This window comes from Hibiscus syriacus, unplaced genomic scaffold (assembly GCF_006381635.1).
Source record: "Hibiscus syriacus cultivar Baekdansim isolate YM2019G1 unplaced genomic scaffold, ASM638163v2 tig00110236_pilon, whole genome shotgun sequence".
Lineage (NCBI taxonomy): Eukaryota > Viridiplantae > Streptophyta > Magnoliopsida > Malvales > Malvaceae > Hibiscus > Hibiscus syriacus.
This window is the reverse complement of record NW_024062640.1, coordinates 213,403-284,770: the sequence shown is the minus strand read 5'-3', so window position 1 is coordinate 284,770 and position 71,368 is coordinate 213,403. Positions and strand designations below refer to the sequence as shown.

At 35.5% G+C, this 71,368-nt stretch overlaps 5 protein-coding genes and 2 long non-coding RNA genes across 8 annotated transcripts; all 7 read left to right on the top strand.

The window, feature by feature from the left end:
- Positions 1–11,894: 11,894 nt before the first annotated feature.
- On the top strand, positions 11,895–13,922 carry LOC120114593 (B3 domain-containing transcription repressor VAL1-like). Its single transcript, XM_039135445.1, has 5 exons — positions 11,895–12,064; positions 12,204–12,327; positions 12,915–12,996; positions 13,082–13,198; positions 13,543–13,922. Exons 2-5 carry the CDS (start codon positions 12,215–12,217, stop codon positions 13,624–13,626), a joined length of 396 nt encoding a protein of 131 aa, XP_038991376.1. The 5' UTR covers positions 11,895–12,064; positions 12,204–12,214; the 3' UTR covers positions 13,627–13,922.
- Positions 13,923–13,962: 40 nt separating this feature from the next.
- On the top strand, positions 13,963–15,493 carry LOC120114594 (B3 domain-containing transcription repressor VAL2-like). The gene is made up of 3 exons (XM_039135446.1): positions 13,963–14,103; positions 15,056–15,129; positions 15,217–15,493. The coding sequence occupies exons 1-3, from the start codon at positions 14,079–14,081 to the stop codon at positions 15,445–15,447; spliced, it is 330 nt and encodes a 109-aa protein (XP_038991377.1). The 5' UTR covers positions 13,963–14,078; the 3' UTR covers positions 15,448–15,493.
- Positions 15,494–28,468: 12,975 nt separating this feature from the next.
- On the top strand, positions 28,469–29,287 carry LOC120114595. The gene is made up of 3 exons (XR_005515410.1): positions 28,469–28,498; positions 28,613–28,662; positions 29,220–29,287. It is a non-coding gene; the product is annotated as an uncharacterized LOC120114595 (long non-coding RNA).
- On the top strand, positions 29,278–29,961 carry LOC120114596. The gene is made up of 3 exons (XR_005515411.1): positions 29,278–29,333; positions 29,417–29,484; positions 29,930–29,961. It is a non-coding gene; the product is annotated as an uncharacterized LOC120114596 (long non-coding RNA).
- Positions 29,962–36,200: 6,239 nt separating this feature from the next.
- On the top strand, positions 36,201–51,348 carry LOC120114591 (nardilysin-like). 2 transcript variants are annotated; one of them, XM_039135441.1, is made up of 19 exons: positions 36,201–36,524; positions 36,601–36,676; positions 36,766–36,812; positions 37,001–37,113; positions 37,302–37,375; positions 37,547–37,642; positions 37,734–37,853; positions 45,069–45,302; positions 45,764–45,912; positions 46,251–46,407; positions 46,893–47,042; positions 47,229–47,608; positions 48,098–48,247; positions 48,523–48,705; positions 49,200–49,403; positions 49,508–49,614; positions 50,061–50,214; positions 50,362–50,483; positions 50,793–51,348. In XM_039135441.1, exons 1-19 carry the CDS (start codon positions 36,201–36,203, stop codon positions 51,046–51,048), a joined length of 3,096 nt encoding a protein of 1,031 aa, XP_038991372.1. In that variant the 3' UTR covers positions 51,049–51,348. The 2 variants fall into 2 exon arrangements, with proteins under 2 accessions (XP_038991372.1, XP_038991374.1); XM_039135443.1 differs by lacking the exons at positions 36,201–36,524; positions 36,601–36,676 and having other exon boundaries at positions 36,769–36,812; positions 37,009–37,113.
- A 674-nt stretch (positions 51,349–52,022) lies between these two features.
- On the top strand, positions 52,023–57,853 carry LOC120114592 (UDP-xylose transporter 3-like). Its single transcript, XM_039135444.1, has 7 exons — positions 52,023–52,386; positions 53,144–53,328; positions 53,563–53,630; positions 56,691–56,823; positions 56,982–57,143; positions 57,246–57,521; positions 57,631–57,853. Exons 1-7 carry the CDS (start codon positions 52,266–52,268, stop codon positions 57,748–57,750), a joined length of 1,065 nt encoding a protein of 354 aa, XP_038991375.1. The 5' UTR covers positions 52,023–52,265; the 3' UTR covers positions 57,751–57,853.
- Positions 57,854–64,119: 6,266 nt separating this feature from the next.
- On the top strand, positions 64,120–66,008 carry LOC120114581. Its single transcript, XM_039135431.1, has 3 exons — positions 64,120–64,574; positions 64,675–64,724; positions 65,666–66,008. Exons 1-3 carry the CDS (start codon positions 64,448–64,450, stop codon positions 65,903–65,905), a joined length of 417 nt encoding a protein of 138 aa, XP_038991362.1. The 5' UTR covers positions 64,120–64,447; the 3' UTR covers positions 65,906–66,008.
- The last annotated feature ends 5,360 nt before the right edge of the window (positions 66,009–71,368 follow it).

Below are 71,368 nucleotides of genomic sequence, written 5' to 3'. Positions count from 1 at the left end.
GATACCAAAGTCCTAAACTAGGAGTGTCCTTAAGGTATCTAAAGATTCTCTTAACAGCTAGTAAATGTGATTCCTTAGGGCATGATTGAAATCTAGCACATAAGCAAACACTAAACATAATGTCCAGTCTACTTACAGTTAGATAGAGCAAAGAAGCAATCATTAACCTATATAATTTAACATCCACACATTTACCTCCTTCATCCAAGTCAAGCTTTGTAGAAGAGCTCATTGGAGTGTCATGAGGTTTCTTATTTTCCAGTCCAAACTTTTTGAGCATATCTTTGACGTATTTAGCTTGATTGATGAAGATGTCATCTTTTCTTTGCTTGATTTGGAGTCCCAAGAAAAATGAGAGCTCCCCCATCATGCTCATCTCGAATTCGCTTTGCATTAGCTTAGAAAATTCTTGGCAAATAACATCATTAGTAGAACCAAATATTATATCATCAACATAAATTTGAACTACTAATAAATCTTTACCTTTATGCTTTAAAAACAATGTAGTATCAACCTTCTCTTTTGAAAGACCTTTTTCAATTAAAAAGTTTGACAATCTTTCATACCAAGCTCTAAGAGTTTGTTTTAAACCATAAAGAGCTTTTGTCAATTTAAAAACATGATCCAGAAATTTTGAATCTTCAAAACCTGGAGGTTGTTCCACATACACTTCTTCTTTAATAAAACCATTTAAAAATGCACTTTTAACATCCATTTGATATAATTTAAATTCATGAAAACATGCAAATGCTAATAACATTCTAATTGCTTCCATCCTAGCTACAGGAGCGTATGTTTCATCATAGTCTATGCCCTCTTCTTGAGTATACCCTTGAGCAACAAGTCTATCCATGTTTCTTACTATATTACCACTCTCATCAAGCTTATTCCTAAATACTCATCTAGTACCTACAGTAGATTTATTACTAGGTCTTTCAACTAGTGTCCAAACTTTACTTATCTCAAATTTATTTAACTCTTCGTGCATAGCCATAATCCAATGTTCATCATTTAATGCTTCTTTAATATTATTAGGCTCTATGCATGAGATAAATGCAACATAATTACAAATATTTCTAAGAGAAGATCGAGTTGTTACCCCTTTGGATGGATCACCTATAATCTCACCATCATTGACATAGTTGTATTCCCTTGGGTAAGAGACTTCCCTTTCTTCAATGGTTGGATTCTCGAGAGGATAATGAGTTTCCTCATTTTTCATTTCTTCCTTTGATGATGGTTCTCCAATGTCATGTCTAACATCATTTGTATTTATAACACCTACATCATCATTCACACAAGAATCCTTCCTCGGAAGGAGGTTATCATCAAAAACAACATGTATAGACTCTTCTACAACTAAAGTTCTTTTATTAAATACTCGATAAGCTTTAGAATTTAAGGAATAACCCAGAAAAATTCATTCATCACTTTTAGCATCAAATTTGCCAATATTGTCCTTACCGTTGTTTAAAACAAAACACTTACATCCAAAAGGATGACAATAACTAATGTTAGGCTTTTTATTTTTGAAAAGTTCATATGGAGTTTCCTTTAAAATAGGGCTAATCATTACTCGATTTATAACATAACAAGCGGTATTTGTAGCTTCCGCCCAAAAGTATTTTGGCAAATTGTTTTCACAAAGCATGGTTCTAGCCATTTCTTCTAAAGTTTGATTTTTTTCTCTCAACAACTCCATTTTGTTGAGGGGGTCTAGGTGATGAAAAATTATGGCTAATACCATTAGAATTACAAAACTCAGTAAATCCAAGATTTTCAAATTCAGTTCCATGATCACTCCTAACACTAGTTATAGAGTAACCTTTTTCGTTTTGGATTACTTTTGAAAACGTGATGAATTTTTCTAATGCTTCATCTTTATTACTTAAGAATAGAACCCAAGTATATCTAGAATAGTCATCTACCAAGACAAATGTATATTGTTTTCCACCCAAGCTAGTAGTCCTAGTTGGCCCAAAAAGATCTATATGGATCAATTGTAATACTCTACTAGTTGATACGTCATTAATGGATTTAAAAGAAACTCGCTTTTGTTTTCCTTTAGCACAAGCATCACAGATTTATCATTATCAAATTTCAGTTTAGGCGGCCCTCTTACTAAGTCTCCTTGAATTAACTGTTGCAAAACACTCATACTAGAATGTCCTAGTCTCCTATGCCATAACCAACTATCATGCTCATCCTTAGCAACTAAGCATAAATTAGTCATATCAATAGAGTCTAAATGCACCATGTATATGTTTCCTATTCTATGACCAACAAGCATAATTCGATTAGATGCAATGTCAATAACTTTACAACCATTGGTTTCAAACATGACATTGAATCCTTTATCACATAATTGACTAATACTCAAAAGATTATGCTTTAATCCATTCACATATAAAACATTCTTAATTTGTATAGAATAGGTATTACCTATAGTGCCTATACCTTCAATGTGACCTTTTGAGTTATCACCAAAAGTCACTTCTCCTCCATTTTTGGCGTTAAGCTCAATGAACCGGTTTTTGTCCCCGGTCATGTGTCTCGAGCATCTACTATCAAGGTACCATGAATTTGAATTTGTTCCTCGTGCCTTGTAGAAATGCTCCTTTTCCTACAAACATAGATTAATTTCTAATTTTTGGTACCCAAATTCTTTTGGGTCCATATTCATTAGTTTCCAAAATCCTAGTCCCCTTAGGTATTCATTTGTGTATGATATATTTATCTTTAGTAGTAATGAGTCATTTAGGAACCCATATACTTCTAACGATTTTTTCATTAGAGGTTCTTTAGGGACCTCTATGATTGTAGATTTTAAAACTTTTTTAACAAAGTTGGATTTTCAATTTTCTCCTTTTTCAAAACGTTTTGTTCCAACTTTATCAAAAGAAGCTTTAAGATCATCAATTTTCTTTTGATGATCATCATTGACCTTTGAAAGTAAATTTTGCAAATCCGAATTTTTCTTTTCAAACTCTTCTAGTTTGATTTCCAAATTTTTGATTTTACTTTCAAGATCGTTGTTGGTTTTGGATATGAGTTTATTTTCATTTTCCAATTTTGAAACATCATTTTTATATTTTAAAAATAATTTCTCATAATCCGAAGCCAACCCATTATACTCCTCTAATAGCTCATCATAAGATAAATAATCAAATTCAGATGAGTTAGAGGTTACCATAGAATCTTCCCCGAATGCCATTAAGCACAAGTTTGCTACTTCTTGTTCCTCTTCATCGGAACATTCTTCATCACTCCATGTAGCCATATGAGCCTTGTGTTTATTCTTTGATTAACCCTTTCTCTTCAATTATGGGCAATCATATTTGACATGCCCCGGCTTTTTGCATTCATAGCAAATGATCGGGTCCTTTTCTTTTAGTTCATTTTTTAGGCCTTCATTTCGTTTGAATTTTCTTCCTCTGTAAGGTCTCATCATTTTTCTGAACCATTTGGCAAACAATGCCATTTCCTCGTCATCGTCATCTCCATCCGAATCACTCTCATCTTTTGTGGATTTGAGAGCAACTCTAATGTTTTTCTTCTTCTCCTTCTCTTTTGGTGTCTCTTCAATCTTATCGAGGTCCACCTCATCTTCAAGCATCATTTCATGAGTGAAGAGAGAACCGATTAGCTCTTCAAGAGTTAAGGACTTTAGGTTCTTAGCCTCGATGATTGTCGTCTTCTTGGATTGTCATGATTTTGGAAGTGAGTAAACTAACTTCCTCACAAGCGTCTCGTTAGAAATGATCTCTCCATATGATTTGAGACCATTGACAATAGTTGAGAATCTATCCTTCATAGCTTTGATATCTTCATTTGGTTTCATCCTGAAATTTTCATAGCTATGTGTTAGAAGACTAATTTTAGATTATTTTACCTCGTCGGTGCCTTCATGAGTGACTTGTAGTTTATCCCATATTTCTTTGGCGATTGTACAAGATGAAACTTTCCATATTCATCTGGTCCAAGAGCACAAAATATGATATGGATAACTTTGGAGTTGAGCTGGAACATTCTTGTCTCTCCTTCACTCCAAAATCTTGGATAAGTGAGAGGTTTGATATATCCATCTTCTACAACATTCCATGCTCCCATATCACTGGCTTGAATGAAATACATCATCCTATTCTTCCAATAGGCATAGTTAGCTCCATTGAAGAAAGGAGGCTTGTTGACGGGCATCGAATCGAGACTGGAGTCGACATTTGAAGTGGAGGCCATTGATGACTTTGATTATCGATGTAACTCTTCCCGGATCTACTTGAGAGGCAGTTAAACCTTCAAATGAGTCAAGCTCTAATACCAATTGTTGAGTTAATCGATCGACGGAATCGGCCAAGAGGGGGTGAATTGGTAATTAAAATTTTGTGGAAGCTTTTGTAGAAAATTGAAAGTAATTGCACAGTGATTTAGAGTGGTTCGACTTTCTCAATCAAAGTCTACGTCCACTACCTTAGCTATCCACACTAAGGATTTTCCAACAAATTCACTAATTTGTTCTTTCTTTTGAGGTCAAAGAGATAACCTTACAACTCCCTCAAGAATATACCCTAATTCTTGAGAACACTCTTTCTCAAATAGAAGATTACAAATTTGCAAACTTACAAGGAAATCCTCACAAGGTAGATTGTTTGCACAATTCAAGAACAAAGAAAAGAACACTCAAGAATGAATACAATTGAGTACAAGTAGTGTTCTTGAAAGCAAAAATGAATATTGAATGAAAAATAGGCTTGAAATGCTCAAACTTGAGGTTTGATGCTTTCTCTTTGATTCTCTCTTGATTCTAGTTGCTTGTTGTTTCTTGTTGTTGATCAATGGCTTCTAAGCTTGTTTAAATACACCTTGAATCACTTCTGAACGTTGGGGATCATTAATGAAGTTATTGGAGCCATTTAAGTGTGAAAATAATTAATATTTCGGCTTGGAGCGTGTGGGGGGAATCGGTACCCCCTCATAGGGAATCGATTCCCTAAGTGTAAAATTCAAATATTTCGACCGTTAAACAGTGGGGGAATCGATACCCCTTAGGAAAATCAGTTCCCTCCGAGCATTCTGTTTTTATCATAGCCAAACCATTCAGGGGGAATCGGTACCCCCTTGTGGGAATCGGTTCTCTCAGAGCAATCTAGAATTTTTTGCTTTGAAATGGTTCGAAATATTTTGTAAAATTGTTTTGAAATTATTTTAAGTTTAAAACTTAATTTTACACTTGAGTAATGATTAAAAATGACATTTTAAAGATTTGGCGTAATATTTTGATATTCGAATAATTATATCGAATATATTTAGAAAATCTTTTTGGAAAATCTTAAAATTCATTTATCTTAATTTGTTATATCGAAATATCAAAATGTTTTCAACACATAGGCTACTAATTTTCCATCTTGCATCAAAACACATCCCATACCATTATGGGAAGTATCACTATAAATCGTGTAGTCCTTGCCCGATTCTGGTTGCACTAGTACTGGAGCCTCAGTGAGTACATTATTTGAAAATTCAAAACTCTCTTGGCATTTATACATCCATAAGAAAGGCACATCTTTCTTTAAAAACTAGGTCAAAGGGAAGGAAATCATCGAAAAGTCCTTTACGAACCTTCGATAATATCCAGCCAAGCCCAAGAAACTTCGTACTTCATAAACATTTCTTAGGACTTCCCAGGATCTACTCGAATCCCCTATACAAAAACCATGTATCCAAGGAATACCACTTCAATTAACCAAAAAATCGCACTTAGAAAACTTAGCATAAAACCTCTTATCTCGTCTTGTTTGAAGAATCACCCGCATATGGGAATCATGTTCCTCAACTATCTTTGAATAAACGAAACTATCGTCAATGAAGACAAACATGAATTGATCAAGATATGGTTAAAACACTCTATTCATGAGGTCTATAAATACTACCGGTGTATTTGTTAATCCAAATGGCATAACCATAAATTCATAATGGCCATACCGAGTCCTAAAAGTCATCTTTGAAATGTCCTTTTCTTGAATCTTCAACTGGTGATAGCAGAGCACAAATCAATCTTGGAGAATACTGAAGTTCCCTTGAGTTGATCAAATAAATCATCAATTCTTGGGTGAGGATATTTGTTCTTTATGGTCACCTTATTGAGTTGTCGATAATCAATATAGAGATGCATCAAACCATATTTCTTCTTTACAAATAGTACCGGTGCACCCCAAGGGGATACACTGGGTCTGATGAATCCTTTATTCAAAAGCTCTTATAACTGAGTCTTTAACTCACTCAGTTCCTTCGGGGCCATTCGGTAAGGAGCCATTGAAATAGGTGTTGTTCCAGCATATCCTCAATTTGAAACTCCACCTCTCTATCTAGAGGTAATCCTGGTAATTCCTCAGGAAATACTTCTGGGAACTCTTGGATGGTCGGAATGTCTTTCAATCGTCTCTCATTAGCTCTAGTATCGATCACATTGGCAATGAAAGATTGGCATCCTTATAGCATTAGCTTCTTGTCTAACATTATTGATATCACATTAGTTAATGAATTAAATATTTCACTGACAACAACTACTTCTGATCCACCAGGACTTATCAAAGCTACTCGCTTCAATCGACATTGGCATGGTAACGCTATAACCAATCCATTCTCAAAATAACTTCAAACTCATCAAAGGGTAATTCCATCATATTAGCAGGGAATTCAATTCCATGAATCCTTATGGGGACACCCTCGACACAACTGATTCACCCGAGCACTATGCCCTAATTGGTTAGTCACGGTCACCTAATTACTTATAAATTCTAACTGAATTTTTAATTCTCTCACTAATTTACTACTAATATAAGAATAAGATGATCTCGGGTCAATCAAAACCAAAATAGGTTTATCAATTAACTGAAAAGTTCCAGCAATGATTTCCAGATCATCACGATATTCATTAGTTTTAATGTTGTAGACCCGAGCAGTTGAGCGTATTTCAAGTTGAGTGGCTGACTCAGACTGATTCCTTCATTGACCTCATCCTTTACCTCTCTGAGGTACAGCAGCAGATCTCTCAGACTGTGCAGGCTCTCAAGTCATCAATGGGCAATCTTGGATAAAATGCCTTGTCTCCCCACATCTGAAACATGCTCCGAAGACTATTCGATATATACCACTATGATGTTTTCCACAATGTTGACATTGAGTTTACTTTCCCGCTCTTGATTCAACTAATTGAGTCTTTTTAGCTTTCATCGGATTTGATCCACTACCTGAGGATGCAGCTGGTTCAGATCTAGAATGAGGTCAAAAACCTGAACCTTGACTTTTCTTTAATTGTGATGCACTCGACGAGGCACCTGCTCCCTTGTTCCAATTGGTACCAATCACATGAATCTTTTTTTCTCGGAACCAATTCAGCTGCAAATCTACTCAATTTTTTGAAGTCACACTCTTACACATACACGGCATGATTCCCTTGTTTCAAACTCATAAATTCTTGTTTCATCTGCCTAATGAATTGATCACCGATATACTTATTATTGAACTCTTCCAGAAAGAATGACCATGTCACCTGGTCCCTAGTAGCTCTCATCGTTACGTTAGTTCACCATATCTTTGCTTGTCCTCGTAGCAATGAGATTACTCTATCCAGCTTCTCCATTTCAGAGTAATGGATACCATCTAGCATTATCTTCACATCATTTACCCAAGGATCCTTAGCAACGGGAACTTCCTCAGCTTTTCCTCTAAATTCTGACGCTCCTAAACTCTTAAGTTCATTTTCCGCATTCATTATAGGAGCAGAGGGAGTAGACAGTTGGAAACGCATCAAAATCACGTCCAACGTCTTGAAAAAGATCCATTTATCTTGTACAGGCACTCCCTGATGTGCCTTCTCTTCATCATGCCTAACGGGGTAGGTAAATTACTACTTCCCTAATGTTTATCTCTCACTTCACTTCGGGAGCCCTCAAAATCCAACATCTATTAAGATAAGATCACTATTCTATTAGTAAGGACAACATACTAATTACCTTATCATATTAGAGATTTTTAACTTTTACTTGGCATGTACACTTTTTAAAACCAAAAACTGCTTCATTTCGAACTTAAAATCAGATAAATCTTTACTCTGATACCAATAAATGTAACACCCTCAACCCGTAGCGGACCCAAATACAAATCCGAGGTGTCATATTGACTTTTTTAAAACCTTGACTTGATAAAAACTTGTTGAAAATTTTCAACTTCTATTATTATTCAAGTGGTGAAACTTTTAAATCAAATTTACTATTGAAAATTCAAACTCATATTTAAAGTAAATACTTAATAATTTACATAAACATAAAATAATATGTTTACAAAATGGATCAGAGCATTTCAATTTAAACATTTTGATACATGCCAATAATTTACAAAATAACAAGAAAACCTACAGTTTAAATTGTTCTGATATGATCTTATTCCCATGTATGTTGTCCATTCCTAGCCTTAATCTCCTGATCTCTCTGAACCTATGTGTGAAACAATCACACACTAAGTCGTTGACTTAGTGAGGCAAATACGAGTATAACAAACAGTGTAAAATAATTTCTTATTCATCTCATAGAAAATATTTCATACGGAAATCAATTTACATTTCATGAAAATAAGATATATTTTTACACACTATTCAGTTTATATCACTTTGTTTTAATAGCCCAAAGCTTATTACTGATAACTCTAGGTATTTGAGTACATTGAGGTTGTGCACTAATGCAGTCACCACTACTCATATAAATTGCACGAAAGTGCCACTTAAAATTTGTCCCGAAGGACCGCGTCGAATTTGTCCTGAAGGACCACATAGAATTGTCTCGAATGACCACATAGATTTGTCCCGAAGGACCGCTTAGAACCCTCGACTCTTGGCATGCCAACTATACCTCTAATTCTCATACATATACCTTGGTCTTTAACCATATAATTATTTATTAATTCATTATTCATAGTGTGTTTTATTTCAATAGAGCACGTTCACATAAGGTACTTTCACATAGAACATTTTCACTTCGCACATTTCCATATAAACTATATTCACATATCTCATTTTCACATGCTAGTAAACATCATATCAATGCATTCATAAGTATAATTTATGTAAAACATATAAATATTGCATAAAATAAATAAATTGTTTTCGATCGAAAACTTCGAGGTTGGCTTATCGCAAGTCGTCCTCATATCTATCATAAAATAAATAACTTGCACTCACCTTTGCTTCACGTAAGTCTTAAATGAAATCCTTTTAAGTTTCTTTCAGTCTCTTGCTATATCGCTTTGATCAGTACGCTTTCGTTTCAAATCTACACATCAATATGTCTAAGATGAATACCAATTTTCTACTAACAAAAAACTAATTTTCACTTACATAAACGAAATTACGCACCTAATCCAACATTTCAGGCTGAATAGTATCGATACCCCTACTACAGTACTGATACTTCTCTTCTATGGTACCGATACCTACTTTGGTATCGATACCATTTTAACATTTTGGAATTCCATTTTTTATTACGGTATCGATACCTTCCTCTTGGTATCGATACCTCTACATCAGTAACGATACTTCTTCAATTGGTATCGATATTGGTCATCCGATTCATATTATATCCTTCAATTTAACCCTATAGTATCGGTACTGTTCCTCCAGTACCAATACCCTTAATCATATTTTTCTTATTTCACTTTGAATTTTTCTCAATTTTTACCTAAATCTCTTACTCTTATCTCCAATCATGTCACCAAACTTAAAACCATTTATCCCAACTAACTTTATTCATTAATTCTGTTATAACTTCCAACTTTCTCCATAGAACACTTAAAACTAAAAATCACACCAAATATTCAAACATGTTTTCAATCACTTCTAAGGCTTCAAATTTCTTATTCACTATTGACAGGTCAAATATGCTTTTAAAATCCAATTACCTACAAAATTTCATCTATTCACTTGAACAACCATTTTACTAAATCACTCTTAATTCCTTAATCACTTAGTTATATTCATCTTTAAGCTTTCCTTAAGCTTTTATATCACCCAAAGACAAAAAACCAAACCAAAAATACAAGAAATTGTCAACTTAAATTCACTTACCTTTGAAATGGTGTTCACGACAAAGAGGAAGAAGAACAAGAAGATAACCAAAAAGGGTTCAGATAATTCTTTTCTCCCTCTCACCTTTTCCCCTCATGTTTAATATCTTTTAAAAAGAAATATTAAATTCATTTCCTTAAAAAGACCTTAATGTCTTTCCAATATTTCATATTTGATAATAAGTCCTTTACACAAATTTCTAGAATTAGTCCTTGAACTTTTTAATTTATTCAAATTAAACCACCAAATTTTAACTCCTTACATTTTAGTCACTGACGCGATGTTTGGGGTATTACATTAAAGGACCCTGATCGTAGGATTGAAATATCTCATTCATTCATGCTTCAAAATAAAAAGGAAACTCACCAACGAGGTTGGTTTAAGTGGTAAGCAACTTGATATCGCTTAAACAATGTCTCAGGTTGGAGTCTTTGTATATGCAAAAAATATCTCATTCATTCATGCATTTCTTGGCTTTGACCACCCATGCAAAGTAATCATCGGCTTGTACACATGACATAACAGACAATTATGGTTTAATTTCTTGTTGATGGGGTTAATTAGTGCCAACTGCCAATGCACATATAATACCAATATCAAAAACAAATTAGGAGTGGTCTATGATCGTGTGTGAATCAAAGATTAAGACAATCACAAGTTAAAGCCAAAATCATTTTTATATATGCTTGCTTAACCAAAATCAAACCTAATAAACAAGGATTTATCTGTCGAGGACTAATGGACGCTTTGCTGCATTAATATATATTTTTTCCTTTTAAGGTTGTGCTTCATTAAATAGTTAGTATATAGCATCCTACTTTCCACATGTAATGAGCAAGCTGACTCAATACTCCCAATTTTTATTTTATGAACTTTATAATGTAGTACCTCTCTTAATCATACAAATTGTTGATAAAAATAAATGAGTTGTGATTAGTATGGATGGTTTACCTCTTATAACTTGAATGAACAGTTTAATTGAAGATGAAATGGTTGTTGGTCATGTCAATTACTCTATCCCCATGAGAAGGTAAAAAGGAGATGAATGAGGGTGATTTGTTTCTATTATTTCTCTGATCTCAATCAAGAGGTTTTATAATGATTCTTGAAGTTTTTCGTTAAACGTAAAGTCATTATGACTATTTATAGGTTGACAATAAATTTTATTACAAAAGATCACATGAATTTTTTAAAAATTATTTCAAGTTATCATGACTTTTTAAAGAATGTAAAATGTTTGAAGTTATTTCTTCAAATATACTCCTCTTGGATCCTACATATAGGAGAACTCCTCTGAAAACTTTAAAAATTAGAGTACAAAGATAACACGCGAAAAACGTTTGACGAAAATACAACACAAATTAAACATAATTATAAATAAGCAAGATTGTAATCCAGGATTAGTCATGTGCAGTACATATTGCATATATTCATCTTTGAAAAGCTTGGAAGAGAAGATCCAGATAAAATAAAACAAGCCCAGAGGCCCAACCCAAATTGAGACCTGTAGAGTACAGATCAAGGTCACAGAATTTGCCGAGTCACCGTATCAGAGCGGCTTTGGGTTGAGTTAAGAGTTAAAGGACTCCGAGCGAGTTGAGACTTAAGACTGGAGGGGGCTTTAACTTGAAGCGGTGTGGTGTGTCGTGCTCTGACGCTGCTCGTGCATGTACTCTCTCTCTCTCTCTCTCTCTTGCAAAACGTAAACAAAGCACGTTCTCTTTGATTTTTTTTTTCGATTTTAAATTAATGTGTAGTTCTTGTAATAGTAACTATAACAATAACAAAGCATAATTACATCTACCACCGCCGTTACTCTCCTCTTCTCTTTGTTTTGTTCACTCCTCCACTTCTTCCTCCCGGTTGACTGCCTTCTTCTTCTTCTTCTTCTTCATTCCAAGTGAAGTGGGTTGCTTCTGCGAATGACTGATTTGTTGTGAGTTGAACGAGGTTAGTCGCTTTTTATCGATAGTGTTGTTTGGAAATTTTGATTATATGTTGTGCATGGGGATGTTCCATTGATGAGATTATAATTGGACTCATGGATGACATTTGATTTTGAACTTCATCTTGATTTTGATTTGAACAGCTTGTTGTTGAATGGAGTCCATGATTTGCATGAATTCCTCTTGTGGAGCTGCTATCACCCATCAATGGAATAAGGGTTGGCCTCTGCAATCTGGTGGCTTTGCTCATCTCTGCTACCCTTGCGGGTACTCCAATCCTCATTCATATTTTTATCAACCCGATATTTTGGGTTTTGGGTTTCAAATTTAACGCTTTCTTTGCTACTACTACTACGTGGATTTATTTTATCACCCTTATTGCTTTACGTTTCTCGTTTTTTGCTTTTCCAGCCCACAATAATTCTATTTAGACTTTCATCTTTCTTTCAGAAATTTATCGAAGAAGAATTAACTTTATAGATCCTATAAGTACCTACGAAAATTTGCGCTTAATATGGTGTTCAGGAACGTGTATGTCATTTAACTATTCAAAACTACATTTCATTAGCGATCTTCTAAATTTCGAGTCATTATTGCTAGAAGTTGTAGAACACGCACCATCAATTGACCTAAATTAAGTGCTGATCTGCCAAAATAGATCCGGAGTTGCATGGAAATGCCGTCCTCTCAGAGGGTATGCATTTGGTGCATGATATTCTACCTCCACCAGAAAATGTTATATATATTTAACTTTTAAGGTGGTAGTGCTGTTTATTCATGTATTTGCTGAATCATTCTTTTAATTTTCAATGCTTCCTCTTATTTTTTTCGGCCTGCTGATTTCTGTGGTTAAGCTCTGCCTACGAGGATGGCGTCTATTGTAACATATTCCACTTGGAAGAGTCTGGCTGGAGGGAGTGCCGTTTATGCGGCAATGTAAGCTGATAATCTTGCTGATCCTATTAAAGTTCAAACAACGATCAATTTTTATAATTATAAGTAATTGAATGTGATATGGCAGTATCTTCACTGTGGTTGCATAGCCTCCAAATATCTGCTTGATTTCCTATATTATGGTGGTGTTGGGTGTATCAGCTGTCCAAAGAGCTCCCAACTTCATTCAGTTAAAAGAATTCAGGTACTTTTTTCTGTCACTTCTCACCTGATTCCTTCTTTGGTGTTTAACGTGATCTTTCTTTTCAGTCCACTGTCCACATATATGCTAACCCTGGTTTGAGATCATGGGAAAAGTTGATGCTTCTTTACACCAATGTAGTTCTTTGCTAGGCCTCACCATCACCACCACACACACACACACACACACACACCTTTCTTTTTGCCACATGAATTTCCATGGAAAGTAGGATCTAGGAACCAATATTTTAACAGTTGAAATGGCACATTAAGTAATTTGGTCTTCAGACCATTTGATTGGTTGTGTTCTTGTTGCTTCCTACTGTAATTTGCCCTTCTGTGATGTAGACACATGGTGATGAAATTTCTGAAGGATTGGAGAGTATCCGTGATTGTCAGCTTTCATTTCCAAATTTTGTTTTCCTAGAATGATTTATATGTTTAGTTTTTGTTTACTGTGTTGATTCAAATTTTCTGTTCTCCTTAAGTTGCGAATTTAAAGTTTGAAATCTGCCATTGTGCCACTATTTGAGAAGGTTCTCAGTGCCAGCGATTCTGGTCGAATTGGTCGATTAGTGCTGCCAAAAGCATGTGCTGAAGTAAGTTTTTCAGTATATTCACTTCCATGCCTTTTCCTTGTCCCACACCTCACCCTCCGCAACAAAGTTCCCCTATCTACCCCTTCTCCAATATTTTCCTGGCATTGCATTTGTATGAACTAGAAATGAATGCAGACCTATTTTCCTGCAATTTCACAATCGGAAGGCCTTCCTCTAAGGATTCAAGATGTAAATGGGAAAGAATGGACATTTCAATTCAGATTTTGGCCAAATAACAATAGTAGGATGTATGTCTTGGAGGGTGTAACGCCATGTATATAGTCCATGGAACTCCGAGCAGGCGATACTGGTATACTCTGTTCCTCCACTGCTAAGATCATGACGTATAACCTTGCTTGAAATCTATGCTATTATATCATATTTGATTTTGAATTGATAGTTTTACTGTGATAAACCCTCAGTGTTTTTCTGGTGGTAATAAATCTGTGAGTAATGAAACAACTTTTCCAAGTATAAAAACTTAGGAAGCCATGGATCATTGTTTGATGAAAAGTGCCTCTAGAGAAAAGATATGAGAACAAAAGGAGGGATGGTTCAAATGTTAAGAGTGATCACTTCATGCGCTTCTATTTCGAGCATTTGTCCAAAAATGTTGAAAGATAATTTTTTTTAAGGATCTCACTTGCAGAGGATATATCTAGGAATTTTCCCTTTTTGATTCTTAAAGGGATAAGACCCCTCCATTTCCCCCATTTCTCTTTAAGGTCCTCTGACTCTGTATTCTCATGTAGGTGTCTGAATGTTGTTTTTATGCCGTGTCAAGGGTTAGTTTCCTCAATTTCAACTAATAGTTTGGATGTCCCTTCTGTCTTTTTCAGTACTATATCTTTCTCATTATACATCATAGCTGTGAAAGTTATAACATTACTCTCCATCTATTTTCATTTTTTTAATTGTTATTCATGATGAGAAATGGAACAAAATGCTAAAATTTTCCAGTTGGGTTGTTTGAAATTCTCCTGTTAGAATTGGGAAGGGCAGATAATACTTGTTTTCATTTTTTATTTTTTATTTTTGCTTTGCAATTTTTGTGCGCTTCATGGTTTTGGGTGGTTTGTGCCACTTTATTTGTTTGCTTCCTTCTGTAACACTTGATTAATTTTTGAGATATTTTGTGCCTTAACAGATCCACTTTCCATGATAGTCTCATAGCTTTATCATACTAGTGGGAAGTCAACTTGTATGGCAGACCTAAAGTTTTCTTTCTCTTGTTTACTAGTAAAAATTCTCTTTCATTGCAGTTATATTTAGTCGAATAGATCCTGGAGGTAATCTAATTATGGGGTTCCGAAAGGCGACAAACTCTGATACACAGGTCAAACTTCGTGCGGACTTTTCTGAATCATTCTTGAAGATTTTCAAACTTATTGAGAATTTGTCTCCAGTGAGCACTTACTCTCAGATCCCAAAAGAAGGCAAGGATCTACATGTAAACGCTCTGTCTGAACATTGGGGTGTACCTGATGGAAATGTTAGTCTGGGTAGAGATGAGAACCATGGACATGGGGAACATGGGAATTCAGTGCAGCAATTTGTAGTGAACGGAGAAAAGAAGAGGTCCAGAAATATTGGATCCAAAAGTAAAAGGTTACTGATGCATAGTGTAGATGCATTGGAGTTAAGATTCACATGAGAAGAAGCACAGGACTTGCTTCGTCCACCCCCAAGTTTCAGGCCTAGCATTGTGTGTAACACCCATTTCCCGTATACCTTTCTGTACACGAGATATGGATGTCACATCACTTTAAAAATAATGTTTGTCATTTGAAAATTCGTAAAATTTTGTTTCAATTCGAATAACCACAAAATAGGATATTTTGTGAAAGCAATATACTAAAATCTTCACTTAATTACATTACAAAATGTTTACCATAGTTTAATTGCATGCCAACTAAGTTCTTAATTTAAATAAGATTGTCCTACCGTTACTGATGAGAGTCAACATTATCTCATGATACCCACTGCTACTGCTGCACTCCTTACTCAATTTATCTCCATTTATTACCTATGCGTGGAAACAACACACGTTAAATATTTATTTAGTGAGATAATAATATTATAAAGTAACCTTTTTGGTATATATTTAAGTATGTCCTTTTATTTATTTTGTACTAAATCGTTTATTCCTTAAAGATTCTACGATCCTCCTCATTTAAATTGTATTGCATTAACAATTACCTTAATTATTTTTGTATGCCTAGCATACATATATTTCTCTATATTTTTCTTCAAACATTTATCTCTTTAGTCCTAAACCTTTATTTTCATTGATAATATCCCAATGTGCTTAATATACACCCTTATACCATTTCCATTATGGTATTCTTTCATGCTTTTATACACTATTATACATTTCATTTATGGCATCATTTCATGCCTTTTATTGTCTGGTTGTGTTTTCCTTTATAACATCCATTCATACTAATTATGCATTGTTTTACATTATATAGCATCCCTTCATATCAGTTATGCACCATTCATATCATAATACATTAAAATTCCTTTATTCTATTACTCAACAGTGTTTAACCCTTCCTCTAACTGGCATAATTGACATTTTTCTGCCAATTGCACAGTTAGACTTTAAAGACACTTAGTCTTTCATCTAATTGACATAATTGACACCTTTCTGTCAATTGCACAACTAGGCCATTACAGTTTTATTTGGAATAGTTTCTATTCTAATACTTACTTTTAATATCAATTAACTCTCTTTTAATTTATTATAAACCTTATGCATTCGCACCATTAGTGCTCACATGGTAATTTACCAGCTTCTTATTTTTGTTCATTTATTTAGATGCATATGTAGTGCTTATACCGTTATTCCTCAACCATTCTATAATCTATGGGGTTGTTATACCCATTACCAATATAAAGATCCATTTTTCTTATTATGAAATTCTTATGTTTGTACACATATATTTCTTATACGAAAATTCATACACTTAATATATTGAAATTGTTGCCGTGATTATTTCTTTTCGTTTGTAACCTCCATTTATGTTTATAATACATCATTATGCATTTTTGTACCCCCCCCCAGACCGATGCGGGTAACTTGATCCGATCTGGGTTGTCACATTAGGGCCACCGGAGCGACCCACAATAAAAATAGCGAAAAATTTAAAACTTTTTATCATAACATGTAAACTTATAAAATCATGTATCAATATTCAAAAATAAAACAAATTTTTAGACTCGTATATAAAACAAAATACAATTACATGCCCCCTAATCACAGGTGCCATTCTCTGAAAGGAACGCCGGAAGAACTCTCATACTGATAAAGATAGTTGCACTGGTACAATTCTTTTAACCTGCAATGTTGAGTAATAAAGTGAGCTTTGGAAAGATCAGTAATACAGAACTACCAGATGATGCTGAAGAACGTGTAGATACAGATAAATATACATTTCCTTATTGGTTCAGATATCTACAGATTTTTAGGCTGAGCTGAGGTCCATTGATAACGCAGGTAGTAACAGATAGTATTCATTTCAGATGGAAATATTTCGGATGTCTAGGTTCAGGAGATCATAATAGGTTTTCTAGTGTGTTCCCAAAAAATCATGTAACTTTTCAGATCTTTTTAAAACACATATATATATATACCCACATCCGTCAAGTCCAAAATGTGTAGGTTCCCCAGAACCATACACCCACCGTCAAGTCCAGTAAGGCCCTGAGCACACAGCAGAGGAGCCTCCAGGTATACTTCCTCCAACATTACCCCCAAATAAAACATGTTTCGTCCGTAAATGGATATATCAAAAAATTAAAACATAATCCAGGTCAAGTATCAGATCAAAATCCAAGTCAAGTATTCGATCAGAATCCAGGTCAAGTATCCGATCAGAATCCAAGTCAGGTATTATAATAGAAATCAAATCGGAAATCAGGTAAAATATCCAGGTGATTATGAAACACACCAGAGTTTACAGAAATTATTCAGATGTACTGGATAATCTTAGTAGGTAGAGAAACATGAATCTTCAGTATACCGATAGGATATCGAAATTTAGAATCATTATAGGAAGAGTTCAATAACTAACGAAATCATCAGTTATTCAGAATATGACTTGGGCTGATAAGGAAGAAATAGAGATTCAGGACATTTACAGTCTATGTCGATTGATCGCATTATCGAACAACTCTTAGATGAATAGTTCCCATAATTAATACTTATCGACTGATCATTTCGTTGTCCTTCTAGGGTATTTACACTTTAATACCAAAAATTCTTATCTATAGATCATCTTCGGAATCATCACTGAATAGATCTTCCAATGTATTTATTTCATATTTACGCTCCACTATATCATGAAATACTGACGTGCTTAATTTGTAGTTCATGATCCAGAAGAACAGTACATCGTGTATGTTCATTAACATTTCCAGACTTATCCAAATCACTTATTAAAATCTTAGTCATTGAGGTTACTTATTTCACTTAGTAGTCAAATCCATTCCAATTACTTCAGAGTTTTCCAGATTAATTTGGATGTCTCTAAATTTCGGATACATATAGTACTTCTGTTCAGTTCGGTCTTCGTGGTTGATTTGTCGAACAAATATCCAATTCTTAGTGCTTAACGCAATCTAGAGTTGAGCTGAGCTGAATACTTCCAAAAATTATCATCGAGCCAAACTTGAATAGACAAACACGCATTCAAGTAATATTTATGTCGTTCAGGTACTGACATATCATTAAGGTTGATCGGCTCACTTAAGTTGTGTTCCATAACTTTTAAAGGTAGTCCAATACCTATACTTATTTGGATTCCTTAATTAATCCAATACATTTACTTAATATAGGCCATAAGGGTATTTTGGTAATTTTGGTGTTCAGTTTTATTCTATTCATTTCATTGCTCGAGGATATCCAATCATTCCTGAGCTTGGTAATATTCTTGAGTCATTTCCACTATAGGGGTATTTTGGTCATTTTACAGATCTACGGTATTTCAATATTTTCCTTCCATCTGATTTTATTATTTAATTCCAATTTATCATCTATTTCAGTCCATTCGAACAATTCTGATAAAAGAGCACCCTCCGATAAATTGTTCTTTCGGTATTTACTCATAACTAGGATATTTTCGGGTCAAATGTCTTCTCAAATTTTACAAATGGAATATTAGGAATTTTTCTGCACTAAGTCAGGATCTTAACAATCAAATCCGTACTTAATCGAGTTAAGTACGAATCCTCACAGTATTTTCTCATTCAAGGTCAACTCGGACTATTTTACCTCACAATGGCATTTTCGTAATTTCTTAACCAGATAATTTCAGTATTTACTCTTAACAAAAATAAATATAATTTAGAGATCCTATGGTTAAGTTCTTTTCGAAACATTCTCAAATCTTGAAATAATTCCTCAACTGACTTTTATATCGTGCATAAACCCTCTTGGGGTTAAAAACCGATTAACCAAATTTTCCAAGCAAAACTAGCATTTCTTATGCATATCTGTAAATTTATCAGATCAATATACCTTTTTAGAGTTATTAACCAACTTCCAATGATAATTCTTGTCATCCTAAAACATAAGGGTATTCTCGTAATTTTACCCTATAAGAATATTCTCATGATTTCCCATCCAAATACCTTTGATGAAATAAATTATATGATACATATCTAAATTGATTCCTTTATCACTAAACACATAATTTGTAATTTTAATTCTAGCAATTCCCTAGTTTCTTATAAAAGTAATCTAAACCATAATCAGTTAAGAAACCTTTTTACCATATTCAGATCGAGTGTAGAAATTAATCAACTCCACAAAAGTGACCAACATTATCTTATTCATGCATTTACCAATATAAACATGTTTCACAAAGCATAAAGAGGTAGTAAAGTATTACCTCGATTTTTGTGCAATACTGATCGACCATAAAAATTCCATTCGAACGCCTTTGATCTTTAATTCAACTTCTAATAATTCCTCAGATACATATAAACATAAATTATATAAAAAACGGAGCTTAATTGTGATAAACGGATCGAATCGGGTGATAAATTAGTGAAACATAGCTTACCGGGTTCGAATTTGGCGAAACGAACTTCAGATTCGGATTCAACACGTCGAAAGCATAAAATATGACTTTTCGAAAATTTGGAATTTTCGGTCAAAATCAAAGTCAACAGGTTTGACTGGCGATTTCAAGGTCTTTGGGTCCGAATTTCAAAAAATGGACTGCGGAATCGGATTTGGAACGTCAAAAATGTCAGGATTGGTATACTCAGTTAAAATCAAAGGTCGTTTAATCCCGGTCAAAGCTGGTAAAAGTTTTGGTCAACTGTGGTCAAAGCTGGTTAACGGTCAACAGTCGACCATTTTACACAAATATCACCCTAACAGAAATTAATTGCCAAATTAGTCACATTCTGCAAATATTTACTAAATTAACACCCAAATTTTACACAAATAGCACCCAAACATAAATTAATTACAAAATTATCACCCAGACAATGCCCACTCTCGGGGGTGGCGCGTGTGGCGCGTGAACAGTGCTACGGTGTCGGAAAATTCCTGAAAAAATTCCTAAAAATTATTTTAAGTGATTTTGAGGCACTTACAAAGCTCGATTTACAATTTTGAACGGCGGATAGCTCGATTCCGAAACGTCGAAAACTTTGATCGCTTCACCTCCTCACGCGTCGCCGCCGAAGGAGACAAGGAGGACACCGGCAGACTCGGAACGGCACAAGGAACACGATGGTGCGGGAGGTGTCGAAAACGGATGGTCGGATCGTCGTGAATCGACGAAAAACCAACGGAAATCGAGTTATTACCGACAATACTTTAGACTGAAATTAACGACGAACGGCGACGATTCATGACGAAATGTTTGAGGGGTTTTGTTCTTCGGTCGACAACGAACACAATGGTGGTTTCGATTCGTCGATCGGAGGTCGGACAACGAGTAGATTGGAGTTGAAATAAGGGTTGAGGAGAAGAGGAAAACTGGGAAATATGCGCAGAAAACATACGGGAATGGGTTTATAATTCATTCCAAAAAAAATGGGTAAACTATGAGTTTAGCCACTGAACTTCCTGCACTTCTTAAAATGATCTTCCAACTTTATGATTTTATAATTTAATCCTCAATTTTCTTCCAAAATACCAATTAAATTCATCACTTTATAATTTCTAAAATTTAGCCTCTAAATTGGGGTGTTACAATTTTAAACTCTAACATCTTTTCTGTTGATAATGCACCCATATGCATTTCAACTATAGTGTACTTTTATGTTGATAATGTACCCATATACATCTTAACCATAATATACTTTTCTGTTGATAATGTACCCATATACATTTCAACTCTAGCATACTTTTCTGTTGATAATGCACTTATATGCATTTCAACTGTAGTATATTTTTCTGTTGATAATGCACCCATATGCATTTCAACTCTGGCATCCTTTCATGCCAATAATGCACCTATATGCATTATTATGTTATGCCGATAATGTACCCATATACATATCAGCTAAGGCATCCTTTCATGCCACTAATGCACCCATATGCATTATTCTTTTATGCCGATATTGTACCCATATACATATTAGCTAAGGCATCTTTTCATTCCACTAATGCACCCATATGCATTATTCTTTTATTAATTAGTTTTAGAGCATTTCATACTCTAAAACTTATGAATAAAATTATTTTCATACCTTAAATAAAACTTAGTAAATATAGTAAAACATACTTTACAATTTAAACATTTTAATTGTATTGATTTTATACAATGAATGTACTCACCTGACTTTCCTTGCTATGTATCCAAAATGTAAGGATGATTGTTCCGGTATTTTGCCTTTACCCTTGGTTTCGATCTATCCCACATTCATTACATACATGCATAATATCAATTGTTAGTGTATTTCCTAACAATTATAACTTAAATATTAATCAAAATACTTATTATTAACCTTTCTACAACATTATCAGCCCCAACTTAGCATTTCTGGCCCTCTGGTATCTATACCCTTACTTATGGTATCGATACTACCCTATTAGGGTATCGATACCCCCTTCAAGTATCGATACCAAAATTAGCTTTAATATAACTGGTATCGATACCCTCATTATGGTATCGATACCTCTATGCTATGGTATCGATATCCCCCTAGGTATCGATACTAAAATTAGATTCGATGTTTACTGGTATCGATACCCTTACCATGGTATTGATACCACATTGCTTGGGTACCGATATTGGTTGAATCAGTATCGATACCGCTTATATAAATTCAAGGAAGCAAAATAGAGACCACAATAACTATTCAAGTCAAGAAATAAATCAATTGAACATCACCAATTGGAACAAGTCAAGTTTAATTTTAATATCCATTCATTCATTAATCTCAATGCTCATAACTCAATACCTTACCGGGATTCACTCAAATCACTCAATGTGGTTGGGGTAAAGAAACGCTCAATGTCAAAATTTACACGGTATTATCATAAGCCTGCAAGTAAATCAAATCTCCACTACTAATAAGAACAAGATGAATAAATCAAAGGGTCTTTTATTGGTTGTAACGGGGCTTAGGTAAAGGTAGGGAAAAGACTAAATATAAGGCAAAAAATTCAAGGCAAGGAACTAACAAATAATAATATCAACTCCATCAAAACAAATATTAAGCATAACAAGATAAAAAGACTACATATATCAAACAACAAAATGCATTTTTTTTCTCTTTGTTTTTGTTTCATTTTCCATTCACATCTTTTCTTTTTCTTTTTCTTTCAAACAACCTTTTTTCGTTCGAACTACTGTGTTTTTCGCATTCAACCCTTTTTTTCGATGGAGCATACAATGGTAAAATTATTCACTTGCCCTGAAGAAGGTAGAAAAGAGGGATAAAATAAAAAGGCTCGGGTTTATAAATATGGTGAAAACAAAGAAACGAGAAAAGGCTCAAAAGTGTTTAACTAAAGGGAAAATGCATGGGTATGCTATTTAGTGGGGAAACAAAATGGTTAATCCTAAGGTGCCCAAATCATCTTTAAGCATCATGTTCATGTGTAATCTCGACAGTATTTAACATGCAGGTTCTAGAATACCAATGCCAATTCGACACACTTAATCAAATAAAATGAGAGCAAAAATGATATGCTCGTAAAGGCTCAAATCTCACCAAATTATTTCATACATTGAGCTAATCACATTTCAACCAACAAAGTCATGGAATATCACAAAAACACCAACTTATCACAATTCATGTTATTCGATATCAAGAACATCCTAGCCTAAACAATTATGTGTTCCCAAACAAGCATAGCATTCCAAAAAAAATTTCAACAAGACAAATAAATTCAGTGAAGTTTCGGCAAATTCAACCAACACATACTTGAATCGAAACATAAAGATAAGAAAAGGGAAATTCAATCCTACACTCTACTCTACTCCCCCTTACTTAAAGCGTTTTGCCTCAAAATGAAAAAATTAAACTGCAAGAGAAGGAACAGAGTACTCCCCGGATTTAATGTCGACAACGGCCACGTCCTCGGTCACGATGAGAGGCGCTAGGACGCTAGGTCGTGGACTTCATCCATTTGGGTTTTGCTAACGTGCGCCACCCTCCTCCAAGGGTTTTGCTAACGTGCGCCGTTTAATGAAACGGTATGCACGGGCTGGGGTTTTTTTCTGCTTTGTGTGACTGTTCACTGCTCTGTGGGTTCCAAAATTGGCATAGTTCGAATGAAATTTCCTCAATTCTTCTTCGTTTAAGTTTGAAAAAAAAATATTTGGTTCCTGCAAAATAAAAATAGAAATTAAATTAAACATGTTTGATCGAATAAAAATGAAACAAAAAGTGAAGATAAAAATAAAAATTGTAAAGAAATTGAAAACAATGGGTTGCCTCCCATGAAGCGCTTTTGTTTAATGCCGTTAGCTCGACGACCTGATTCAGACTACAGGTTCTGTGACAGACACTTCCACTTCATTCGCTTTTTCCAACTAAGAAGTTCTTTATGAGAAATTTGAAAATTCTCACAAAGATTTCTTCGGATATTTCCCAATTTTAAAATCTTGTCCAGAAGAATGGCCGTCAAAACATCTTTTTTACCAAAAAATAATTTCTTCAAACGGCTCCTTGATGATTTCGACTTAATTTTTTGTGCCTGCAAAAAGGAAGGTAAATTTTTAGTTTTTAAAGGAGTTAAGATCAAATTTGAATCAACAACTGAAATATTTTTCAACTCCCTTATTTCATCTTTGTTATCATCCGACTCCTTGCATAAATCATCAACCAAGTTAGATTTACCAACAAAAAGTTCAAAAATGCCAACAAAATTAATATTATGAACGTTATCCAGACATCTCATTGCTTTATAAACATCAAATTTTAAGATCTCACCGTTGAACTCCATAGTAAGAATACCGCTTCGAACATCAATTTTTATATTTGTCGTGCTCAGAAAGGGACGACCGAGGAGGATTTCAGAACCAATGTTGCTACGATCATTTTCCATATCAATCACATAAAAATCAGTAGGGAAAATTAAATTTTCTACCTCTACTAGAACATTCTCTATGAGTCCTTCAGGATAAATAATTGATTTGTCGGCTAGCTAAAGTGTAACTCTCGTCTCCTTCAAAGGCTTGGTGGAAATTAAATTATAGACGGAGAGAGGCATTACATTAATAGAGGCACCTAGATCGCACATAGCTCGCTTGATTTTAACCTCGCCAATTTTACAAGGTATTGAAAACATACCTTGGTCTTTATACTTCGATGGAAGCGGTCGTTGGAAAACTGTTGAGACGTTCGCGCCTAAATCCATTTTCTCGACCCCGGTAAGCTTTCTTTTAGTCGTACAGAGATCCTTCAAAAATCGACAATACCTTGGAACATTCTAGATAACCTCAATGAGAGGTATGTTAACTTCCACCTTCCGAAGTATGTCTAATATTTCCTTTTCCTCAGTCTTTTTATCATTTTTAACTAACCTTGATAGAAAAGGTGGTGGCACGTCGTAGGGAGATGGCGTCGGATCGTCCATTTGTTCTTCATCATTCTTTTTCTGGGGTCCTGCGTCATTGATCTCCTTCTCTTTTTGGACTGCCTGGTCTGATGGGACAGGCGAAGCCACTAATGTACCACTCCGAAGAGTGATGGCGCTGACGTTTTCCCTCGGGTTTACTTCAGTTTGAGACGGAAACTTACCTTGTGATTCCAAACAGCCTAAGGTTTGCGCCAGTTGGCTTATCTGTTTGTCCATCTCTTGGAAGTGGGCTTCAGTTCGAGTCTGGAATTTCTCCTGGGATAGTGCTAACCTCTCGACAATCGATTCTAATGATGTCTTTTGTGGTTGTTGTTGTGGTGGAGGTGGTCTCGCTTGATAGCCTTGATTTGGTCTTCAGTTCTGAGCATAGCTGAAATTTGGATTGATCCCTCCATCCTGGGTTGTATGTATTGTCGTTGGGATTATAAGCTCTTTGGGGAGGTCCCGGGAAATTCCCGACTACGTTGACTTGAGCTGCTGCGTCGTCTTGAATCAGTGGACAACCATCTGTTGGATGATCAGGTAATGAACATATTCCACATAGTTGCTTTTGTCCTGTATTTCCTGCAACAAGAGAGTTTACGAATTCAGTTAACTTTTCAATTTTATTTTCTAAGGAAGATGAACTTATCTCATGAACCCTTCGAGAAGGTTCATTGTTTGTGCGAAATTGTTGGGAATTTACGGCCATCGTGGATATTAAGTCCCTAGCTTCTGTAGGAGTCATATTCACCAAGGCTCCACCGTTGGCTGCATCGATCATCTTCATTTCCAGGGGAGATAGTCCTTCGTAAAAGTATTGAAGGAGTGTTTGTTCAGCTAACCCATGTTGTGGGCAACTAGAACATAACTTCTTAAACCGCTCCTAGTAGTCGTAAAGTGACTCTCCATCAAGTTGTTTAATTCCGAGTATTCTTCTTCGTAGTTCACTTACTTTTGCCGTAAGGAAAACCCTATCAAGAAAAAAAACGAGTCATGTGAGCCCATGTAGTAATAGAATTAGGAGGAATATAAAAATAATCACTCCTTAGCCGATTCGGCTAAGGAAAAAGGAAAAGCTCTAAGTTTGATTTGGTCCTCGGTTACTCCTTGTGGTGTCATGTTGGAGCAGACCATGTGAAATTCCTTGAGATGTTTATGTGGATCCTCGTTTGGCAATCCACGGAATGTAGGGAGGAGATGAATAAGGCCAGTTTTCAATTGGTACGGAGTTTCGCCTGGGGAAAATCAATGCACATAGGTCCTTGTTCAGTGGGTTTCGTGGCTAACTCCCGAATAGTAGGTTCGGCCATCGGAATTGTATTACCTGAATTTGATTCTTCTTCTGGATTCGTTTGTTGTCTTCTTCTTTCCTGAAGTGTCTGTGCGTGGAGTCTCCTAGCTTTAGCTTCAATCTCTGGGTCGTACTCCATTAATGTGCCCGGATTAGACCTGGTCATAAATCAAAGGCAAACAAAAATTGGTAACTTTGGCGAAGTCCCCGGCAACGGCACCAAATTGACAATTGTTGTTTCGATGTCAAAATAATTTCCTTCTTCTCAGATAATAAATAAAGGAAAATTCGTAGCGTAAAGAAGTAGGGTCGAATCCACAGGGACTTAGAAAATTCTTAATTTATGTTTGATTGGTCTATGTCAGGCGTGAAAGATAGTAAAATGGGGGGGGTTTAGTAGAATGAGATTTAAGTAGTAATAAAAACGATTAAATAAATAAAAGTAATTAAAGTAAAAAAAATAAGAGAATAAAGGTTGTGAATAAATACGGTAAAAATAGCCTCAAGCCTTGCTTTGACTCAATTTCCTTTAGATCATCGAATAAGATTTTCTCTTCGGGATTCACGTCGGTTACTTTGTCTACGAGGGCTATCCCCGTAACTCTATCTTGTATACCGAATACACAAGGCAATCTTTGATTCCGGCTTCGGGAATTGATTCTATCAACATCTATTGTTGTAGATCAATTACCGTTTAAGTTCATGGCGACCGACTCGGATTATTGCTTCTATAACCGTCAATTCCAATCTCAAATCCCTCTTGGCGAAGCTATCTCGCCAAGTGTGTTCCCAGGAAGTCGAATTGCTTTCTATAAGCCGAATCTTCCTCCCATACGTTTAATCGCAACAACCTCTTGACCAAAGTCAATCTTTGATTTTGAAAAATGTTTTGATTTTGAAAAAGAATAAGCACAAAGATTGAGAGAGATTTCCGAAGATATTAGGGACATGTTTCAATTCTCCTGTTGGAATTGAGTATCGCGACAGCTCTCGGCTTATGAAAAGTTTAGCTAAGCATGACAAAAGTCATACTTAGCATATTAAAAACAAGTTTGAAAATAAAGAAAAATAAAAGAACTTGAAAATGAAAATGAGAAAACTTTTATAAAAACTAGAGAGAAAAGAAGGATGTATTCCGAATAATGAGTTTAGGCTTACCCCAAGTGGGTATTTATAGCCTCTCAAAGCCTAAAGGATAAGCAAAGAAAATAATAAAATAATACAAAAGATAATTGTTTTTTAAATTTAAATTCAAACTTAAACTAGTCTCCTAATGCAACTCTGCTCGTTAATCTTCCAGAAGGCGTGCGGACGAAGTCTTCTAGAAACCGCCGCTGACTGGACCTTCTAGAAACTGCCACATCAGACCGCGTCGTGCCCATGTCTCCAGCCGTGACCAAATAATAAAAAAATGCAGAATTCACCCGTTTTATCACTAATTCTGGAAAGTAAGGACCTGCACGAAAATAGCATAACACAACCAAATCAGCAGCAATAACTCCACAAAATCGAAGAAATAATGAGCAAAGATTAACGATTATGAACACTCATCAATAATTTAGCCTAATTTTTGCCTATGGTATCGGTACCGTTCCATAGGGTACAGATACCCCTACCTAGATTTTCCAGTTTTCCCCCGAAATTTACCCAACTTTGGGTCAATTTTCATCTCCTTTTCCCCTAACAATACTATATAACACTTTTCTACTTAACCTTACTAACTTTCCTTCATTTAGCCTCTTAGAACATCTAAAATCATTCAAGAACATTCAATTTTTAATAATCAAGCCACTTTTTCTAATATGTTCTTTAACCCATCTAATACTTCTAATCTCTCATTTATCTCTTTAGTAAGTCAAATCTACCAATAAACCTCAATAAACACCAATATTCTAACATTTCATCTCAAAACCCATTTTTCTAAAATACCAATATTTTCTCCATTTCATGACTTTAATCTCCATTAATCCTTTATTATGCGCATATATCACTTAACATAACCAAAGCAACCCATAATTTAAAGAAAACACTAGCTAAGGAGAATTTACCTTATGTTAGGGAGAAGAGGGCACCCACGTGAAGAAGAAGAAGAAGAAGAAGAAGTAGTGTAGAAAATACACTTTATTTTCCTCTTTCTTTCCTATTTAAAATCCCTAACTATTTTTAAATTTCATTTTCCTCTTAAAAGACCAAAATGCCCTCTTAACTCTTTTATTACTACAATTTAGTTCAAAATACTATTTCAAATCTTTTGCTCATCTTTTACCAATTATTCAATTAAATCATCAAATTTTAATTCTTTTCAATTTAGTCCCCGACCTAATATTTGGGGTATTACATTGTGACTATTGAGGACATAAGTTTGAAGAATATGATGTACGGATCAATAATTGTTTCCTATGCTAAATGATTCCTCGATGGCTTGTCAATGCAAATTCTTATTTACTATGTTTGTTTGAAGTTTGTGATCAATGATGTTTTCTTATTTAGGAGCCCCCTGTTTTTGGAAAGAGGACTATATTTGGTGCCCTTCCATCTGGGTAAGCACATTACTCTATATTTTCTCACTTGTTATTGGAAAATCTGACAGTTGACTAATTTATAATGTGGTTATAGTATTTGTCTTTTGATAGAACTTGCGAGATTATGGTTTGGGATATACAAAAGACTAAGAACTCTAAAACATTATTTGAACTTGTTTTAATTGAATTATTGAGTCTGATACCAGAGGTGTAAACTTTGGAGCTATTTCCTGATCGTGCACATTGACAACGTGTCAATGTAAAAAATTCTTCCTTTTGACGGTGGTCAAGCCTTTCAGTTTGGGAAACTTTGGTTTTGTACCAACACTCTGATTCGTTCTCTCTCCTGATCTTTTGTTATGTGGTCTCTCTTAAACAGTACTGTGACTTTCCAGTTTCCTTTCTTCTTCTTCTGTTCTTTTTTTTTTTCATTGGGAGTGCCACCAGTTCATCGTCGATTATAATTTCATAGAATCTGCAACAACTTTAAGATCTCGCATTGCTGCATATTTGGTAAAGGACTTCTTTGTTACCTATATTTGTTTAATGTTGAATGTTTTAAGGACTGTCTGTAGGAGACAGGAGCAATGGGCCCAGTGCGAAGATTGCTCCAAATGGCGAAGGTTACTCATTGATGTTCTCCTTCCACCAAAGTGGACATGTTCATATAATGTTTGGGATTGAAGCAGGTTCTACATTTTGATGTGAATTTTCTGAGATGAAAAGTTAGTTTTGATGTTCATGATTTGCTGATTCAGTAATGTGTTCCTAGGTGTGCATGTTTTGCACCAGAGGAGATTAGCCCAAAGGAACTGGAGAATATTCTCAAAGTGGGTACAGGTAGGGCACTGTCCTAGAAGAGGTTCTGTGGCTCATTATTTAGGATAGTTTTAGAAAGATAAAGCAGGTGTTCTTTCTATAATAAGATGGATCCTGAACGCTTGTTCTGTTATAAATGATCCTTTATTCATATTTACTAATGCTCATTAGTTTTGCACACATTTGAGCCGGTAGACATATGCATATCTTCTTTCTTTTTTTCTTGAAAAGTGGCATATGGATATCGTTGTTTGTCACGATACTTGACCAACCATATATACTGCTTTGTACTTTCTTTCTCCAGGTAAAAGATTCATGAAATTGACAGTGCTGCATGGTTTTCGTCATTTGGTGTGAATATATACGCTCACACACACCACACATATGTATCGACTTATGTGGTTGATGTCCTATTTGAATTCCATTATGCTTCTTAACTACTATCTTCCCTTTATATCTTTCCCAGATTTGAAGGCGGCAAAGGTTCTAGAAAGCCCTAAGCTAGCCACAGAACCTGAACCTTCAGGCTTGGATGCTCTGGCAAGCGCTGCAGTTCTAGGTGACAAAATGGGCGATTTGGGGGTGTCTTCAGTTGCAGCATCTACAACAAAACACCCTAGACACCGCCCTGGCTGTACCTGCATTGTTTGCATTCAGCCTCCAAGTGGAAAGGAAAAGCACAAGTCAACGTGCACTTTTAATGTGTGCTTGATAGTAAAGCGCCGGTTTAAAACACTTATGCTGCGGAAGAAGAAACACCAATCAGAACGTGAAGCTGAAATTTCCCAGGGATGATAAGAAGCAAATGGATGAAACAGAGGTGAAGGACACAAGAAATGATCATTCAGAAAACGAAGCAAGTCAAAGAAGGATTGAAGGCGAGGTAGCTGAGGCCATCACTGGACAAATAGACCTGAATTGTGACCCCAATCGTGAAGATGTACAACTTGAAGGAGAAGGATCGAATATGATGAGTTTTGTTGAAGATGCCAGCAGCATGCCAGTAGAAAATCACATTGAGCAAAATACGATTTCAAGCTTAAAGAGTGAGCAACAACAAAAGGGTAGCCTCGAGTCCCATTTGCAGTCAAAAGCTAATAAAGAGAATGAGAGACTCCTCTCCGATGAAGAGTTTCTTGTATAGGTTGGATGGAAGTGTGAAGGACACGAGGAGCCAAACACAGAGAGAAATGGTCTTCAATGAAAATATCATCCACAGACTTTCTGCTCTTTTATTTTTCCCTTTACAACACACACACAAGCACTGCAGTAACCTTGTTAAGCAGGTTACATGTATACCAAGTAAATGGTGTTAGGTGGTTCCTCTGTCTCTGTCGCTTTCCAAATTTGTTATGGCAGCCACAGGTTGTCTTGTTTATCAATTAATTTATTTTATTCAAATGTGATCAGTCGGTTTAACAATGAAATTGTGTGTCCTTTTTTCATTTTTCTTTTGGTGGGGATGGAAGGGGGATGCATGCTTTCAACTTTTTCAGTGCATGTTGGTAATGATTATATCGATTAATATTTTGCCAAGGGAGGGTGACATGTATTTTTCCATTAAACAGTTCCCAAGTCCAATAATGAATTTGCAATTAAGAGGGGAAGCTTTCATTGACAACAAGTGCCTTGCATTTGCTTAATTTTATCTTTACTTAAATCGTTTTGTCGTTTCTGTTCTGACAATACATATACATATATATATAGTTGCTAATATTTAAAAGGTCCGGCCGAGCGTTTGTCTTATTTTTGGCCTGCTTGCAGCTGGTTGATATATATATGTACTATCCATCTGACGATATATATACTGTGGCTTCCTTGTGAAACCATGACGAATTGTTTCGACGACAGTGATGCAATTTCTTATAAACTTTTTCCTTCGAAACAATTCAATTTATCTGATTTATAATTTGTCCTCAGATTGTTATATAATTTTTCATTTTATCCAAGTAGATTTTATCACGTGATCATAATTTTTGTTTAATATAAACAATAATAATTTATTCAAAATGAACCAAACCTCTAGAAACTCACTAATTCAACCGTTGAACAGCAGCAATGAAACAAACCCTTGGAACTTCGCTGATAAATAATCAGACTACTTGAGCCAAACCCACTCGAGCTAGACTAATAGAAACCAAACCCATTGAGTGAACCCGGATCCATGGATTTGAACCACTGAAAAGAGATGAAGAAATGAACCTTGAAGTACCCCTTAAACCGAACAAAATGAGTATATCGCTTTCCTTGATTCCGACACCAAGTTAAACTAATTGCAATCAAATAGCATATGGCTTTGATAATGAGGACGAAGAGGGTCCAGGCCAAGGTATATACATTACATCGTCAAGTCCGGCCTTGCAATATTTTGCATTTTTATTATGTACGCGTCTCCATTTCCAATGAAGCGTGATAATAAGACGCGCTTTCCCCCCCTTTTTTAACTGGGAACACTCGACTCCCCCCACAAATCTCTCTCTGTTGTTAGAGCTCGGAAGCCATTGAGAATCATAATGGGGGATAGGGCAAGACTGGCAAAGGCCAGAATGGAGCTCGAAGAACTATATCTGGGGGTCCCGGATGACTCTGTTAATCTCACTTTCCAGGACTTTGCTGACATGCAGCAAAAAACAACAGACCCATCTGAGAACAACAAGAAGAAATCTACCACCATGGACACCGTCCATGAAGGCAAAGCATCATCTTTGACCAAACTTCCCAGCCTCGATTTCAATAGGGGCCTGCAAGAGACCAGCCATCATCACCAGCAACGACGACACCTTCACCATAAACCCTATCCCGAAGAGAGCGGCGACGACTTCGGTTCACACATGGAAATGGATCACCACCACCATCGTCCACGTCATCATGATAGCCATGCATGGAAGGATCATCAACAAAGGCATGCCACCAGTCCCGGAGCTCATACGGATCAGTTCAGACATGGGATGGAGAGAAGCCTGGCCTACGATGATGTAAGCGTGGTAAGCATGGCTTCCAACTATCCGGAACGAGGACAGAGGCGGCGGCCTGGGATTCCTCACTCGAACATATGCACCATCTGCAGTACTTATATCTACATCTTCCGCCATCGATGCCTGGTATGTTTTGTTGCTCTCAACTAACCAAATTCAAAATATATTTTTGAGCAATTCAAGAAAACCACTGATATACATGCAGGTTTGTGGAAGGGTGTATTGCAGGCAATGTGTTTGTGTAGGCATGGGAGAAATGACTGAAGGCAGAAAGTGCGTGATGTGTCTTGGGAGAAGATTCAGCCCAAGGTACTTTTATATACACATATATATGTATGTGTGAAAATAATAATAATATGTTTTCACCTTGAAATTTTATAAATTCGCTCTTGACATTAAAAGTTTACGTCGGTCCTTGAATGCATTATGTTTGATGGATAGGTACATAAAAAGAGCAGGAAAGATGGGTTGCTGTTGGAGGTACCCGAGTACAGTGAAGCAAGCAGAGCTGAAGTGGGAGGAGAAAGGGCCACGAAGAAGCGGGGAGCGAACAGATGGGCGGAGTTCAGTGAACATGATATCGAGGGCAAAAAGCCCTCAAAGGAGTCCAACAAGTGTCAGAACGGCGACGATGACGATGACCATGAGTAGCAGCACCCCATCTTTTGTGGCTAGCTCACCAGCATATTCCCCTTTCAGTCATCACCACCTCCCCTTATAATAGCTTGCTGTATTATTTTCTTATCTATTCAATACTTTGTCAAAGATGAACTAATTGCCATTTAATCGTTATATTACTTATTTCGTAATTCTTTTCAGTACAACCACTGGGTATCAGTAATAGTATATGAACAAAATTTCATCTTTCTTTTGTTTTGCCTTTTTGGTTAGATAATTAATTTGAGGCAAAGGCATCGCATAAAATGCAAAGCCATTAGCAAATGATCACATCAGTACGTGTTAATTTTTAAGCCAAAAAAGTCACGTTAATCATTCAATAAACCCAGGATTCAACATCTTTTGGATGAGTTGTTTGAACCGTCCAAGAAGCTGCCACAGAACACACAGTTTGCTAGCGTTAAATCCATGCAAATTCAGTGAACCCCGTAGTATCAAATTGCTGTTGTGAATTTTGTTGCGGATGCAGTTATGGTATTGCGGTTGCAGATGGTGCAGACGTTCCGTAATGTGATGAGGCTGTTGCGGACGTGATCTCTTCCCCAAAAATCACAATAAGTCTAAAATATTATATGTATACAATTTACCGTTATCTTTTAATAAAATAATATTAATATACTCTTTTAATATTTTATTTTGGAAAAAAAATTAATTTCATAGACAAAAATTTATTAAAAATAAATATAAACCATAGAAGTATTATCATACTAGATGATGGGTAATAACAATTATAATGTTAATGAATAACATATAAACAATATCATTAAAATCATATCAAATTTTTTTATATTATAACATTAAAATGTTCATTTTACATAACTTAGAAAGAAAAAATACATAACTACAAATATAAAAAATTTATAATTTACAGTTAACCACCAAAATTAATGGCGTGACGGATTTAAATATTTACATCTTCGTTATTGTCTTGGTTTTGATTCCTTGCTATTCCATGTGAAGATGACATCACATTATGTGCATCATAAGATGTATCATTGGTAGGAAACATGTTGTATGATAAAATTTTATAGTAAATAGATTAAATAAAATTTTATAGTTTCATAGTAAATAGATAAAATACATATACTATTATAGTATTATAAAGTGAATTCCTCTCTTATACAAAATTTATATAATAATAAATAAACATATAATTATAATACTTAATGTTAATATAAAATTTAATTTAAAATTAATCATATCAATTTTAGATATGAGAAAAATTTAATTTAAATTTAAATTAATTTAAATTTAAAATAACGTTAATAAATAATTTAATTAATTCAAATTTAAGTAACTAATTTTAAACATAACTATTACTATATTATTAATGATATATATTTATAATCTAGTTTTCAGAAATAAATTAAAACAATTCATATATGTAATTTTATATTTCAGATAATTTAAAGTTTGTTACGGCACAATTTATAATGTGTTGCGATGTTACGTAACGGTTTTTGACTGCAACAATCGTGATGTGATTCCCTTATCGCGTTGCGTCGATATTGTGTCACGGTAACCTTAAAAAACGTTATGATGCGGGCATTACGATGCTTTGCTGTGGCAATTTAGTACTATAGCTGAATACAGTCAAGAAAGTCTTTCTTATTTTGTTTGATATCTTTCCGAGTTTTCTTTTTCCTTTGTGCTTTTGGTTGTTAGATGGTGTTCCTGAACTCAATATCTTGGTCGTTGCTTTCTATGGATACTAGACGAGAAAATTGTTCAAGAGTAGGCAAAGTCCAACGTCTCAGAGAAAATTGTTTAAGAGTAGGCAAAGTCCAACGTCTCAAAGTCCAACGTTTTTAAATTGATTGGTACCATTGATAATCGGTGGAAAGGGTCTGTCAAATAATTTCGAGTTGAACTGAATTTTTTTATTACAAGATGACTTAAGTACACATGAGAAGTAGGTCTATAAACGAACCAAACGTTCATTGAATTGTTCGTGAACTGTTCGATTGGAAGTTCGTTCATGTTTGTTTATTTATTAAATGAACGAACACGAATAAAATGTTCATTCGTTCATTTACGTTTGTGAAAGTTTGATAATTTATTCGTTTATGTTTGTTTGTTTATGTTCACCAGACCCATGTTGAAATATAAAAGACTTAATAAATTTTAACCTTAAACCCATTAATATTTTTAAACTCAATTAATTTTAAACCCAAATAAAAAGTACTCAAATCAATTAAAGAAAATATAAATCCTAAAAATATTTGAAAAGAAAAAAAACTCTTCTCAAATATAAACCCAATTATTTTGTTTATGTTCATTCGTTTGTGTTCGTTTACGATTCGTTCATTTGTGTTCGTTTATCATTTAAACGAACGAACATGAACGAACACAAATATGCTAAATTTCTTAATGAACAAACACAAATAAACAATTTCTTTCGTTTAGTTGTTCGTGTTTGTTCGTTAGGTTAAAGTTAAACGAACGAATATGAACATACCATCTTTTGTGTTCATTCGGTTTGTTTACGAGCCTAATGACAAGAAGGTTGGGCTTTGATATTGGGCTCTTCTCAAATTGAAAGCGCAATTCTATATAAAATATATTTTATATCGCTTAATTTTTAGTTAGATTATAAACGAGTCATTTTTAACCTCAAATTAATAGATTTTTAAGTTGAAAGATTAAATTTATTGAATTATAAATAATTTGATAGAAAATATAAGTTTTAAGGTTGAAAAATATGATTATATCAAACCTCATCATATATATGTTTGATGTTTCATTCTTTAACGGATGTGTGATTCGATTGTAACAAAATTTCAATTGAGCGACTCTATTATAACCTTTTGAAATTAGATGACCGGTCTGTAACCTAACTAATAATCGAATAACCTGAGTGCATTTTACGCTTTAATTTATTTATGATTCGATGCTTTGCTTATATGCGCTGCACAAAGGAAGACCTAGAGGGCGACTGGCGGACTGGGATAGTTTGTTTTAAGTTGATGAACTGCTGGAGCATATTTACTTTTAGAACATTATATATTTGACTCTTACAAAGAATCGAAGTTTTCCTCTCTTTTGTAATTGTAAACGCTTCGTATCGAGGTGGAGAAATTGACGATGGTTGCCGACGGAAGCCGACTGAGGTACTCATCGGACAGCGTGGTAATCAAGTCTGCAAACGACCGCCGACTCTACAGGGTAATCGAGCTCGACAATGGCCTCGTCGCTTTGCTGGTTCACGATCCCCAGATTTACCCCGACGGACTTCCTGAAGGTTCTCATTTGCTAGATAAGGCTGACACTGAAGGTGGAACTGAAGACGACGGCGAAGACGAAGATGAAGATGAGGATGGAGATGGAGATGAGGATGCAGATGACGAAGAAGAAGAGGACACTGACGATGAGAAACAGGTTGAAGAGAAGGCCGTTCAGTCTAAAAAGGTTTGACTTCTCCCTTTCTTATATTGATTGAAGTCCAGACATTAGATTGATTCATCGATTGTGAATTTGGTTGCAGGCAGCGGCAGCATTGTGCGTAGGATTTGGCAGCTTTTCTGACCCTCCTGAAGCTCAGGGTCTCGCTCATTTTCTAGGTTTCGTTACTCTCAGTCTATTCATTCTGCTCAACTGCACTAATTTCTGCTCTGCTTAATATTCGTGAATTTTCTTTATTTTATCGTAGAACATATGCTATTCATGGGGAGTACTGAATTTCCTGATGAAAACGAGGTTTGTTCACCCATGTTCTTTCCTACTACTATACTTGATATCCACAAGAAAATATTTTTATTTGCTAGCTTCTTCTATTGTTAATTTAAACAGTGCATTCTTTCTTGGCCTACATCTAGACAGTGCGTTTATTATTTGATTATGTTATAATTATTTGTCCTAGTAACATTGACACTCTTCTTTGCTAGTATGATAGTTACTTATCCAAACACGGAGGCTCATCAAATGCATATACAGAAGTTGAGCATACCTGCTATCATTTTGAAGTTGAAAAAGAATTTCTCAAGGGTGCTTTGAGAAGGTAAATGATCAAACTATAAAAGGGAGGAGCTTTAGTAGTTGAATTACTTTTTCCACTTCCTTTCCATTTCTCGATTCGAGCTTTGTTATAGAATTTTTTAACGGAGTAATAATTTGCTCTTTGTTTTATATACTGGTTCCCCAAATCGTCCAAATTTGATCCTTATGTTGGTCTTTTGTCTTTATCAGATTCTCTCAGTTTTTTATTTCACCCCTTGTAAAACTTGAAGCAATGGATCGAGAGGTGCTTGCTGTGGATTCTGGTTTGCCCCATGGATCTCTGTCTATTATCTGTTTTCATGCATCCCCCTGCTCTGTTTTTTCTTCTTCTAAATATAGGAAATTTGTTCTCTTTCTAGTTTACACTTGTTGTTACCTGTACTGATTCATGATTTCTGAGTGGAATTCTAATTTCTACCAAAATGGAATTGTAGAATTTAACCAGGTTTTGCAGAATGATATTTGTCGCCTTCAGCAACTCCAGTGCCATACATCTGAACACGGTCACCCTTTTAATAGATTCTTTTGGGGTGAGATCCTTGTCATTGTTGTTCACTTTTTGAATGATTTGTTTATCTCTACTGGTATGAAAATGGGAATTTCCGTTTTCTGAAATGGTAGGAAACAAGAAGAGCCTGGTTGATGCTGCCGAGAGAGGGTTTGATCTACGCAAACAAATACTAGAACTGTATAAAGATTATTACCATGGTGGTCTGATGAAGTTAGTAGTAATTGGTGGTGGTAAGTTACTCTTTTGTGGTTCTCTAGATTAGTGGCCATCGTTTAGTCTCTCTCTATTGCTAGTCTCTGCTGGAAAAAGTGCTTTGAACAATGATCATATTTATTTTCACTGCCTCTTTTTCCCCATTTCCATCCATTTTTTTATTTTTCTTACCCATTTGGCCTTATTTAGATTTTTTTTTGATAGGAAAGGTAGGCCTCTTTAAAAACCCCCTTCATGATTAAAGGATCACACGGTGTTCCTTAATCAGCGGAAGGAGGAAAAGAGTGCCTCAATAATTCATTGATAACCACAAGTTACAAAGACTTAAAACAACCATACAATCTATCATACAAATAAGCAACCCAAAACCTAATAGAAACCCAACTAAACAAAACAGAGATCTATCCAATACCAGCCTTAGCTAAACTATTAGCCTCAACATTGGCTGACCTAGCAACCCATCTAATACTACTATTCAGTCCACTAACATTGCCAACAATAGCTGTCACAATGTCTAAGTAAACATAGGGACAACGGTCGATGTTCTTGACCCAATCCACTGCTAATTTACTGTCTGATTCAACAATTAACCTTTCCTTAAACCGCTGCTGAAACGAGTCAAAGAAAGATAACCCTTTCATAATTGCCTTGAGTTCTAACAAAACAGGAGGACCTGGACCAGCAGCCTCTAGAAAAGAGCCCACCACCGAACCATCATGAACTCTAAGAATGCCCCCAACACCACTCTTCCTCCAATCTGCAGTCACAGCCGCATCCACATTCAGCTTAATAAATCCTTCTGGAGGATTAGACCAGGACACAGTTTTGATAATAGGAGAGCTTAAAAAGGAGCAACAATCCCCAAGTGAAGGGTCACAAATAAGAGAGTCCTTAGGGATAGATACAACCTTGTAGTAAGCTAAGAACCAAGCAGCCAGTCTACACCTTGCCAAAAAGAATAAATCAATCTGATCTACCTTCCCCCCCTCGAACACAATTGCATTCCTACCCTTCCACATTGTCCATAAAACCACCCCCGGAATGAAGGACCAAATTTTCGAATTAGGTACCAATTCATCCCAAGCGACCATAAAGCTGTGAGCATTGTCTTGAAAAACTGAAGAAACTCCCCAGAAAATCAAAAATTTATTCCATAAGGACCACACCACCGAGCAAGAAAAGAATAAATGTGCTGAGGTTTCATCCGCCTCTCCGCAAAAAGGGCAAGCAATATCCACAATAGTTGAAACTCCTTTCCTCTGTAGCTCAACTTTAATTGGCAGTCTCTGGTGCACGACCTGCCACAAGAAGACCTCCACTCTAGGAGGCACCGATCCCCTCCAAACATACTTCTTCCAAAAGGGATCTGTTATACCAACAGGCCTGCATGACTTAACACTCGAACTAACAGTATAGACACCTTCCCCATTGCCATACCAGACCAACCCATCCGATAACTCCCGAGAAAGAGGGATATTGTGGATTAGAGTCATTAAATCAGAGTACTGAACCAATTCCCATTCACTCAAATTCCTTCTCAAATTAACATGCCAAGACCAAACTGAAGATCGAAATTCCCCAAACTCATAAAGCTTCCCATACTTATTTATAGACAGCACATACAACCTCGGAAAAATCACTTTAAGAGGGGAATCATGTGCCCAACTATCCAACCAAAATCTAATGCTCCCTCCATCACCCACTCTGACTTTAAAGTTGCTACGAAACTTTGCTCCAAACTGATCATTTTTGAAATGGTTGAGGACTACCGATTTCCAAATCCAAGAAGCATGTGTAGGAAGTTTCTCGTTAAACAGCAGTAAACTGGGATCCAAATTATATTTACAGCAAATAACCTTCTTCCACACTGAGTCTTTATCGTTAGCAAACCTCCAAGACCATCTCCCTAAGAGAGCTCTATTCATAAGACTTATATTCATAGCACCAAGACCTCCAACACTTTTATCGGAGCAAACTTTTGTCCAATTGACCCAATGGATTTTCCTAGCCTCCACTCCTCCTCCCCATAAGAATCTGGCCATGATGGAATTCAGCTTAACACTCACCGAAGAAGGCATCTTGAAAAGGGACATGAAATAGATAGGAAGGGAACCCAAAACTGCCTTCAGTAATACCAACCTCCCTGCCATTGATAGAGTCTTCGCCTTCCATCCGGCTAGCTTTGAATGAAACTTTTGAACTACCGGATCCAACAACATCATAGAGTTTCTCTTAGCACCAAGAGGCAGCCCCAAATATTCCGCAGGAAAATGTCCTACAGGACATCCAATAGCATTAGCCCACTGAAGAAGCTCTTCCTCATTAATATTAATCCCAAATAATCTGCTCTTAGACAGATTCAGTTCCAGACCAGTCATAATTTCAAACACCCGAAGGATCCTCTTAACATTAACAATCTGAGTCTTCGAAGCACTACAGAAAATGATTAGGTCATCTGCAAATTGCAGATGAGATAAGTTGACTGAGGCCTCATCTTTACTAACCACCAGACCACTGAAAAGGCCCGAAGATACTGCTTTACGAAGCAGCAGGTTAAGCAGTTCTCCAACAAGGTTAAACAACAGAGGGGACAGGGAACAACCCTGCCGAAGGCCTCTACCCATAGGAAATTCATCAGTAGGAACCCCGTTAACTAAAACTGACACCGAAGCAGTTGACACACACATCCGGATCCAACTACACCATTTAGAACCGAACCCCATCTTCGCCATAACTTTAAATAAAATGTCCCAATCTACCGAATCATAAGCCTTGTTAAAGTCTACCTTAAATACACAACCCTTCAAGCCTCTCTTCCTCCATAAATCAATTCCTTCATTAGCAATAAAAGAGCAATCCAAAATTTGTCTCCCAGGAATGAAAGCAAATTGAGACTCACTGATTATATCATTGATGCAACATCTCAATCTTCTCGCGAGGCACTTAGATAGGATCTTATACATCCCACCTACAAGGGAAATAGGTCTGAAATCATCTAAACTCCCAACATTAGAACCTTTCGGGATGAGAGTTAAGAAGGAATGGTTAATACCATGCTCCCACTCCTTACCCAAATAGAAGTTGTGGAAGAATTTCAATATATCACCTTTCAAGCTAAGCCAGAAGTTCTTAAAAAAACCCATGTTCAACCCATCTGGCCCAGGGGCTTTATTACTATCACAAGAATTAATGGTCCCCCAAATCTCATCTTCCGTAAACTCCTTCTCTAACAATAGGTTCTGTTGCAGGGAAATTTTTGCGAATTATATCATTGATGCAACATCTCAATCTTCTCGCGAGGCACTTAGATAGGATCTTATACATCCCACCTACAAGGGAAATAGGTCTGAAATCATCTAAACTCCCAACATTAGAACCTTTCGGGATGAGAGTTAAGAAGGAATGGTTAATACCATGCTCCCACTCCTTACCCAAATAGAAGTTGTGGAAGAATTTCAATATATCACCTTTCAAGCTAAGCCAGAAGTTCTTAAAAAAACCCATGTTCAACCCATCTGGCCCAGGGGCTTTATTACTATCACAAGAATTAATGGTCCCCCAAATCTCATCTTCCGTAAACTCCTTCTCTAACAATAGGTTCTGTTGCAGGGAAATTTTTGCGAAATCTAAGTTAATACCCTCCACTTCCATTGTTGAGCAACAATTAAAAGCTTTAAAGAAATGCTCCCTGACACTAGACTTGATAAGACCTGGATCTTTGGTGATGACACCATCAACATTTAAAGCATACAGAGAGTTCAACCTCCTCCTAATGGAAGCGCAAGTGTGAAAAAACTTTGAATTACGGTCACCACCTTTGACCCACTTCTCTCTAGACTTTTGTACCCAAATTTGCTCTTCGATTCTAAGAAGTCTCCAAAGTTCATTTCTCAAAAGCCTCAACTCTATCGAAATGACAAAATCATTGGAAGGAGGATGATGTTGCATCCCCTTTTCAATCTGATGAATTTTTTCCTCTAACATAGAGATGTCCATTCGAGGAAATTGATTTCTATCTCCAGACCAGCACTTAATGGCAGACTTTGTATTCCTAAGCATACTCAAAATTCCAGCTCTTGAATTTTCTTCTTTGAACAGCTTAATAGACTCAACAACCATCTTCTCAAAACCATCCTCAGACAATAGATAATTGAACAGCCTAAAGGGTCTCTTACCCCAATTATCTACCCCCCTCTCCAGGAAAATTGCATTATGATCGGAGATAGATTTAGGAAAAAGAAACTGGTTGATACCGGAAAATTCTGTTGAGAAATTACAGTTCACCAGAAACCTATCTAGTCTTACAACCGTCGGCAAATCTCGATAACTGCTCCATGTGAAATTCCCCCCAACAAGAGGCAAATCAATAAGTCCCGTTTGCTGAATAAAGTGATTAAAAATTTCCAGTGAATTTCTGTTATGACCTCTGCCTAACTTCTCCTCTTCATTCAAATAGGCATTGAAATCCCCACCCACACACAAAGGGATACTGAACCCGTTTAAAAACAATTCCAGTTCATCAAAAAAAGCAGCCTTCTCTTCCTCCACAGACGGACCATAAACGTTTATGAAGCCACACCTAAGGTGGTTAGACTTGATCTTTCCAAAAACAGCAATAAACCTCCTATGAATAAACTGATCGTCAATCTCAAAAAAATTATCATCCCAACAACTTAACATACCACCAGATGACCCTATTGATGGAGACTCAACGAACCCCTGCAACCCATTCAAACCACTCCTCCTTAAAAAAGACATTGGTAATTTTTCAAGTTTTGTTTCTTGAAGAAAAAGAAACGACGGTTTTTTCTCAGAAACAAGTTTTTGCACAACTCTATGTTTCTCTTTTTTACCCAAACCCCTAACGTTCCAAGACAAGATACTTAGCTTAGTCATGATACTCAAATAAAAAGAACCCAGAAAGCCCACATACAAATCTCGAGGTCAAATAGCCCCACTCAACCCTTTCTCCAATTCAACAATCTTTTGTATAAAAGCTTCCTTCCCCTCCTTGAAAGATATCCCCAGCATCTTACTAATTTCCCATGTAGCAATTGCTTCCTCAACCAGCAAAGGAAAAGCTGATGAGGAAACAGTATCAACACTAGCATGATCAACAGCTTCCCTAAATAGAGACCTTTTAATTCTCCTGTATGGTCTGCTCACCCAAGAACTGTCCAATTCCTTTATCGAAAAACCAGCAGCCTCGGAAACATCAGAAAGACAACCTCTAGAAATTAAAGCTCTTCCTGTCTCACCATTGAACACCCCTCGTGACTTTTCCTTACAATCATGCACATTATTACAATTTTTCACAACCTGATTCCAGATCTTTCTAGACTTCGACCTACTATAAGTTTTCTTATGACTTCTGATGAATTTCCTTCCAACCGGAGCAGTCTTCATGGATAACGAACTTGCAGAGCAGGTTTGTGAACCATCTCTTAAACTTATCAGCTTTAAACCAACCGGAGCCCCTCCTCCAACTTCAACCCCTACTGAATCCTTAACTGTATCTGATGAAAAAGAACTACGGCCCATAGAGTTTAGGCAGTTTTCTTGTTCCAGACCAGCCAACTGATGCCCTCCAAGGCCTGAATTAGGCCCACTCTCCCGGTCAACATTATAAAGCTTAAAAAGATCCCCCCCATACTTTTCCCGCTTTTATTACTTTCAAAAAGATCTTCCGACTTTTCATGTGGAGAGGAGACAACTCTCTCGGAATCTGTGACATTACCACGTTGTGAGTCTGCAACCCACTCCAACACCCTATTATGGATTTCTGACATTTCCTGACATCCCACGTGACCTCCATGCTGTGCCTGCCCATCCTCTGTGCTCCATCCGGAGGAGTTCTCCACCGAAGGATCCTCTGGAACAATCTCTTCAGCCAGATCTGAAAAATCAGGAAAGAAATCATCCCCCCCATCAACCTTAATTTTTATCAGAAATTTCCTTCCATTCGTAGTAACTGAAGTATGATCAGGGATGTCAAAAGGGCTGACTACCCTAAGAAGCATCTGTGCAACTCTGCAGTCCACTCTCTGAGCAGTTTCATCTTTAATCTTCACTAACTTGCCCCACCTGGATACCACCCTAGTGAAGAACGGAACCGACCAGCAATTTAAAGGAACTCCTATCATGGAGATCGTACAAAAAGCTCGGGGAATGCTTTCCTCATCCAATACCGGCTCCAACCTTTCAAACCAGAAGGACAAAGCTTCCCATTTTCCTTCCATTGCTAAATTCTTCTCTTCCACCGATTGGAACACAACCAGGCACGCATTCTTAGAAAAACCCCACCTAACAACCTTTACGTTGATGCCCTCATTCCTTAACGCTTTCTGCACAACATGAAGTTCAAAAATATCTTTGAAGATACCAGTAAGAGACGATCTAAGCCAGACCCTATCCTCCACTGGGATGGAAACATCCTTAGTGTTATTCAACTCCTTCGAATTAAAATGAATACCCTCTTGCACACCCTCTGGCTCTTTATACACCCCCACCACCGCCTCCTTGTAGGACCTCCCATCATGAAACTTATCCAGCATCTCCATCCTCCTCACCCTGTCAGCTTGAGAAGGCAATCTTCTACCCATTCCCCCACTGATACCAGCACTATTAACTCCATCAACCCTCCCATCTTTCTGTCTCTTCGACCCATATATTTTCTCATATTTGGCTACAGCCACTAAAATCCTTCTCCCATCAATCAGGACGTTGTTCATCTTATCCACTGCATTACACAGATCCTCCTTACTTGCAAAATGGACGAAAGCAAACGTGCTTACCTTATACTTCGGTCTATTATTGATAAACAAAATGAACACCTTAATAACCTTACCAAAATGACTAAAACGAGCCCATAAATCACTACGACTCACTCTCCTGCTAAGATTATCAACGAACGCTGACCAAATAATTCCACCATGAACCTTTCTAAGGTTATCGCCAGGAACCTCACTTTTGACGGACTCACTCTCTCTCTCACTAACTCTCTCCATCCTCATGCCTTATTTAGATTTTAGATTGCTGATTATGAACTTTATAATCTGTCCATAAAACACTTAAACATATCATATATAAGCATTAATTGTAATTTTTGAAGGAATTTCAGTAATTATTATACATGTGGTTGTTGGAAGAAAATTATGGTGTCATTAATGTCTAAAATATTTGTCTACATTACTTAAATAGCATAATCGTGATAATACTTGTTGATGGTGTAGAGCCTTTGGATGTACTTCAGCAATGGGTTGTTGAATTGTTTTCGGGTGTCAAACAAGGTTCTCAAGGGAAGCCAGAGTTTAAGGTGGAAAGTCCTGTCTGGAGAGCTGGAAAACTTTATAGGTTGGAGGCAGTTAAGGATGTCCATATCCTTGAGTTAAGCTGGGCACTACCTTGTCTTTTGCAAGAGTATCTGAAGAAACCGGAAGATTATTTGGCTCATCTTCTTGGTCATGGTATATAATTCTGCATTATCTTAATGTTTAAGTAGGAGGTTGCTCACGGAAGTAATAATAACAAAGAAAAGGATGCATATGCATATATGAAGAAAATGTGAACGGTCCACAGCTTTGATGCCTTATAAATGATAAGTGATTCTTGATTAGTCTGTGGAATGTAGATAGTGTTTTTCATTTGCTTCAATTTCCAATGCTTAACCCCTCAAGTTTATTCAATATGCTTAACTACTACTAGTACTACTATTATGCTGATATCAGATTTTAATACCCTGAAACTAATATGATTGCTACTATTCCCTTATTGTTTAGATCCATATAAGAGATAAACAATGCTTATATCTTAGTTTCTGGTTTATTCATTGAGAAATTTTTTTGCTGCTTAAACCATGATGTTGTATATGTTTTGTCATGTGTACTAAAGCACAAATGTAATATCTTCTTCTCCCCCCTTTTTCCAGAGGGCAAAGGAAGCCTGCATTACTTTCTCAAAGCTAAGGGATGGATAACCTCTCTATCTGCCGGTGTTTCAGATGATGGAATGCAGCGATCTTTTGTAGCTTATATCTTTAGCATGTCCATTCATCTTACAGATTGTGGTTTGGAAAAGGTAGCATATGTTGTTTCATCTTCTAAGCAAATAAGAGTCTGGCTAAAACTTCTCTTGTGCTTTTCATTTTATGTGGTATTACATATAGTTCCATTCAAATGTGCATAAAAAATCATCTCAAATTCCTAGGAGGATGTTGGTTTTCTTTATCTTCTCATTGTGTTTCTGTAATTGGCAGCTCAATTTTATAATAAAATGTACCTAGGCAGTTACTGCTACTGTGATTGTTGCTGTATTTGTGTTTCTATATTGTATGTGCTTATATTTTTTAAGGTTGCTTCGCGAATTTTGTGTTTTTTAGCCACAATTGTTAATGTTGCTTCACTTTTTCCTTGCAGATATTTGACATCATTGGTTATCTTTATCAATATCTTAAATTATTGCGTCAACTTTCCCCTCAAGAATGGATATTTAAGGAACTGCAGGATATGGGAAACATGGATTTTCGTTTTGCTGAGGAAGAACCTCAGGATGATTATGCTGCAGAACTTGCAGGTTCTTTTCTCTTCCTTTTAAAATTTCAACTTGCATCTGTTGAAAAATTGTGCTGCAGCTAAATTGTTTATATTGCTGACATTGCCATACTTGAAATTGAAAGTGGAAAATAGTTGGTATGGTGCTGATATGCCTTGAAATTTGTTGGGATTTTGATGTGCCTCGTGTATGTTAAACAAACTCACATGGTTTCTGTGTCGCTGATAATCAGTGTTTGTATGCAACTGATTGGGTTGTGAGATTGGGCTAACTCTAGAAACTTTTGAGAGCTTAGGACCAATGAGGAGTTTCTAGTAAATTCCTAACATTGTTAAAGCTGAAAATGTTGGCAATTAAAAAAATTATATTGTTTGATCATTGTCTGAATTATGGGTGAACTCTTAATGTTGTTTTTGATAAATATAACAAGGAAGCTATATTTATTTCTAATTTCTGGTATTTGCTGCTGCATTCCATTAATTATTCCTTGTGTTTCTTTGTTGCAGAAAATTTGCTTGTTTATCCACCAGAACATGTTATCTATGGAGACTATGTCTATGAGTTATGGGATGAAGAGACGATAAGAAAGATTCTGGGTTTCTTCACTCCAAGAAACATGAGAATTGATGTAGTAACAAAATCCTTCAAGCTAAATGGTACCATGTTCTGTTAGCCATCATATTATTATTGTAAAATATCAGACCATGTTTCTATGTTCCAAGAGTCTAAGAACAATGACGATCTAATTTGAAGCCATATGGCTTTCTTTGATTTGCAACTACCAGTTGGTTGGATTGTCCCTTTTACATTGTAAATTCCCACAATTTTTTTTTTTTTTGCAGATTTTCAATATGAGCCTTGGTTTGGATCACCTTATTCTGAGGAAGAAATTTCTTCATCTTTGATGGAATTATGGGAAGACCCCCCAGATATTCATGCTTCATTGCATCTTCCTTTGAAAAATGAGTTTATTCCATGTGATTTCTCTATTCGAGCTGATTCTACAGAAATTGATCCCGCAAATGAAACATTGCCTATCTGCATTTTTGATGAGCCATTGATGAAGTTCTGGTACAAGCTTGATAGTACTTTCAAAGTTCCTCGAGCAAATACATATTTTCGGATTAATCTGAAAGGGGCGTATCTTAATTTGAAGAGTTGTTTGTTGACTGAACTTTATATCCACCTCCTCAAGGATGAGCTAAATGAGATTATATATCAGGTTCATTTCTGATCATTTGTCTTGAACTTTTCTGTTCGTAATTAATTTTATTTTTATTGAAATTTGTTGCATGGAATCTTAGAAAGTTAACTTGTTCTGAAGCTACTTAATCATGATTTTTTATTAATTTATTTAGTGAAGATTTTACTGGCCTTGGAGTATGGGTTACTGGATCAGTCCATTTGATTTCTTAAACAGTAAATTTGATTATATTTTTATTGTTCAATAGAAAATTGTGATAACAAAAAAATACATGTGTGTTAGGATCTTTGGGCAATAGTAAAGCTGAGCCCTTTACATTTCTATTTTAAGCAGTCTATGAGTTGCTGGCAAATAATATCTCCTTAAACATTTCTTTTGCCCCTGTATTTTTCTAGTTTTTGAAACATAGTCATCATTCGTTTTCATCTTGTTTCTTGCCATATGTTACTTTGGTTTGTTCTTGCATTTGTTGTTGAAATCTAAAGGTGATTAGAATTTTGTTTCCAGGCCAGTATTGCCAAGCTAGAAACTTCAGTGGCAATGTACAGTGACAAGTTAGAGCTCAAGCTTTATGGATTCAATGATAAACTTCCTGTTCTCCTGGGAAAAATTTTGGCAATCGCAAACTCTTTTTCACCTACTAATGACCGTTTTAAGGTACACACATCTCCTCGAATTGTGATGTGTTTGATGTACATTTAACATAGCTGTCGACCTTTGGGGAAAGAACAAGTAAATTGCAGCCGCTGTTTTTATTAAGATTGCCACTTAAAAAATCTACTATAAAACTAATCTATTTTCTTACAATCCAGATGAAAAAGTTTATCAATTAATTCTAGTATTTGCTTACCTCCTGATAATCAACACAGACCAAGATTGAATTGGTTCTAATGGCTTTCCTTGAGTTTGTAATCTGACACTGCATCTGACAGGTAATTAAGGAGAATATGGAGAGAACTCTAAGAAACTCCAACATGAAGCCTTTGAGTCACTCATCCTACTTGAGGCTGCAGATTTTATGCAAGAGTTTTTATGACGTTGATGAAAAGCTGTGTCTTCTAAATGACATTTCTCTGTCTGATTTGATGGCCTTTATTCCTGAGCTTCGTTCCCAGGTAAAACCAACACATGATGTACGGGTTGGGCCAAATTCTTCATGTTATTGTTTTCCATCAGTTTAAATTTGCTTTTGATTTGGGTGAACCTTGTAGGGTTTTTTTTTATTGTCCTCAAAACCTTCTTGTAGTTAGTCATCACAAGATTGGGTGAAGTATTGTTAACTTCCTTTCAGAATGCATTTTTTGGCTTAGGCTTATATCACCCATGAAACGAGGAAATGGTTGTCCTTGGAAGAGTTAATTTCCAATTTGAACCTTGAAATGTTAATTATGAGTGGAACCAAAACATTTCAAAGAAAAATGTACATATAGAATTAGTTTTCCCTCCATCGATGCATTTTTTTTGAAATTAGAATGACAGTTTCCAAAAGTTTGTTTTGGCACTTCTTGATATTTCATTTTACTGTTTATAGGGACGTGCAATGATTAATTGAATTGTTGGGTTCATTGCCTGATAGTTTCTCTAAATTCTAACTGCATATGTTGGACAGATATATATTGAGGGCCTTTTCCATGGCAATTTATTAGAAAAGGAAGTACTTGACATTTCAAATATCTTCAAAAGCAACTTTTATGTACAACCGATGCCAGTCACAATGAAGCATAAAGAGCACGTGATATGTTTTCCCCCTGGTGCCAACTTCGTGAGAGATGTCAGTGTAAAGAATAAGTCTGAAACGAACTCGGTGCTTGAGGTACATGATGATGATCTGATTCTCTATGAAATATTAGTTTGTATTTTATTTATTTATTAATGCTTTATGCTATTATTGATCACATCATTGGCCTTGAATTGAAGCTTTATTTCCAAATTGAGCCGGAAGAAGAGAAGGAAGCTGTAAAATTGAAGGCTTTGATTGATCTTTTTGATGAAATTGTGGAAGAACCACTTTTTAATCGACTAAGGTAATTTTTTCAAAGGCTGAAGGTCTAAAGTTGGGCTAATCAATCTTCTCTACTGCTAGCCTGTGTAGGGCATTTGAGCACATAAGTACCCAAAAGATGGGGAAAAAAAGCGAAATTTCCCCCTTTTTCTTTTGGGAAACTATTTGATTGAAATAATCGTATACTTAATTTTTTTTTCTTGCTGAAAAGAAAGGTTATCTTGATTCTGTTAAGGGTGCAACCTTGCCTTGTTTGAGATCTTTACTTATCTAGGCTGCTCTAGTTATCTTTATGTTTGTATGCATGTTTTTGCTAGCATTAGTGGATCATTTGTTTGTAGGGATGTATGCATGTGTAAACGAATGTGATAGCATGCTATGTTAATTTTGTCTCCTTTTTTGTTTTGGCAAGGCTAAACTGAAAAATTAGAATGATCTCTCTAATTGTTTATTCAATTCGGAATGTAGGACAAAGGAACAACTTGGTTATGTGGTTGAATGTAGCCCACGAGTGACCTATCGTGTTTGTGGCTTTTGTTTCTGCATTCAATCTTCCAAGTATAGCCCGGTTTACTTGCAGGAGAGAACAGACAGCTTCATTAATGGCTTGGAAGAGTTGTTGGTGAGTGTTGAGCTGCTATCTAATTTGCTGGTTTGCTTATGTACTTTTCTATTATAGCCTACCAAGGATGCACAGCTATTTTCTTTCAATGCTTAACTGTATTACTTTGTTATTATTTAATGAAGACGTGTATGTTTTAAATTGTAGGAAGGGCTTGATGACGAATCATTTGAGAGTTATAGGAGTGGACTAACAGCAAAGCTCCTGGAAAGAGATCCCTCCCTCTTATATGAGACCAATCGCTTATGGAATCAGATTGTCGATAATAGGTACACTTATCCATATAGTATTTTTGTTGGACAAACATAATTTTCCTTTTGCAAGTTAATCCTGTTTATGGAATAATTCTGATTATGGCATTACAAGCACTATACAACCACCTTGTGCAGAGAAGGGCAATCATGTCGGTAAATATTGGATTTTAAGCTGGGCTAGTCTCCTCACCATGACTATTGCTTCTGTTTCTTTTATTCTTCTGCCTTGGTTCTGTAGATGTATCTAGTCCAGAAAAGTATTTAGGGTTTTGCTGGTGCAAGATACGTGTGCGAATATGATAGCATTGTTCCTTCTTCTGTCAGGTATATGTTTGACATGTCAAAGAGGGAAGCAGAGGAACTCAAAAGCATCCAGAAGACGGACATTGTGAAGTGGTATAAAACGTATTTGCGAGAACCTTCGCCTAAATGTCGAAAACTCGCAATCCGTGTATGGGGATGCAAAACCAACCTAGAAGAAGGTGAAAACAAAACAGATTGTTTGCAGCAGCAGAAGCAGCACATTAAAGACCTTGAAGCTTTTAAGATGTCATCCGAGTACTATCCCAGCCTTTGTTAAATGTAAACTAATTGATGATTAGGGGAAAGCAAAAACAACCAAGAGAGGCTAAAACAGTATACAATTACTGATCGGAAGGTCTACATTGGACGATGAAAAGATGGCAGGAGAGCTGTGAAATCAAAATTGATATTCAAATGGGATTTTGATTCTGGTGGGATCCTAGATTTTTATTATATAGTAGCATTTAAACCTATTTGAATATTAATTGAATTATATATGCTCATTAGTTGTGTTAAATCGGTATACGGTATTCAATGTGGTGATATTTATTTGAAGGGATTACTATTATAGACCTAATGTGTTATGTCAAAGCCTTGATTTTGTTTCGATATGATTAGATAATTATATATGAAATACGAAAATAAATGGATGTATTTAGTAGAGTAAACTAAATCGCATTAAATCTATTTTATAGTTAACATTAAATTTTATTTTTGGATTATATCATTAACCCACTAATAATTGAATAACATGGCAGTTTAAGTAAAAAAAAATATTTTATCTCTTGTTTAATAAAAATTAGGATTTATTCACCTATTCTTAGACATTAATAGAAAATGTCGCTATACAATGTCTTTTATGATCCCACCTTAAATACATATAAATTCGTCTCATTATATCCTATTACTTTTAAATTTAAATTTTCTCAAATCTCTCTTTAAAACTCATACAATTTTATTGGTATAACCCTCCATTTTGAGAGTATTATCGCATCGAATCTTTTATCTGAATTTTTATTCATTTTGAGTGAGTTTTATGAAAAAATACTTCAAAAAGAAAAAAATAATAAAATACAAATATTTTAGTGTTGATCTTGTTACACATGACGATCGATGACTGGCGACAATCAACCGGTTTACCTATTGCTGCTGCTGCCATCACTTGTAGTTTCCTATGATGTACGTGTTACTAATTCAAAATTAACACCGACGATTTATATGCTATAAGCAAACTCAAACCCGAACTGTCTCTATTTCTCAGATTTCCCCTTTAATCGGACTCTTACTCGTCCTCTTCTTCCTCTCCTTCTCAGCTCTTGCTTCAGCCCAAGCCAGGGCTTTCGGCCTCAACCTTCCTTTAATGCGGCAGATCTTGCTCTGGGCCAGGGTTCTTCGTTCCAACCAGTTTCATTTCGTCGGCTATCCAACCCAATCGACGGAGATTTACGTAGATCCTGATCAGAGATCGAATACGTAGCTTAGAAAACGACAAGTATGAGTGAGAACCAGAAGTTTCAGCTGGGGACGATTGGTGCTTTGACTTTATCGGTGGTGTCCTCTGTCTCCATTGTCATTTGCAACAAGGCTCTTATCACTACTCTCGCTTTCACCTTTGGTCGGTTTCTACTTTATTCATTTATTCACATCTTTTTTCCCTTTTATCATTAGTTATGCTATCACATCATTATAATTATGCTCTGGAAATATCAATCCCTTAGGCGATGCTAAGTGACTGATTAGAATCTAATATGAATCTGAATCTGTGCGCGTGTTAGTATGCGTATGAACATGAAAATGATTGAACTGTTGCACTTTGGAAGCATCACTAGTGCACAGATTCAGCATTCAATTTCCTCACTGAGTGATCAAACAACTTACAGTTGATTAAGAAAGAAATGCTTAGTTTTCCAATCCATCCCTTGCTACTCTTTTTCTTATGGGGCGTATAAGACAATGTATGGTGTCCTTATACTTTGATATTATATTCCCCAAAATGATAGTTTAGTTCAGCAGCTAAAGTTCACATGGTTTTGTCTAGCATTGCTGTGATCTCGTAAGAAATTTTCTTTTAGGTTTTATCTTCAGACTGCCTGATCTTTGTATGTCGCCTCAAGTTCCTGTTATTGCTGCATCATTTTTAGTGTTAAGTGTCATATTTCCTTATGTGTCTTAATTGGAGAAACTTTTCTCAACTTCTGCCTTTGAATTAGTTCACGATTCCAATTATGATGATGTGGCATGTCATTTTTGGCATATTTCTTACATCTAATAAGCCCTACCAGACATCCAGCAAGTCGAAAAAAGCATCATCAGAATAAGTTATAATCTTTTATTACAGTTCCTTTTGCTAATATTGGGTCTGGGTTCTGCAGCCACAACTTTGACAAGCTGGCATCTCCTGGTCACATTTTGCTCTCTTCATGTGGCCTTATGGATGAAATTGTTTGAGCATAAACCTTTTGATGCAAGAGCTGTCATGGGTTTCGGTATATTAAATGGGATATCCATCGGGCTTTTGAATCTTAGTTTGGGTTTCAACTCTGTTGGTTTCTACCAGGTAAAATTTTAATTTCATGTCGTTATTCTCTTGATTCATATGTAAGTCATGCCCAAGTTTCGCTTGATTCCAACATAAATTGTACAGAATGATACTTTTGTGCTGACAGCATCAATGGGTATGGAATCCGTTAGTGCCATGTATATCAAGTTCAAAGTTTAGCCCTTCTTCCTATTTTTACAAGCATATTAGGAGCACCAATTGCTGAATGGATCCTTTTGTTTTATATTTTAGATGACAAAACTGGCAATTATCCCCTGCACTGTTCTGTTGGAGACCCTTTTCTTCAGGAAGAAGTTCAGGTCAGTTATGAGTGTGCTTGTTTCTTTGTATGACTGATGTTCTTTCACATTCATATACTTTTAGCTTCTTCTAGTTGTGGTTTTTGGGGATAAACCTTAGGAGTAGAATAGTTTTCTTTTTAGAGGGCTAGAGTTAGACATTGCATTTATTGGCTTAGGGCCATTGTTTGGTGTTGACTTGTTGATAAACATGGATTGATAGCTTCGATTGTGACTGTTTCATGCTAAATGCTAAAAGGTAGGATAAAACTGTGATTCCAGCTCTTAACATCTGAGGAGATAAAAAACCTGATGTTCTTTCACATTCTTATAATTTTGGCCTCTTCAAATTGTGTTTTTTGTAGATAATATACCTTAGAAATAGAACAGTTTCTTATCCGGAAAAATTAAAAACTTCTGAAGTGAGAGAAGCTCCAGCTTCTCTAACCAGGCGTTTTCAAATTTCAAATTTCCAAGGGAGAGAGAAAATATGGGTGTCGTTTATACAGCCCTCACTACCGTCATCCATCATTAGTCTTCCACCTTCAGTCGCTTGTCGTCCGCCGTCCTCCGACCATCATCCGCCGACCTCCAACCACCGTTCGCCGTCTTCCGACCACCGTCCACCGCCGCACTCCGACATCCTTTTGACGCCGTTTTTCTCAAGGATATTCGTCTACCCACAACGTTTCCTTTTTCCTGGTTATTTTTGTTAGATTCCTTTTCAATCGGAGCAAATCTACTTGCCTTTCTTCGCCGTTCTTTTCCACCACCAGTTTCCCGAGTTTCGTTTTAACCGTTCCACTATACTCATCGGATGCTCGTGACAAAAACCCAAGTTCTCTACTGTGAATAATCACTGCTGGTCAACGGATCTTCTTGAGAAAAACTTATTTTTCCAGATCGTAGTTATTGGCTCTGGGTTTTCACGTTTGGAGGCATATCTTACCTAGCATTTTACTTCTCTGATTTTTTCGTTCAAATCTGCATTCAAAATCCAGGACAGTTTGTCAAGTCTCTAGGTGTTTTATTTCAACAGTCAGTCATCATGCCAAGTGCTGGAATCCTACCTTCTCTCAAGATGAGACCTCCGGTTCAAGTTCCTTCACCCTCTGCAGCTGTGCATTCTCTGTCATCTCACCTTTCTCATCGTGATGAGGTTCATACTATCTTCATTATGGGTCTGCCTGAAGATGTCAAAGAGAGAGAGTTGCAGAATTTTCTGAGATGGCTTCCAGGTTTTGAAGATTCACATTTGAGCTTCAAGGGAGATAAGCCCAAGGGTTTTGCACTCTTCTCAACTATTAAATTTGCAGTTGCTGCCAAGGATGCCCTTCAGAAAATAGTTTTTGACGCTAAGTTAAAGTCCTTCTTGCACATCGAGATGGCAAGGAAGAATCTTGTTGTTAAAAGAGTAGTTACAGATTCTGATTTTGACAAGTATGGAGGTTTTCCTGTTCCTCCAGTACTGCCATTGCCAATTCCAGCTTCTGTGCATCTCCTAGTTTTCATGTGTCAGTTAAAGAAGTTTGCTACGATGAAAAATCTGCAGTAAATGGTGTACACGAGGGATTCAGGGAGTCGATCACAAAGGGCTGCAGAGTTGACAAGTCTGGATGCTTCACGTTATTTGTTGAAAATTTACCAGAGAATATTCATTGGGAGAGGTTTGGATCTCTTTTTTGCTCTCATGGTCAGGTACTTGATGCTTTTATTCCAAATAAAAGGAGTTCGCTTTGGTTTTATTCGCTTCGCATCAATCGAAGAAGCAAGGAGAGCAATCTCAAAAATGAATGGCTCTCGTATCGACGACAACAAAATTGGTGTTTCTTTCGCTAAATTCAAACCTCGACATTCCTATTAGAGAAAGTCCTCGACAGGTGTTCTTCGCAAGTCCGGGATGGAAGATGATTCGAGGATGAATCATTTTAAAGTTGAAGGTGTTATAGATGAAGAAAAACTTCAGGTGTTGAGCAATTGTCTAGTGGGGTGGTGCAAGGACTTTGTCAAAATTGGTCATCTCGCTAGACAAATGCAAGCGAAGGGCCTCACTGGCTTCAACTTAATGAGAGCTGCTGGTAATCCGATTTTAATGATTTTCGAAGACAATGCTTCACTGAGAAGTGTAAAGAACGATAAATCAAAGATTCTCGCAGAGTAGTTCTCCTTAGTCGAAGCTTGGTCAGAGAGTTTGGTAATGGAGTGTCGTCGAGTATGGTTAGTTTGTGAGGGTGTTCCTTTTCACACATGGAATTGGAATACTTTCAAGAACATTGCTGATAAGTGGGGTTTATTACTAGCTATCGACGAAAGTTGTCATTCTCCATCATCCTTTGATCGGGCAAAAATTCAAGTCCTCACAAAGGCTGATGCGAGAATTGATGCAATGGTGGAATTGAAGGTTGGTGACAACTTCTTCAAGGTCATAGTGCATGAGATAGAGCCTTCATTCAAACCAAACTCTTGGGCTCTTGAAGAAGACGAGTCTCATTAGATCTTGTTTCTTCAATTGTGGTTTTGTTTTAGTTCATATGGCTGTAGGTGTTGCTTTTAATTTGCATTATGTTCTGTTGCGCTATTTTATTCCTACTGCTGGTGGTGTAATTAGAAGTAAGGTGATTAGACTGTGGCTTTGTATGAGGTTATATGAGGTTAAGGTGTTTGTTGTAATGGTGTTCATCACCATGAGAGGATATTCCGTGGTGTTTTTTGTATCGGGTATTATTATCAATAAAATTTGAGGTACTCTTTTCTTCCTTCCAATGTTCGTTAACATACTTTAAGTATGTGAACGAATAAGAAGGGAGTTTTTAATGAGACCTCCAACTTCTATCAAAAAAAGAGATTGCATTTACCCATTTTGGGGTCATTTTCCAGTGCTTACATGTTGACAAACAAGGATTTGTATCTTTGACTGTAACTGCTACATCTCAAAATTTCTTCTATTTCTAAACTTTCTGTTGGAGAAATCTTGTGCTGTAATTTCCTTGGGTGGTTTCTGTTGCAGCTCATACCACTGTTATTTTTAAGTAGAAATTTATTGGTTATTCTGTATTTTGATACATTTATATGCTACTGCAGTAGGAATATCCAACTTTCATTGGGCATTCTTCTTCTAGGTGTTGGAATTGCAACTGTGACTGATCTTCAGCTCAATTTCTTGGGTTCTATCCTTTCTTTGCTGGCAATTGTTACTACTTGTATAGCTCAAATTGTATCCTTAATACGGAATGATATTTGCTATTTCTTTTCATGTTTTGTCGGTAGTTTATTTCCATGTTTAGGAATAGTAAATGGATTGTTAAATTTGTGGTCTCCATGAATAGGTTCATCTTGAATTAATTGTTTAATTTCTTTACTCATTCTTGTTAGATGACTAATACCATTCAGAAGAAGTTTAAAGTATCTTCAACTCAACTTCTCTACCAGTCTTGCCCTTACCAGGCATTAACTTTGTTCATCATTGGCCCATTCTTGGATGGGCTTTTGACTAACCAGAATGTTTTTGCTTTCAAGTATACCCCTCAAGTGCTGGTAAAGAATCATTTCTTACAAATTCTGTGCTTAATAAAAGAGAGTAGTATAATGCTTTTCTTAGTTGATCCTAACTGTTTACACATGCAATCGTTTTTGCAGTTCTTCATTGTTCTATCATGCATGATATCTGTCTCTGTCAACTTTAGTACATTTATGGTAATTGGAAAGACATCCCCAGTCACTTATCAGGTTCTAGGACATCTGAAAACGTGCCTTGTTTTGGCTTTTGGTTATATTCTACTTCGTGATCCATTTAGCTGGCGCAACATTTTGGGGATCTTGATTGCTGTAGTTGGAATGGTCCTTTATTCATATTGTTCCGTTCTTGAGAACCAGCAGCAGAAGGCTAGTGAAGTATCAGTACAACTGCCACAGGTAGTTCTTTGCATGCAGATTTGTGTGTTTTTAATTGTTATATGTATAATTCTCATCTTGCTTGAAATCTTGCAACTGATTTATTCAAACTTTCTGATGAAAAATTCAGGCTAAAGAAAGTGAAAGCGATGTTCTGATTAGCATGGATAACGGAAGTGGGAGGTTGAGTGACGGGGGTGTTCCAAAATCTCCCCCTGTATGGAAGTCGGACAAGGACCTACAAGCCTAGAGTCATGGAAATGTTGCTATATTCATTGGTGAAAAATATTAGTAACTGTAAAACAGTTCCAGTGATGAAGATGTTGCTGGTGGTAAGGTAGCTTTTTATGTGTTGAGCGAAGCAAAAATAATCGGTTCGGGGGTTGGGGGTGTGGGGTCGGGGAGAGTTTATTTTTGAGATTGACATCTTGTTCTATACAATGGATGAATGAATGCCAAGTTTGAAGGGTGGGAAGGAATGCATAATTTATCAATTAAGTTATATGTGTTTATAGTTATTCTATATTTTTTAAACAATGAAGGTAAGACGTAAGTACTCTGAATGGATGTATGCTTGTTTATTTATACATGTTTGTTTCCTCCATGTCTCCATTAAAAGGCACGCGCCTAGCCATAGCCATAGCCATAGCCATAGCCATAGCCATAGCCATAGGATTTGTTGAAGCTTCAAGTTTATCATCATTATTGATTTTATACGGTTGGAATTGGATGGAGGGCTAGCTACGAGTGGTGTTATTTGAATAGGTATTTGTTTCTTTGTATTTTTCCCAAGATAAAATGTGATTTTTAATATTCGATTAGGATGGTCCAACCTAAATATCAAATTAGTCATACAAGTGATTTAGAATAAAATTTACATAAATTTACGTGTTTAATTAAAAATAATCAATCATATCATCATCCAATAACTTCTGTTATTATTTACAACCAATCATAAAATGGACATAAAGAAGATTATGAAATCAAATTTACTATTAACAAAGGGTCTTGCTTGGATGTATAACTTGTCCACTTCACTTGTAGCATCCCCAAAATAGATTTAGATATTTTCCGATGTTCGATAATGGAAAAAAGTCTTCTCTTGTAATTGTCATAACCGTCCTTCGGGTTGGCCCGTAATTGAGCTTCGACTTAAATAAAAATGTTATAACCGTCACCGATGATTTTTTTTGTAAAATATTTGGTTGATCGGACATCATCTTACCTGATCTGCTTTTTACCAGAAATGTGTCGGATTCGGGAGTATGTTACAGACAAGGAAGGATTAGCACCATTGCATTGCCCTTTCGGTACCATTTTAATTTCTCGGTTGTCTTAATTGCGAAAATTAAAATTTAAAGATTCGATTCGAATTACTTTCCTTTGATTGGTTAAAATTATCCCTAAAAAGTAAAAGATAAATATCAAATTGTGAAATAAAAATAAAAAAGTTGAATAGAACAATATTAAAAGCGAAAAGAAGGGGAAAATAAAATAAATTAAAATAATTAAGAAATGTCAAAATAAAAACGAATAAAATAAAAAAATTGTTGAATTTTGAAAGAAAGAAAAAATAGAAAGAAAAAAATGTTAAGAGAGAGAAAAAATGTTAATAAAATACTAACACAGAAAAAATAAATGAATAGATAAAAATTAAATGATTAAATTGAGCTAAATTGAAATTTATGGATCTAATTAATACTAAAAAAATGAGTTGCAAAAAAAACAAAAGGTTAGGGGGACTAAATTGTGAAATATAATAAATATAATGAAGGATTACATTGAATTAATTGAAAATTCAGAGACAAAATTGCAACAGATGACCAAAATGAATAACACATCAAAAGTACAGGGGCTACAGAAATAATTTAAAAACCTCCTAATTACAACCTAGTCCCTCGGTTATAAATACCAAAAAAAACAACAATATTTTCAACCAAAACCCAAAAAAAAAACTATCTCAACCCCCCAAACACTCTCCCCTCTCCTCAACTAGCCCCGATGGCCAGCCACCGACCGCCGCTCACCGTCGCTCTGCCCACCACTTCCGATGGCCGAAAAATTACGAATTTCCCCAAAACACTCCTTTTTAAGCCCCGAATACTATCCCGAACTCTAAATCCTCAGAACTAACCCCAAATAACATAGATCTAAAAAAACGTTCGACTCCTACCTTTTCGATGTCTCTCTTCGGTTTTCGATGGTCGTTCTCCTTCTGAACCACGACCGAAATTGTTTTCTTGAGCTCTTTTTGATTTTTTCGCTACTTTCACGAATTGTTTTGCTCGGTTCTTGCTTGATGTTTATGTTGCCTTCCCATCGTGAATGCTTCGTTTTCTTTATTGTGTATTGGGTTTTTTTCTTGGTTGATGTTTCTGATTTTATTAGTGGTGCTTTTTGGTTACTTGGTTGCCTCCCGATCCCTCCTTGTTTGACAGATTTGGTAGGGTATTTATACCCTACCGTTGGTGCTTGTTTCTGCCCTCAACGGATTGTTCTCTCGTTCTCGTTAATTTCGGGCCGTTCGGTCGTTTGTGCAACCAGTCATCCCGGGGCCTTCATTTGTTGCTCCTGATGCTTCCTAACCGTTGGATCAAAGGGCCAGATCCAATGGCCCTTGTTTGTTCGGCGCCCTTCTGCTAGACATGAAACCCTAATCGGGTTGGGGCTAGGTTAGGTCCTTTACACGATTGGGCATCTGCTGGACCCGGTTTTGGACATAAAACAAAAAGAAAAAAAATGAAAAAACAAAAACAAACAAATAAAATGTAAAAAAATATAATATAAAATGTGTTCTAAAAATATATATTTTTTTAAAAAAGCTATATATAAATTTTCGAAAATGTTTTTTGAAACTATATTATATATATTTTCAAAAATGTTTTAAAACTATATATTATATATATTTTCGAAAAATGTTTACAAAATTATATATTATATATATATTTTCAAAAATGTTTTCAAAACTATATATTATATATATTTTCAAAAATGTTTTCAAAACTATATATATATTCAAAAATGTTTTCAAAACTATGTACTATATATATTTTCAAAAATGTTTTTAAACTATATATTATATATATTTTTAAAAAATTTCTCAAAACTATATATTAGATATATTTTTGAAAAAAAATGCTTTCAACACTATATATTATATACACTATGTGTATATTAAGTAAAACCCCAGACGAAAATGAGTGACTATAGTAATTAAATCTGTTTTTTTTTTGAATTCTTGAAAATAAAATCAATTTCATTATATAAATAGGATTAAACTATAATTTGCTTTGGAAATGGTTTGAGGATTAAAATATGATAAATGAAGAATATGATAGCTTTAGTCAAAAGGGAAGTCTTAGGCGCTCAAGTGAAAATAAGAGAAAATATAAATGACAAAGAGGTTAATTATACCATGCATGATTGTTTGAAAAAGGTTGAAAGGATAGAGGATTGGTTCCACGCTTTTACCATATTCTTTTCGATTACTTAAGTGACATAAACCCTAAACATTATGTACCTAAAAGAATTCTATAGGCCCTATCTTTAAATTAATGGATCCAAATCAAAGCCCACATATACAGGCTGAGATTACATATTAACGGGCATGTGTCGCTATCAGGGTGTCAGCCTTATTCAACTCAAATAATTGAAAACATATTTGACTGACAGGATGCTTGCTTGCCTCCACACGTCACCTTCACATTTCCCTATCACCCAAGGTGGGTGAATCATATGCCCTAATCGCTTTATTATTATTCATGTAAGAACAAAAGCATAAGTCTTTAAATTATATTATTTTTATGAATTGATGTTTGAATTATTTTTTGAATCATCTAAATATTTAAGGTGTGTTTGGTTCACGAAATGTAAGATTGTCAATGGGAATGTAAAATTACCAGATAATAGGATTACTGAGAATGTTGTATTTTGTGTTTGGTTAAAAGAATAAAAAATTATTGGAATGTATATTTGACCAGATTGTCTTTATTATATATTTGTTTTTTTTTGACAAGTTGTAAAATATTTATATATTTTCTTTAAAAAATTTAAATTCATATATATATATATATATATATATATATATATATTACAAAATTGAAAATATAAAAAGGTTTAATGAAATAGTAAAATTTTATTTTAACCCCTGAACTTCATATAAAATTTTAATTATAGCTTTTTTTTGTAAATCTAAAATAGTTTAAGGATAAATTTGTAATTTAACCTTCGTAGAATTTTTATTATTCAATGACAGAAGAATGATATTTTTGAAGAAATTTTTTAAGGGTATTTTAGTCCAAAACGTTGGTAATTCAACAATACCTAATGAAATGGAGGTAATGACATTCCCGATAATATACCCCAAAAATATACTATTGATAATAAAACATTACCGGGAATGAGATTCCCGGCCAACCAAACATGGGAATGTGGATTCCATTCCCATGGGAATCCCACATTCCTTAAACCAATCAGCCCCTTAACGTTATAAATATTGTTATTTAAATGATATGTGACATAATTTGATAATTTTGATAATTTATTTTTTTAAAAAAAATTAAAAATATTTTATTCTTGAAATATCATTTTTTTAAAAATATAAAAAACCCTAAACTCCCTAAATATCTTATTTTAGTCTCCTTTACTATAACTGTCGGTTATCTCCGGCCACCCACTTACTAGTCATAGTCCTTGCTATCATCTCAAAACCTAAATTCTTTAAATCCCTACACTTTAATCCCCAATTCCTAAAATCTCAAATACTCAATCATTTAAATCCATTTGGTCGATCGTGGTAATCAGTCATTTATTACCGTAGCGCCGACCTTTTGGCCGTTTGATCGGCCGTTTGGCTATGGAAAAGTTTGGAGCAGGCACGAGAGGGAAGGGAGAGGGGGTGGGCGCGAGTTGGGTTTTTTGATACTACTAATATTTTTATTTTTTAAAAGAAAAATCAAAATTTCAAAATTCTATGATTGTGACATGTGCCATTTAAGGAAATTTTTTAACACTCGTTACGTTTAAGACACGTAAAGTAGTAACGTTTCTAACATTAAACACCTTGATGATTAAAAATAAATAATGCACCAATTTATGAAAATCAGTAAAAGTCAGACACTTATTTTTATTTAAGCCTATATTTATTTATTAGTTGTTGCACACACTTTTCCCTTTCTCCAACATCCACGTCTCTCTATTTTTACACATGATTCTCTTCGTCCCCACCTACTCTTTCTGTAACTATTTCTTTAAACCCTCTCAAATCTCCATCCCCCTACTCAGGCGAAGCATGCATGGACCATTTTCATATTGTTTGAACGGCCATTAGACTAAAATTGAAGGTATTTGTGTGCTGCTGGCCGTACGACTTCGTCGAGTTGATTGAATTTTGTTGATGGAAAATAAATTTATCTTATCAATTATTATTGATTTACATCTTTTAATTTAAGTGAAGAGATGACTATTGAGTTGTGTTTCTATAATAGAGATAAAACCATAACGAGGAATATAAAAGTGAAGAATATAGAAGTGAAGAGGATGGTCTCGGATCCCCTCCTCAATTGTGGAGGAGAAGTATTTAAAAACGATTCTAGTTGATAACGTGAAGTATATGATCATTATTATTACTCATAAGTATGGAGGTTGAATTGATTTGGTCATCAAATTCTTAAATTTCGTCTCAATAAATCACATATGTCTGCCAAAGTTTATGACATTTTTTAATTTGGGAATATAAATTCTATAAATATTCTGATAGATACAAAAGATTTTTTTGAATGTTTCAATGGACGAAAAACTAATAATTTCCGAAAATTACTTCCAAAAGTGTGATAAACTTGATCCCTATTTTTATGTGCAATACTTTTGGAGTAATTATGTCACGTTTACACATAGATCTATGATCATGATAATCCTAATTTTCCCTTTAGTTTGGTTCGGAGTAACTATAAAAAAATGAATTTTAATTTAAGTATCCATAAATTCTCTCAGGCCCTAAATGAACTAATTAAAAAAATACTATATACTTGGGTTATTTGTCCACACTTCCCCGCTTTGGAATCCACAAATTTACAAATAAATAAAGAGGACACACAAACTACATATTTAGTCACTCAATTATCATTTTTAGTTCAGTTTTGGTCATCTAATTATTCTTTTTTAAAATCATCACTAAAATTATGTTTTAGTTTTATTTTGGTCACTCGCTATTAAAAGATTAATAAAATTACTGACGTGACATTTTTATTTTCTCAATGATGATAGTGAATTATCTTATGATAGCACATCACCATTGTCGATAATATTTGAACGGTGGTTGACCAAATGAAATCAAAACGTAATGTTAGAGGAGATTTTGAAGAAAAAAAATTAGAAAACTAAAATAGGACTTGGATGATTAAATATATAGTTTATCTTAATTAATTTCTTACTTGGATATTGTCTGACTAATTAATTAATTAATCAGTTTCTCTCTTTATAATTCAATCATTAGCAAATGGATCCTAAACTAGTTAGGAGAGTATAATCATCCAGGCTTTTGCGACAATGACATTGACATAATGTGGAAAATAAAAGAAAAACTGGAATGCAACGGATGAGACAAGGAAAGGTTGAGAGAGAGAGAGACAGAGAGAGAGAGAGAGAGAGACAGAGGTGCATGTGGAGCAGAGGGGTTGAGTTTTTATTTCTGGGTTTGGGAATCATGAAACACAGTGAACAAAACCTACAAGAGAATCCATCACCCAAACATGGAAAACCTTAGGAATCCAGCATCCCCCTAGATTCACCATCTTTTATGTTCTCTCTGATTCGTGCTGCTGCGTTTGGCGTGACACTTGCATGGAATATGGGAGGCTGAAGACCACAAACACTTCCTCTCTACCTCTGCTACTTAGCTTCACAATCCCATCTTCAAAATCCCAAGAGGAAAGCACAAGCTGTCTTTCATGGAGGAGAGTAAGGGATGCAGAAAACCAAACCACACCCACAAATCTCACCCGCTTTACTGTTTATTCTCCCTCTTCCTTTTCTCAGTCTGCTTATTGGTTGGCATCAGCTGCACATGTCAACAAGGTATGCTCTTTCTCATTACCTAACTAAACATGGCAGAAACGAAAACCTGGTAATGGTATATATCTGGTATGAATTGATGACACTCCATTTTTGACGCCAGATTTTAGGTTTCTACAGTATGCTAAAGCTGCGGATGGTATTTGTTCTCAGGTGAGTCAGTTCACTGTACTCTTCATCTGTATCCTGCTCCTGCACAGTATTACTTATTAGCTCTAAACATATATGTTTCACTGATCTAATACAACAATCGCTCAAGGACAATCGATGTAGACTTGAGGGTTAAATTTTCATGTTATGGATTTCATTAAGTGGATTTATGTATGTCGAGTGTGTGCGGACATGTTGTTAATAGGTTAAGAAGAATTATTGCAGCTCTTGTCCAGGGACCAAATCACACGAGCCTTCTCATTCTGATGCATGAAATGGAACCGTGCTATATGAGTAGGGCTTCACGCCAGGTCCATCATCCGAAAAAAAACAAAAAGAAAGCAACACATGTGAACCCTGACCCAGTACTGCACACTTTAGGATTTTCTTCTTAATTTTAAAGTCTCGGTAACTTGAGGTAGCAGAGCTCAGTTCTTTAACCCAAACCACTTACTGACTCGTAATAGTTTATATATTTGTATTTTTGTCTTCCCGTGAACGTTGATTTTTCTTCTCAGAGAGCGCACGGTATTTGTAGATAGGGATGGACATGGTAGGGTTGAGACGATTTTCGGTCAATTTGATCTCATCAGATAAAAATATTTTTTTATTTGAAATTCGATTTAACTCAGATTTAGGGTAATGATGAATTTAAAAATATTTTTTAGGTGAACATACATATGTTAGTAACACAAAAAATTTATACATATTCGACACAAATAAAATCTTAAGATGAACACAAAATTAATAAAATCATATTTCAAGATGGACATGTAGACTACCACTGTTTAAGGTAACTTCACAAACTTTAAAATTCGACCTGTTTTTTGTCAGAGATAAAATTTGTATCCAAACCGAGGCATAGATTTTGGTTTTCGTGTAGTAAATTATCAACTAACTAATAGTTTAAGTGATTTATGATTATTAAGATTCATTTGTCACAGGAAACTGCCCAAAATAATGAGGTGGCTGTACCCATTGACATCCAAGTACACGGTTTAAGCTTGGGCAGGAGATTGTTCAGTGGCCCAGGATCTTCACCGCCACGGTGCATCTCAAAATGCGGCGACTGCACGCCCTGCAAGCCTGTTCATGTGTCGGTGCCACCCGGAACACCGGTCACGGCGGAGTATTATCCAGAAGCATGGAGGTGTAAATGTGGCAATAAGTTGTACATGCCATGATGCTCTTATAATTTTGTTTGGTCGTGTAAACATATGAATAATGCTATTGCATATGACGATGGAGAGGCTATTGCTGGTTTTACTGTGATAATATTTTTCCTTTAACTTTAAATACATATATATATTTATATATGTAAATAATTGCATTTATATAGTATTTGTTAATTAACTGACTAGAGAAGAAATTACGAAAAAACTATATATTACGAATTAAACGATTTGAATTATTAAAGAATTATTGTTTTCTTTTAAGGTTTTAGGTTTGAGCACAATATTTATAGGGTTGTATGAGCATTGAGGAGTTACTCATTTAAAAAAAACGGAAAATTCTATGTTAAAGATCTTAAAATAATTTAAATGAAAAATTCTATGTTAAAGATCTTAAAATATTTTGAATTTAAGAGAAATTTATATATCGAATTAACGACTTTAATAGTTAAAAGATTATTATTATTTTTAGAGTTTAGGGTATGAACACAATGTTTATAAGGGTGTATGAACATTTATTGTAAAATAATTGAAAATCTTTAATTTTATACAAATACTCTCTTAAAATCACATAAACTTTTTTAAAAATAATTAATTGGGTCTTGTGTGTTTTAATTAGATTCTTTGACTTTAATTTTCCGTCCATCCAAAGCAACTTGGGATGGCAAACGGATACGGTTTCGTGGATTCCGCACTGCATCCGCTTCAATTGGAGCGGGGATGGGTATAATTTTAACGGGTAGTGGGCGGGTGTGGATTTATAAAGTGGTACCCGTCGTGGGTGGTGAGCGGGTAATGGGTTTGAGACATTACCCGCCCCGCATCCGTCCGCCTAGCTAAATATCTATTAAATTTTGGACCATTATGAATTTAGGTGTAATTTTAGAGACTAATTTATAAATTTTAATATTATATAATATATAACATATAATTTAACTAAATATTAAGGATATTTAGTCTTTAATCTGGTATTTAATTAGGAAAATATTCAGCTCTTTGATTAAACCCATAATCCCACTAACCACGTCACTTTCCATGTTCTTTAGCCCATGCTGCCCATCCTACCCATCCAAACACAAATTAGCCGTACTATAAGCATTAACATCAAAAGCAGCAGTTTTCATGTTCTTTAGCCCCTCAAAACCCATATTAGGCGCACTATGAGCATTAACATCGAAAACAACACAACAATCCAGCTCTGCGACTACATGCTCCCTATAATCTGTCTCCATAACATTCGTAGAGCCACTCCTCTGACAAATTGAAGCATGCGCTGCTACCCCGTCACGAACTGTCTGGGAACCAACTCCAACATCTCATTAGTTTGTTGTCAGAAGGGTCTAGATGGGTATGTCGCTAGTGGGTAGTGGGTGTGGGGATGAATTTGAAAATGTACCCGCGTGGGCGGGTGTGGATTTGAAAATTTGTACCCATCATGGGTGGTTGGGCGGGTGGTGGATTGAAAAATAGTAGGAGGGTATGGGGATGGGGGATAGGGTATCCGCACCCGACCCGCCCGTTTGCCATCCCTAAAAGCAACACTCCAATGTTGCTAGCCTGATGTAAATGCGTTTGCTAAATTAATGCTTAAGGTTTACTTTTGTTTTAGTATTATATCCAATTTATCATTTTTGTCTCTTTGATATTTTCATATCAATTTAGCATTCGAAATTGTTTAATTGCATCAATATTTAAATATTTACCATTGTTTTGGGTTTTAAGCTAGGGGTTAAGTGTTAGGGTTTAGTGGTTTAAGTTAAAGTTTAGGGTTTAGGATTATACAATTAAACAACTTAAAATGATGCGAAAATACCATAGGGACGAAAATGATAAATGAGTCTATTACTAGGACAAAAGTAGCCCTTAGGCCCTAAATTAATTATTAGGGTAAAATGATCCCTTAACTATAGGATAATGCTTTTTTGAGTCACTAACTATTAAAAGTTAAAAAAATGGTCTCCCAATTATAATGCATTATTTTGTTGAGTCATCTGACTATTAAAAATTACAAAATGGTCACTCAACTATTCATATATTTCAAACTAGTCATGTTTTTGTTAAAAATTGACGATTGTTTGAGCTGAACTTTAACACGTTGACTAAGATACTATAAAACCATATTATGATGTCTACTGGTATTGTCATTGCTTTCAAGCACTGGCTCGATGACACAAGATTTCAAGCATTGGCTATTTCAAAACATTGGCTCAACGACATAATGTAAACAGAGAGTCAATTCACAAAAATATAACTCAAACGGTTTTATGATCATATTTTATCATATCTCAATCAACATATTAACGTCTAGCTTTGACAACTGTCAATATTTTCTAATTAAAAAACAGAGTTTGGACCATATGAATAGTCAAGTGACCATTTTATAACTTTTAATAGTCAAAAGACTCAAAAAAGTAACATCTTATAATCGGATGATCATTTGTGTACTTAGGGATGGACCTAGGGGGAGCGGGTAGGGGCAGTCGCCCCCTTAAAAATATAAAATTATCATATATTTTAGATTTTTTTTCTATGTATTTTCTATTGAAAATATGTTATCACCCCCTAAAATTTTATAAGTTCAAGTTTTCTCCAAACTTAAAATCCTACGTTCAAGTTTTCTCCAAACTTAAAATCCTACGTTCGTAGTTGTGTGTACTCTACCTTAATTATTAATTACAATAAAGTTTGTAGGAGGCTGTGAATTGTCCAGGAAAATTGTACACAATTTATTAAAAGTTTGAATTACATAAATATCCATTTATATTTTCTTCAAAACCTAAGTTTCCAACATGAAATTATATCATATTATACTTCAACAATACCACAAAGTTATCATATAAAATAAACTGTGTGAGATAATTATTTTAAAATAGGTGTAAATAAAATTTGATGGAGATTTTTCTATTAATTTAATTCAATTCGTTATGAATTGATTCTAATTCAATTTTAAAATTTAATTATATTAATTTTAATGTATATTCAAAACTGTTGTAACTGATGAATATAGGGTTTTAATTTACTACTATATATATTTAAACTATCTCAAGTGTTTGGATTAGTTGATTAGGGTTGTTTCATCTTAACCAAAAGTTTTAAATTTGAGTCTTTTTAAATACAACAACATTAAATATTTGATAAAAAAAACTATTACCATTGTAATCCTATATAATTCATAAAATTAATCTCTATTAGACGTTTGTAGATAAGCAGAAATACTCGCAATAAATGTGATTTTCAATACAATTTAGGGTATGTTTGTTTCACTGAAAATAGTTTTCGGAAAATGAAATCTGAAAAATGAATTACATTTCTAGAAAATATTTTCAAGAAAATATTTTCTAGTGTTTGGATGGTACATTGTAAAATGTTTTACATTGTTTGGTTAATTTTTCTGAAAATAATTCTCAGAATCTGTTTTTAATAAAGAAGCATACATACACAGATAAGAATGATTCAATAGAGTTTTTCAGCCGTCATTAAACTCATTTTTCCTTGTAAATTCGTAATCCTAATTTAGGGTTGTACGGATTAGTAAGGCGTGCCCACACCTTAATTGCATACTTCTTCTGCAATAGCTCAGGATGAATAAGTTATGCCCACGCCTTAACTGCAGAATTCTTCTGTGATAGCTCAGGATTTTGCCAACTTCGTAATATTTCAGAAATGTTATGTGAAGAAAGAATTTGGGTTGGGACCAATTATCTAAATTTCGTTTCTTTTTTATGGCTGTCCCTTGTTCCCAAACGTAATGGGATAAGGGGAGGTAAGATAGTAGGCTGCCCCCAACATCAGGTTTAGAGCAGTTTCCGTAGAAGACCTCCGAATTATGAAATGCCCTCCGTGAGACTTGATCCCACGACCTCAAGGTAAATTTTTTTTTTTTTATGAAATGACCGTCCAGCTCAGTTGGTAGAACACAAGGTTCTTAATCTTGAGGTCGTGAGATCGAGTCCTATGGAGGGCATTTCATAATTTGGAGGTCTCCTACGGAAGCTGCTCTCAACCTAGTGTTAGGGGCAACCTACTATCTTACATCCCCCTTACCCCATTACATATGAAAACAAGGGACATTCATTTCGTTTCTTTTTTATGGTATGATATGATAACATGTAAATTTACCAGTCTCTCTAATTCCAAATCGTATTATGGTGAGTATTAGTATGTTACTACCATGATTACAATGCTATTATAATGGCATTGAACATATATGACAAGACAGAAGAGTTTCATGAAACAGCTCCAAAACCATTAGATATTTATTCTGGAAACGAAATACAAAAGAAGTTATACTTACATAAAATTTGGAACGAGCCGGACTATGTTTCATTAACATTCGCCAAATCTAACATGCAAGGAAAAAAAACATTTACTAGAAATTTACAGCCAAATTAAGTGTTATCCATTGGAATATCATTGCAACTAGTTCTGCTAGGTTTTCAGAGATTCTTCTCCGGCTCTGCTGCACCAATTGTAAACTTGAGCGGCCAAAGGACAAAAGTAGACGGAGTACCAAGATTACTGACTGGAATTGGAACTGAATCATCTGCCTTTGAGAAGCAGACATTGAACGGGGCTCCGGCAGGTTGGAAGGCAAGAAAAGCAGGGTTATTGTCATGTGATGATCAAAAGAGCTTTTGCTCATATTCCTGCAACTGCTGGTAGATAGCTACCAATCACAAGCAAATAAAAATCAGAAGATAGTACCGCTTTCAGGAATCATATATCAAAAACTAATAATGGTAGCCGCAAAATCACACAGCAATGAACGTCACAAAAGATATTACGACGGTCTTTTTTCCCCTCATCCAAAAAATACCATGTGATATCCCTATGGTTTCAATTAAGTAGATGAAACAGCGACATAAAATGGCTTCCATGATATTAGGTAATCTATGCCGGGGCTGATAAATACCTTGATTTATATCAACAGACGGTCTCCATTCTTTCACAAACTGATAGTTTTGGGGAAGTCTCCATCCTTTAGATCTCATCAAGAAAGCTATTACAATAACTGGAGCCTTATCCCTCTCACATTGCTCTGCAGAAATGTACCATGGGTCATAATATGGCAACAAAAATGTAAAAATCATGCAAAATGTCAACTAGAAGTGTCCGCGCTATACAACCGACAGCTACTAATTACATATTGTTTGTGTATTTGCAAGCGAACTCTCCAACTCCCATTTTTATCTAGGTTAGTGACGGGGCATCACGAGTAGAGCAAACCACGAAAAGAATAAAAAGCTGGAAAAGGTGATTGAGATGTGGAGAAAATATTGCAGAAAGGTTTCAATATTGTGAACATGCAGCAGAATACATGCTGTTATCGATGAGAATTGAGAAAACCAAAAAGTGACTCATTGTGAAACTATAAAAAGAGAGATTATATTCAGTAAATGCTTCTCATGAACTAAAGAGAGGGTGAATTATTAAATTCTGCTCAGGCCAATCTCTTGAAATTTGCAAAGGAAGAAA

What these genes read in the sequence shown, in the direction of transcription:
- LOC120114592 (XM_039135444.1), top strand. Translation starts at nt 52,266, where the DNA reads ATGAGTGAGAACCAGAAGTTTCAGCTGGGGACGATTGGTGCTTTGACT. An exon ending in AGTATACCCCTCAAGTGCTG is followed by an intron (nt 57,144 to 57,245) that starts GTAAAGAATCAT and finishes TCGTTTTTGCAG; the next exon opens with TTCTTCATTGTTCTATCATG. An exon ending in TATCAGTACAACTGCCACAG is followed by an intron (nt 57,522 to 57,630) that starts GTAGTTCTTTGC and finishes TGAAAAATTCAG; the next exon opens with GCTAAAGAAAGTGAAAGCGA.
- LOC120114593 (XM_039135445.1), top strand. Translation starts at nt 12,215, where the DNA reads ATGGAGTCCATGATTTGCATGAATTCCTCTTGTGGAGCTGCTATCACC. An exon ending in AGTGCCGTTTATGCGGCAAT is followed by an intron (nt 12,997 to 13,081) that starts GTAAGCTGATAA and finishes GTGATATGGCAG; the next exon opens with TATCTTCACTGTGGTTGCAT. An exon ending in ATTCAGTTAAAAGAATTCAG is followed by an intron (nt 13,199 to 13,542) that starts GTACTTTTTTCT and finishes TCTGTGATGTAG; the next exon opens with ACACATGGTGATGAAATTTC.
- LOC120114594 (XM_039135446.1), top strand. Translation starts at nt 14,079, where the DNA reads ATGGAACTCCGAGCAGGCGATACTG. An exon ending in ACTCCGAGCAGGCGATACTG is followed by an intron (nt 14,104 to 15,055) that starts GTATACTCTGTT and finishes CTTTCATTGCAG; the next exon opens with TTATATTTAGTCGAATAGAT. An exon ending in CGACAAACTCTGATACACAG is followed by an intron (nt 15,130 to 15,216) that starts GTCAAACTTCGT and finishes ACTTACTCTCAG; the next exon opens with ATCCCAAAAGAAGGCAAGGA.
- LOC120114591 (XM_039135441.1), top strand. Translation starts at nt 36,201, where the DNA reads ATGGTTGCCGACGGAAGCCGACTGAGGTACTCATCGGACAGCGTGGTA. An exon ending in TAAATGAGATTATATATCAG is followed by an intron (nt 47,609 to 48,097) that starts GTTCATTTCTGA and finishes TTTTGTTTCCAG; the next exon opens with GCCAGTATTGCCAAGCTAGA. An exon ending in CCACTTTTTAATCGACTAAG is followed by an intron (nt 49,615 to 50,060) that starts GTAATTTTTTCA and finishes TTCGGAATGTAG; the next exon opens with GACAAAGGAACAACTTGGTT.
- LOC120114581 (XM_039135431.1), top strand. Translation starts at nt 64,448, where the DNA reads ATGGAGGAGAGTAAGGGATGCAGAAAACCAAACCACACCCACAAATCT. An exon ending in CAGCTGCACATGTCAACAAG is followed by an intron (nt 64,575 to 64,674) that starts GTATGCTCTTTC and finishes TTTTGACGCCAG; the next exon opens with ATTTTAGGTTTCTACAGTAT. An exon ending in CGGATGGTATTTGTTCTCAG is followed by an intron (nt 64,725 to 65,665) that starts GTGAGTCAGTTC and finishes CATTTGTCACAG; the next exon opens with GAAACTGCCCAAAATAATGA.